Below are 72,089 nucleotides of genomic sequence, written 5' to 3'. Positions count from 1 at the left end.
CCAAATTTTGCACTCTTTTGTTGTACAGCAGTTTTCCCTTACCCATGATTTTACTTTTTATGGTTTCTGAAAATATTAAATGGAAAATTTCAGAAGTAAGCAACTTGTAAGTTTTAAGTTGTGTGCTGTTTCGAGTAGCATGATGAGATCTCATGCCCTCTCTTTGCCCCCCAGCTGCTGAACATCAATCATTGCTCTGTTCACCATCTCCATGCTGTCGACCTGCCCATTAGTCACTTAGTAGCCCTCTCAGTTATCAGATCAACTGTCATGGTATTGCAGTGCTTGTGTTCAGTCACCTTTACATTACTTAAGAATGCCCCCAAGTACAAGAGTAGTGATGCCAGCAATTTGGATATACCAAAGAGAAGCCATAACATGCTTCCTTTAAAAGTGAAGAGGTGAAAGTTCTCAACATAAGGAAGTAAAACAACCATATGCTGATGTTATCAAAATGTACTATGGTAAGAAGATATCTTCTGCCCATGAAATTGTGAAGAATGAAAAAGTAATTTGTGCATATTATATGCAGAGTTTAGAACTATTTGAGGTTTCAGGCATCCACTGAATGTCTTGGAAAGTATTCCTCATGGATAAGGAGAGACTGCTGTACTGCACTCTCTGTACAATTTTTCTGAAGTAAACTGAAAATAAAATTTAGCAAGTATGCTGATTATTTTCTACTTTGTTATGTGTAAAACTCCATTGCTTTTGCTCTTCATCTTAATTTTGCCACCTAGTTCATACTACTACTATACAGGTCCATAGGGCTTACTGAGAAGTGCTTGACATTTCTCACATAAGGGTTTCTTTTTAAGTATTCTGTAAAGTAGCTTCATTAATGAGCATGTTGCTTGGAATGATCAGATATTTCTGCTGAGCATTTTTAAAAATCACCCTTTACTCACACGACAAGCTGTTTTTTTTGAATACTGTGGGCAGGCCGTCTTACATGTAAAGTTAAAAGAAGACATTTTTAAAAGAACACGAGCAGAATTTAGAAAGCCAGCATTTTTGTCAGTGTGAAATAGAATGCCAATGTTAGAGAAAATCTCCTGATATCAGGATCCAGAAGCTTCTTTGGTACAGAATAAGTCAAACGTCCAAACATAACATCAGGAAATAACAAAGCTGTTAGCAGTTTTCTTGTACATGCTAGGGACGCAAATCACAATCTGTCTTCCAGAAAATACCACCTGGAAACTTTGAAGAGGAATATTCCTGAAAGTCTCCCAAAAGACAAAAATAAGTCCTACTAAATTTTACCAGACTGCAAATTTGATGAAGAAAATTGTATAATACTTTCAACAATTGCATTCTCTAGTTTGTATAACCAGGAGTGGGATTGCTGTACCAAAAGTCGGAGGCATACACAGAGGGTTTACCAAATTCATTTTTAATAAAAAGTCCCTACTGTTCATTATAAAGCTTGCACTATTTTGAATCTCTGTCAACAGCAAATAAATTTTCAGATTTTACCACATTGTTCCTATTATTCGATGTTATTACACATTTAATTTTACCAATTGTGGTAGGTATGACATAGTGTCTCTCTGGGGCTCTCTTTTGTATTTCCCTGTTATATATGCACAAAACTTTACCTTTTTGGACATATAGGTATCTATATCTTTGTATCTTTATGTCCTATGTATGCCATAAAAAACAATCTCTTAAGAGGTTGTATGATCAGTCAACAACAAAACTGCATGGCTATCTTGTAATGTAAAAGTAGCAAAGCGGTGTTGAAGACCACAGAGTCTGCAGTCAGACTACTTGGATATGAAGTATGTCTGCCACTCTTTCTAACTCAATGAACTTGGGAAAGTAATTAACCTATCTGTGCCTCATTTACCTAGACTTTAAAACTGATACAATAACATATATTATATGTTATCATATGTTAGAGTTAAGAGTATTATATTGAAAAAATACCCAATATGTTCAGCACATAGTAAACAATGTACAGTAATTAGCAAGGAACATAGAGTGTTGCATTAACACCTCCATCTGAACATCCCAATGGAATCGTTGAAGAAAATGAGCCTCAGAAGAGCTGAATGATAGGCATTTTGGGTGGCTTACTCCAAATATTTCTGGTACAAAAGTCTAAAAATAGAATACCACTTTTATCGATGGCTTAGCTGCCAATTGGACTTCCAGCCTAATGGATACACTCAGTTGTATAGTTCTTAAACATCAATATGACAAACAGAAATGATCATCAGTCGTGTGTTTATATTATTCTCTCTGTTCCTTACCAGTATCTTGTGATCCTAAAAACCACATTTAGAAACTAGTTAATTTGTAAACTGACTGGATTGTCGAGTAGTCAGCAGCAGAAATTTTCTGAGGTAAAAGAAAAATTTCTTCCATGACTTTAAGAAAATAACTTTTTAAAAATTGAAAATAGTAAGTTCAAACATAAATAATTTGATTTTTTAACATTTAATTGTTTAATTTTTAAAGATAATGTCTGCTTAATGATGTTTATTTATAAATTATATATTCTTAAAATATATTTTAATCCCACCTGGGTGGACTTCAGCTGTCAATTTTCAGAAAAACTGTTTGTTCTATAAATGGACTGATTTCTAAATAGAAACTAATTTTTCTATTCATTCATTCAGTCATTCATTCATATTTTTTTAAAAAAATTAAATAGTCAATGATTTCATATTTTGGAAATAAAGGGATCATCATTCGGCTTTTTTGACATTCATTTTTTCAACTATTCCATTGGGATATTCAGACAGTGAGGTGTTAATAGAATTCTCTGTGTTCCTTGCTAATTCCCTTATATTATTTAATATGTGCCGAATATGTTTCCAAGTATTTTTACAAATATAATAAATAACAGTCTTTGCCAGGCGCAGTGGCTCACACCTGTAATCCTAGCAATTTGGGAGGCTGAGGTGGGTGGATCTCTTGAGGCCAGGAGTTCATGACCAGCCTGGCCAACATGGTGAAACCCTGTCTCTACTAAAAACACAAAAATTAGCTGGGCATGCTGGCATACACCTGTAATCTCAGCTACTTAGGAGTCTGAGGCATGAGAATTGCTTGATCCCATGAGGCAGAGGTGGAGGTGAGCCAAGATCGTGCCATTGCACTCCAGCCTGGGTGACAGAGTGAGACTCTGTTTCAGAAAATAAAAAATAATAAATAAATAAATAAAATAAATAACACTCTTTATCATTACCATAAGTCTCTGAGGTATGTATATTTTCATCCTCATTTTAAAGACTAGGTAAATGAGTCATATATATGTATATGTTATCTTATTGACTTATAGTTGAGTAGAGCCAGTAAATATTAATTATTGGGGCTCACATCAACTGACAATTCATGCTGATCATTTAAATAATTACTGTGAGGGTGAATTTTATATATTAACTTGGTTACGTCATAGAGCACCCAGATATCTGATCCAACATTATTCTGGGCATTTCTGTGACAGTGTTTTTAATAAGTTTAATATTTACATTATTGGACTTTGAAAAAAACAGATTACCATCAGTAATATAGTTGAAGTCAGTTAAAGGCCTAAATAGTACAAAAAGAAAGTCCTCCCTCAAGTGAGAGAGAAATTATCTAGCACATTGCCTTTGGACTTCACTGACTTTCCCAGGTTCTATAGCAGATGGCATTCAGACTTAAGCTACAACATCAGCTTTCCTTGGTCTCTAACCTGATGGCTGACCTACCCTGTAAGTTTTGAGCTTGCTAATGTCCATATCATGTGAGTCAATTCCTCAGAACAACTCATTTCTATATATACATACATTTTCTATTATTTCCATTTCTCTGTAGAACCATGGCTAAAGCAATTACTATAACAAATTACATATCCTCAAGACCTTTCTACTAAGACTGATAAAATTTTACTTTTCTTGCTGTTTTGGGAGGTGGGGTACAAGTACACTGGAATATAAATGTATATATAAACACATACATAAACACATATATAAATGTATTTACCCTATTTTATCATAGGACAAACTTTATCATATAAGTGCTTATAAGTTTATATCTTTTTAAAAGTTGTATTTTATTTTTTCTTACAAATAATAATTATAAATATTTATGGGATACAATGTGTTTTATTACATACATGCATTGTGAAATGATCAAATCAGGTGTTTGTCACCAAAAGAAAATGATAAATATGTGAGGCAATGGGTATGATAATTAACACATTGATGTGATAATTAATGTGACAATTATCATATTCATCACCTCACATACTTATTTCTTTTTGGTGATAAACACTTGATACTGGGTAATTTATAAAGAAAATGTATTTAATTGGCTCATGGCTCTGCAGGCTGTACAGGAAGCACAGTGGCATCTGCTTCTGGGGAGTCCTCGGGAAGCTTCCAACCATGTTGGAACACAAATATGTATCAGGCACATCACATAACAAAAGCAGAAGCAGGAGAGAATGAGAGAGAGTGGAGAGGAAGGTGCCACACACTTTTAAATTACCAAATCTCATGAGAACTCACTCCCTATCACAAAGACAGCATCAAGCCATGAGTGATGTACTCCCATAATTCAAACATCTCCCACTAGGCCCCACCTCCAATATTAAGGATTGCAACTCAATATGAAATTTGTATGGAAACAAATATTCAAGCTATATCAATAGCTTTGTAATATATTTTGAAGGCTTTTTTTTTTTTTTTTCCAGTATTGCTTAGGCTATTTGGACTCTTTTTCAGTTCCATAACAATTTTATAATTTTTAAAAATATTTCTCTGAGAAAGGACATGTGGATTTTGATGGAGATTGCATTGTAATTTTAGATTGCGTTGGGTAGTGGTCATTTTAACAATATTAGTTTTTCCACTCCTGATTATAGAATGTCTAATTGTTTGTTTCTGTCCTCTTGGATATCTTTCATCAGTGTTTTATAGTTTTCCTTGTACAGGTCAATCACCTCCTTGGTTACATTTCTTCCTGGGTATTTTATTTTTCTGTGCATAGCTATTGTAAATGAGATTGCCTTCTTGATTTTATTTTCAGCTATTTCATAATTTTTGTGTAGAAACACTACAAATTTTTGTGTTTATTTTGCATCCTGCAACTTTACTGAATTTGTGTATCTGTTCTAAGCATTGTTTGGTGCAGTCTGTGTTTTATTCTAAATATAAGTTCATATTGTTTGCAAACAGAAGCAATTTGACTTCCTCTTTTACAGTTTGGCCGCCTTTCATTTATTTCTCTTGCCTGATTTCTCTGGCTGAGATTTCCAGTACTATGTTGAATAGGAGTGGTGAAAGTGGGCTTTCTTGCCTTATTCCAGTTATTAGAGAAAAGACTTTCATGTTGGCTCCAGGTTTGTCATATGTAGTAGTCTGTTCTGATCCTACTATTAAGAACTGGTTGAGACTGGGTAATTTATACAGGAAAGAGGTTTAATTGACTTACAATTCTGCTGGACCGGGGAGGTCTCAGGAAATTTACAATCCTTATGGAAGGGGAAGCAAACACATCTTTCTTCACAAGGTGGTAAGAAAGAGAAGTACTGACCAAAGCGGGAAAAGCCCCTCATAAAACCATCAGATATTGTGAGAACTCACTCACTACCACAAGAACAGAATGGGGTAACTGCTCCTAAGATTCAACTACCTCCCACCAGGCCCCTCTCATGACACGTGGGGATTATGGATACTACAACTCAAGATGAGATTTGGGTGGAGACACAGCCAGATGATATAATCATATATGACCTTTATTATATTTTAGTGTATGTTTCTTCTGTGCTTAGGTTGTTGATAGTTTTTATCATGAAGAGATCCTGAATTTTATCAAATGCTTTTCCTGTATTTATTGACATGATCATTATCTTGATGTGATGTATCATGTATATTGATTTGTATATGGTGAACCATCCTTGCATTGCTAGTACAAATTCCACTTGATCATGGTGTACTATCTTTTTGATAGTGCTGTTTGATTTGGTTTGCTAGTATTCTGTTGAGAAGTTTTCTGCCTAAGTTAATCAGGAATGGTAGACTGTAGTTTTCTTTATTTGTTGTGTCCTTGTCCAGTTTTGATATCAGTGTTATGCTAGTCTGGTTAAAGCACTGAGGTTGAATTTCCTAATTTCATGCTCTTCAATTTTCTGGAATAGTTTGAGAAGGATCGGTGTTAGTTCTTCTCATATTTGATAGAATTTGGTAGTGAATCCATTCAGTCCTGGGTTTTCCTTGTTGGAAGAGTTTTTGTTACTGAGTAAATCTCACTTTTTGTTATTGGTCTGTTCAGACTTTCTATTCTTCCTAATTTAGTCTTGGTAGGTTGCATGTTTCCAGAAATTTATCCATTTCCTGTAAGTTTTCCAGTTTGTTATCATGTAAGTGTTCATAATAGTCTTTGGTGTTCTGTTTATTTCTGTACTATTAATTATCATGTTACGTTTTCCATTTTTTATTTTATTTGGCTCTTCTCTTTTTCTTTTTTGTTTAGTATACCTAGCAGTCTATTGATTTTTTTTTCTCAAAAAACCAACTTTTGATTTTGTCATGATGTTCTACTATTTTATGTATCTATTTCATGTATTTCTTTTATGATCATTATTATTTCTTTCATTCTACTAATTTTGGGTTTGATTTGTTCTTGCTTTCCTAGTTAACTGAGATATATCATTAGATTATTTATCTGAAAACTTTCTGCTTTTTGGTGTAGGTGTTTATTGCTATAAACTTCCATATTAGGACTGCTTTTGCTCTATCCCAATGGTTTTTGTATATTGTGTTATTTTGATTTGTTTCAAGAACTGTTTGGATTTTCATCTGAATTTCTTCATTGATCCAATCACTGTTCAATATAATGTTGTTTAATTTTCAGTTTGTTGTTTAATTTGTACAGTTCCAAAGTTCCTCATGATATTAATTTCTGGCTTTATTCCATCCAGTTCTGATAAAAGGCTTGATATGATTTCAATTATTTTAAGTTTGTTGGGACTTATTTTGTGACCTAACATAGTCTGTTATAGAGTGTGATCCATGTGACAAGGACAAGAATGTGTATTGTGCAACCATTCGATGAAATATTCTGTCAATATCTGTTAGGTCCATTTGGTCTAAATTCCAATTCAAATACAATGTGATTTTTTGTTGTTGTTAATTTTATGTCTAGATAACTCATCTAATGCTGAGAGTGGAGTATGAAAGTTCCCAACTATTACTGTATTGGACTTAAACTCTATCTTTAGGTCTAATTATATTTGCTTATTTATTTGGGAGCTCAAGTGTTGGGTGCACATATATTTAGAATTAGAGTATCCTCTTGTTAGATTGATCCCTTTATCATTTTATGATAACATTCTTTTTCTTTTTTTCTGTTTTTGCCTTAGTGTCTATTTTATCTGATATTAAGTACAGCTACTTCTGCTCTTTTTTGGGTAAAGTATGTTTCTTGTAGGCAGCATATAGCTGCATCACTTTTTTTAAATTTATGTGGCCAGCCTGTGTATCATTTAATTGGAAAATTTAATCAATTTATATTCAAGGTTATCAATGATATATGAAGTTTTATTCCTGTCATACTGTTAATTGTTCTCTCACTGTTTTGTATATACTTTATTCCTTTTTCTCTTATTATTTGTCATTGTAATTTGGTAATTTTTTGTAGTGGGACCATTTGAGACCTTTCTCTTTCCTATTCATTTGTTTGCTTTAACAGTGAGTTTCATACTTTTGTGTTTCTCACTTCAGTCAGAATGGCTATTATTTTTCCCCCATTTGGTAGTTTGTCTATTGATAGCTTTTTTTTCTGTGAAGAAGCGTTTTAGTTTAGTTAAATCTCACTTATTAATTTTTGGTTTTGTTGCAATTAATTTTGGCACTTATTCCAAAATACTTTGCCAAAGTCAATGACAAGAAGAGTATTTTCCTACATTTTCTTTTAGAATTTGGATAGTTTGAGGTCTTACATTTAAAATTTTAAGTCTTAAATCTTTAATCTATATTGAGGTAATTTATGTACATGGTGAGAGATACAGGTCCAACTTCGGTTTTCTGCATATGGCTCATCAATTATTCCAGTACAATTTATCAATAGGGTTTTCTTTTCCCATTACTTGTTTTTGCTGGCCTTGTCAAGGATCAGATCATTGTAGATGTTTCGCTTTATTTCTGAATTTTCTATTTTGTTCCATTAGTGTATGTGTCTGTTTTTGTACCAGTAACATGCTATTTTGATTACCCTGAGATCAGGCTCTCCACAGCCACCATTACAGATCATCTGGCCCTACCTACTACAGCCTGTGACTCTGGACACCACTGAGGACCTAGAACCCAGAGGTCATTTTGATGGTGGAGAGAGTGTTGCTGTTCACAACCCCAGAGAGGCAGCTCTTAAACTCAGGGTACTTCTCATTTTGGTTGCTGGTAGCAGTAGCAACTGCATTGGTGTGTGACGTGGGGAAGGATACTGGCATCTGGATCTTAGCACAAGCCCAGAAGTTGTGCTTCTAGTGTAAGCCAGGTTGCAGTCCACAGCCCCAGACAGGCAACTCTTAGACTTTAGGTAATACTTGCTTTGTTTTCTGGGGTCAGCAGCAGTTGTAGCAGTGTGTGATCAGGAATGGGATCTGGTCCCTGTCCAGGAGGTAAAGCTCGGAGGTCCGCTACTAGTGAGGGCAAAAGAGGGAGATGAGACTACTCTGCCCATAGACTAAGGCAGGCACCTCTCACGTTCTGGAAAGTCCATGTTTTGGTTCCCTTTGTCCTGGGGCAGGCTTGTCAGTGTGTTGCATTGCCCCTTCTCTGGGGAGCAGGACTCTATTTGGTCTAGAGTGCTGAGGACCTCAGCACTGTGCCAGCTATGTGCCAGTGCAGCTCTCCAGGTGGATGCTCAGGATGTCGCTGGGGGTTTTGGGGATGGAGAGGTGCAGGGACTATTGAGTCCCAAAGAAGAATCCTGTCTGGTAGAGGCTGAGTTGTCAAAATTACAGTGTGGTGCTGCTGCTTATGTCTTGAGGGTGGGAATATATGACCCAGTGCAGACTCCCTCTATAGAGCAACGTCCACATGGGGTCCCCAGGCTGCCCCCCATGACAGCCCAGGCCTTGTGTGTGTACAGGAACTCTCCCATGGCTAGGATCACAGTAGTCTGCGGTGAAAACGTGGACCACTGAGGGTTTCACTTAGCCCTTCTCCACAATATTGAGCCTCTCTCCCAGCTCCCAGCCAATCCCAGAAGAGCTGGGTGTCACAGTTCCCTTTCCTGCCATGCTTCAATTGTTTTTCATGACTTATCTGTTGAATTTCATTGTTCTGCCTCAGATGCTGTATGCCAGATGTGATTATCTATTTGCAATTTTGGCTTTTTTTTCCCCCTCTGGAGACAGCAAGTGTCCAATACTTCTAGTCAGCCACCTGGCTTGAGAAATATGTAATACCTTCTTAAATACCATTTTTTCTCTTCGGTGTTTATATTTGGTTGCCAAAGTTCCTTTTTTGGTAGCTATTTAACACCCTGAAGGAATTTTTATGACATATTTTAGTAATATTTTAAATTCAATAACACATCATATTTTGCCAGAATAAATACAGTGTAAACTCTGAAAATTCAGATTTAATTTCTAAGTTCAAGTTTCTTCCAAAAATAAAATGGAATATTATATATACCACAACTATAATTCAGTGTGCTTAATACACCTCTTGTCTCTTACCTATTGTTGTTTGTGCCTAGACATTTTTCACTTTTTAAGCTTTGAGGGTATAGTTACAAGCCTCTGCAAGGATGCTTCTTCTCAATATCACATTATACATTTGTATTTCTTTATTTTGGCTGGGAATGTTACAACACTGTTAATCCTTTTCTTTTCTTTTACTCTATCACTTTAAGAATTTGGTATAAACCTCTACAAAAAAGTGTTATGTATTTCAAAATTGGGAAAAAGTTCATATTTTCCTCTACTTACACATTTTGGCACATCCTTTAGCTGTGCATGCTGATGTAATCCCAAATCTGGGATAAGGTTTGAATCCCAGGTTTGAAGGATAAGGCAGCTGCATAGCTCTCACAATAATTGCTAAGAGAATACAGATGTCATGTCAGAAACATGAGATCTGTGTGCATAGAAACTTCTCCTTCTAAAAAAGTCAACATCTGCTCATTATAAACTCTGTTTGAATGGATAACAGAAAGATTTAAAAGTGTTCTGATCTTCCACATGAAGATTTCTAATAACTAGATTTTAAAAATATGTCCATTAGTTAATTTTGCATATTAATAAATATTTTCATAGTCATATTGAAATGGATTGAATAATATATAATCAACTTTTAAAAAAATAGAAATTAAACTCGCTTAAAAATATTTAAAACTACTAAGATGTTTTAGGCAAGTGTTCAGACTAGGTAATGACTTACTTTTCTTCTTTATTTACTATGGAAAATGGGCCATGAATCTGTGTTTATTCACTTATGAAGTGATACTATGATAATCTAAAATGCTTAATTTGCCTGAAAACTGACACAATTCACTCTTCTCATCATCTTGTTTGATGTGATGATAGCTTTATCCTTTCTTCAACTACAGAAATCATCCATATCTCAGATCTTACATGCAATATTCCCTTTCCTTAGAAATCAAGGAAATTCTAAGTTCTAAAGTCACTCTACTGCACCTAACTCAATAGTTAAATATTTAAGCTTGTCATGATAAAGGTTGACACATATTTCTAATATAATTTTAATTTTTTGTATCTCTTCTTTTGATTTATCTATAGCTAAAGTTTCTACTAAACTCATACACATATACTGGTATGATTACAGGAATCACACAAATACACATAATTATATTGGAGTATTAGACAGCCTCAGAACTTTGGATAGCACTGTCATGTTGGGGTGTGATGGTTAATACCGAGTTTCAAGTTGATTGGATTGAAGGATGCAAGTATTGATCCTGGGTGTCTCTGTGAGGGTGTTGTCAAAGGAGATTAACATTTGAGTCAGTAGGCTGGGAATGGCAAACCCACCCTTCATCTGGTGGGCACAATTGAGTCAGCTCCCTGAGAATATAAAGCAGGCAGAAAAACATGAAAAGGCGAGACTAGCTGAGCCTCCCAGCCTACATCTTTCTCCAGTGCTGGATGCTTCCTGCCCTCAAACATCAGACTCCAAGTTCTTCAGTTTTGAGACTCAGACCGGCTCTCCTTGCTTCTCAAGCTTGCAGACAGCCTATTGTGGGATCTTGTGATCATGTAAGTTAATACATAATCAACTCCTTTATGTATCTATCCTATTGGTTCTCTCCCTCTAGAGAACCCTGACTAATACAGAGTTTAGTACCAGGAGTGGTTCTAGAGAAACACAGTATTAAGTATGGAGTTTTTTCATTGGTTTTAGTGTTTCTGAAGTTGGCTGTTTAATATGATTAGACTAAAAAATGCTAAGGATTCTACTTCTAATAGTATGGAAAACACTGATAGTCCTTGGCATGAACTGTTTAGAAAGTTATGCAAAATAAATGATTTGACACTCCTGATCCATCGCTTATCAGAGGCAAGGAGGTTAGTAACTCTATACATAATATACTTAACCATATGTGAAGAACCAAGGAACATATTGAAGCTGGTTGGTTGCTCCTAAGTTCAGTGGACAAAGTGATGAAAGAAAATGATGAACTCAAGGATTCTGTCTCCCAGCATCAGCAGAAGATAGTGAGCCTCAAATCTGCCAAGATTGCCCTGAGTGATTCTTATATCCTGAAGAGAAAGAGCTTAAATTGTGAAAAAGCAGACACAAGCTCTTATCATGTGAGCGACTGACCTGCAACGAAAGGTGCACGCACAGCCTCACCAGGTGTCTACTGTTAAATTGAGGGCATTGATTGGAAAAGAGTGGGACCTTTCAACTTGGAATGGGGATGCATGAGAGAACTCTTATGAAGCTGGGGACACAGAGTTTGTAAACTCTGATGAAGTTCTTTTGCTAGAAGGAACAGCCTCCCTATCCCCAGTACTGGCAACATCCCCTCCCCAATCCATGCTGCTATCAGCCTTTCCACCTTTGTCTGAGGTGATAAATAAACCTGTGCTGCTTGAGGCAACAGCGATGGCCTGCCCTGAGGCAGTTGGCAGGCAAAATAATGTTGATTTTCCTCAGGAGCCACCTCCAAGACATCTGTTTGCTTCTAAACCTATAACTAGACTAAAGCCCTGGTGGGGCCCTAGAGGTGAGGCTGAGAGTATCACCCATGAGGAGATGCACTACACTCAAAAAGAACTGCTTGAGTTTTCTAATTTATATAAACAGAAATCTGGATAACAGGCAAGGGGATGGATATTAAGGATATGAAATAATGATGGAAGTAACATAGAGTTGGATCAGGCTGGATTTATTGATTCAGACCCACTAAATAGTGACTCTGCTTTTAATGCAGCTCAGGGAATTAAGAAAGTTTCTAATAGATTATTTGCTTGATTAGCTGAAATATGGATTAGAAGATGGCCCACTGTAAGTGAGCTGGACATCCCTCATCTCCCTTGGTCTAATATAAAAGAAGGGATCCAAAGGCTTAGGGACATTGGGATGGTAGAGTGAATTAGTCACTTTAGACCTACTCATGCCAGTTGGGAGGATCCAGAATATACACTCTTGACCAATGCCTTGTGAAATAGATTTGTGAGGGCAGCACTTGCATCTTTGGAGAGCCCTGTATGTCTTCATCTTTGAAGAGTCCTGTTGTTCTTCTCTGGATGTCAGATCTAACAGTGGGAATCACAGTCACTCAACTACAAAATGTAAATACAATGGGAGATCCCAAGATGGCAGGGGCCAAGTGGCGGCTCCCAATTGTCAAAAGCAAGGTGGACACAGCTACCAAAATGGACAGTAGAGACAAAGCAGCAATCAGAATAATCTGAATCATGTAGAGCTCTAGCTTTGGCTAATTAATAACGGTGCTGCTAGAAGTGAAATTTATAGGAATCCTACTGCATTCTTACTTAATTTATCTGAGAAGAAACCTTTTAGGTCAAATGGATAAAAGTGTAATTTGAATTACAAAAATAGAGAATCACGATTCCTCTATCAATTTCCAGACTTCAACCAGTTTACAGACCCAGAATTCCTTGAATAAAGGGGAGACTGGGTTCCCTTAAGGAAGGACCACACTACATTACCAACAATGTATTCAGTGAATCTTTCTCTCATCCTTCCCCAAGGAGACCTCTGGCCTTTTACCAGGGTAACTGTGCATTGGGGAAAGGGAAATGGTCAGAGATTTTAGGGACTACTGAACACTGGCTCTGAGCCAATGTTGATTCCAAGGGACCCAAAACATCATTGTGGTCTTCCAGTTGAAGTAGGGGCTTATGGAGGTCAGGTAATTAATGGTGTTTTAGCTCAGGTCTGACTTACAGTGGGTCCAGTGTGTCCCCAGACTCATCCTGTGGTCATTTCCCCAGTGCCAGAATGCATAACTGGCAAAAACATACATAGCAGCTGGCAGAACTCCCACATTGGCTCCCTGCGCAATAGGGTGAAAGTTATTGTGGTGGGAAAGGCCAATGGAAACTATTAGAGCTGCCTCTAGCTAGCAAAATAGTAAATCAAAAACAATATTGCATCCCTGGAGGAATTGTGGAGATTAATGCCACCATCAAGGACTTGAAAGACATTGGGGTGTGATTCCCACCACATCCCCGTTTAACTCTCCCATTTGGCCTGTGCAGAAGACAGATGGATCTTGGAGAATGACAGTGGATTACTGTAGGCTTAACCAATGTTGACTCCAATTGCAGCTGCTGTACCAGATGTGGTTTCATTGCTTAAGCAAATTAACACATCTCCTCATACCTGGTGTGCGGCCAGTGACTTGGCAAATGTTTTTTTTTCCATTCTTGTCCATAAGGCCCACCAGAAGCAATTTGCCTTCAGCTGGCAAGACCAGCACTATACGTTTACAGTCCTACCTCAGGGGTATATCAGCTCTCTGGCTTTGTGTCATAATCTTATTCAGAGAGGTCTTGATCACTTTTTGCTTCCACAAGATATCACACTGGTCCATTACACTGATGACATTATGCTGATTGGATCCAGTGAGCAAGAAATAGTAAACACACTGGACTTATTGGTGAGACATTTGCATGCCAGAAGATGGAAAATAAAATCAACTAAAATTCAGGGAACTTCTACCTCAGCAAAATTTCCAGGGGTCCAGTGGTGTGTGGCCTGCCAAGATATTTCTTCTAAGGTGAAGGATAATTTGCTGCATTTGGCAACCTCTACAACCAAGAAAGAGGCACAATGCCTAGTGGACCTATTTGGATTTTTGAGGCAACACATCCCTCATTTGGGTATGTTACTCTGGCCCATTTATCAAGTGACTCAAAAGGCTACCAGTTTTGAGTGGGGTCCAGAACAAGAGAAGGCTCTGCCAAAGGTCCAGGCTGCTGTGGAAGCTGCTTTGCCAGTTGGGCCATATGACCTAGCAGATCCAATTGTGCCTGAGGTGTCAGTGGCAGATAAGGATGCTGTTTGGAGCCTTTTGTAGGCCCCTATAGGTGAATCACAGTGGAGGCCTCTAGGATTTTGGAGCAAGGTTCTGCCATCTTCTGCAGATAACTACTCTTCTTTTAAGAGATGGCTCTTGGTCTGTTACTGGACTTTGGTAGAAACTGAATGTTTTCCTATGGGTGATCAAGACACCATGCAACCTGAACTGTCTATCATGAACTGGGTGCTTTCTGATCCATTTAGTCATAAAGTGGGTCATGCACAGCAGCATTCCATCATCAAATGGAAGTGGTATATATGTGATTGTGCTCAAGCAGATCCTGAAGGCACAAGTTAGTTACATGAAGAAGTGGCTCAAATGCCCATGGTCTCTACTCCTGCCACCCTGTCTTTTCTCTGCCAGCCTGCAGCGATCACCTCTTGGGGCGTTCCTTATGATCAGATGACAGAAGATGAAAAGACTAGGATCTGGTTCACAGATGGTTCTGCATGATATGCAGGCACCACACAAAAGTGGACAGCTGCAGCACTACAGCCCATTTTTAGGACATCCCTGAAGGACAGAGATGAAGGGAAATCTTCCTTGAGGGCAGAACTTTGAGCATTTCACCTGATTGTGCACTTTGCATGATAGGAGAAATGGCCGAGTGTTCAATTATATTCTGATTCATGGGCTGTAGCTCATGGTTTGGCTGGATGGTCAGGACTTGGAAGAAGCATTTTTGGAAAATTGGTGACAAAGAAATTTGGGGAAGGGGTATGAGGATGGACCTCTCTGAGTGGTCAAAAACTGTGAAGATATTTGTATTCCATGTTAGTGCTCACCAACGGGTGACCTCAGCCTCTTTCCCCAGCCACCCCTGTCATCACCCAATGGGTCCATGAACAAAGTGGCCATGGTGGCAGCCTCAGGTCTAGGAAAGAATAATGATTACATGGGCCTGGCCCAGGGCCCTCCTCCTCTATGCAACCTACGGACATGGTGCCCTGCATCCCAGCTGCTTCAGCTCCGGCCATGGCCAAAAGCAGGCCAATATACAGCTCAGGCTGTTGCTTCAGAAAGGACAAGCCCCACGTCTTAGTGCTTTACACATGGTGTTGGGCCTGCAGGTGCACAGAAGTCAAAAATTGAGGTTTGGGAACCTCTGCCTATATTTCAGAGGATGTATGGAAATGCCTGGATGTCCAGGCACAAGTTTGCTGCAGGGGAGTAGTCCTCAGGAAGAATCTCTGCTATGGTAGTGTGGAAGGGAAATGTGGAGTCAGAGGCTCCACACAGAGTTGCCACTGGGCCACTGCCTGGTGTAGCTGTGAGAAGAGGGCTACCGTCCTATAGAATTCAGAATGGTAGCTCCACCGACAGCTTGCACCATGTGCCTGGAAAAGCTGCAGACACTCAATGCCAGCCCATGAAAGCAGCCAGGAGTGGGGCTGTACCCTGCAAAGCCACATGGGTAGGGCTGTCCAAGGCTATGGGACTTCCCCTCTTACATTAATGTGTCCTGGATGTGAAACATGGAGTCAATGGAGATCATTTTGGAACTTTAATGTTTAATGACTGCTCTATGGAATCTTGGACTAGCATGGGGCCTGTAGCCCCTTTGTTTTGGTCAATTTCTTCCATTTGGAATGTGTTTGTTTACCCACTGACTGTACCCCCATTGTATCTAACTTAAGTAGCTAACTTGCTTCGGATTTTATAGGCTCATAGGCGGAAAATTCTTGCCTTGTCTCAGACGAGACTTTGGACTTGGACGTTTGAGTTAATGCTCAAATGATTTAAGACTTTGGAGGACTGTTGGAAGGGCACAAATATGTTTTGAAATGTAAGGACATTCTCACACATTTGGCAGGGGGCAGCGGTGGAATAATATGGTTTGGCTTTGTCCCCATCCAAGTCTCATCTTGAATTGTAGTTCCCATAATCCCCATGTGTCATGGAGGAGCCCAGTAGGAGGTAACTGAATCATGGGGGTAGTTTTCTCCATGCTATTCTCATGATAGTGAGTACATTCTTGCAAGATATGATGGTTTTATAAGAGGTTTTCCCCTCCACACAGCTCTCATTCTTCTTCTTCCTGTTGTCATGTAAAGAAGGATGTGTTTGCTTCCCCTTCTGCCATGATTGTAAGTTTCTGGAGGCCTCCCCAGCCATTCTGAACTGTGAGTCAATTAAACCTCTTTCCTTTAGAAATTACCCATCCTCAGTATGTCTTTATTAGCAGCATGAGAACGAACTAACACATCAGGAAAGAAGAAATATTTCAGGAAGAAAATGGCTAGGAATTTTTTTCATAATGAGGTAAAAGTGCAGAGTGAAAAACAAAGAAAAATGCTGTAAACAACCAAAGTAAGAGAGATATTTATACATGATCAGCAATCAAAATAAGAGATTTATCAACAGCAACAGTAGTCAAAGAGTCTATGTTATAATACTTTCCACGTTATAAACGGGAATTGATGTCAATCTGGATTTGTATACCAAGATTAGGTTACTTAAAAAACTATGGCACTATTAAGATATTTTCAGATCAAAGTAGATAAGAGATGTGGATATGTTGTGAGAGAGAGATTAAGATTTTAGATATTAGTTGCCAGCTCAAAGATTCCCTAACACATATACTTTAAGAACATTGAAGCTAGATAAAGAAAAATACAGTGTCATAAAACCTGAAAAACTTTTAGATAAAACGAACTCATATGTAATGAATAAAAATTATACTTGGCAATACTAATTTATCAAGTAAACATTTTAGATAATTCTGGAAATAATGGACAATGTTGTGGAATGATCTGTTAAATAAGAGTTGTTTTATATTGTACAGAAGAATAACAGTTATATTGATGACTTTTAATGTTAGCTAAGACAAGAAGTTAGAAGAAAATTTACAATAAAATATTTTAAGAGACTTAAAATAGATGTATATCTTTGAACATATTTTAGGAATAATATAATTAAAATAAAGCTATAATTTCAGAAATAATAAAGGTGAAAAAGTTATACAAAAGAAGGACTACTTAAAATCTTAAACATACTTGGTAAGAAAATTTAAACATATCAGTAAAAATTTAAAAAAAGTGCTGATTTTTCCAATTAAAAGACAAAGATTGTCAAATTTGTCTTTAAAAATGCATTTTGAATTACATGGTTTTCAGAAGTGAAATGCAATGTAAAGAACATGAAGATTCGTGACGATAAAAGGAACAGATATATACCCAGAAAAGTAAACAAAGAAAAACTGTGTGTATTATACATACAATAATATGTGCTATATATGTATAATCTTACATATTATGAAAATAAGTTTATGCAAAAAAGCATTATTATCGTGTCATATTGTTATGATGATGAATTTGCAATTAACTAGAAAGACACAGTAATTATAAATATGTTTATCCTATATCTTTGTGAGAAGTTTTCACAAAATTGTGAGAAAGCTGGACAAATTTATAATCATAGTAAGAGATATTTAAACACTTTTTAATTATAATAATAGAGGACGGAACTTAAGGAAAAATCAAATTTATTCATATAATGCTTTTAAGTATTATTTGTCAAAAATAAATTATGCATTACTCAATAATTTTTAGCAAATTTTAGTGAATCGGTGTCAATCATATCATTTAGCTAACCATAAATTAATTAGATTAAAAACAGTAGAAAAATATGTATTATATTAATTATTTTGAAATTAAAAACAGAACTGTAAACAACACAAAGGTTAAAATAGAATCATATCAAGGTGAGATCTTCAGCACTGAAGAATAAGAACTAATGAAAATACAGTTTATCAACTTGTAGCATGCACTTTAAGCAGTGTATTTTTTTTGAAGTATGTAGCATTAAACACTTATATCTGACCACAAGAAATACTAAACATGAAAGAGCTGAGCATCTCACTCCAGTTGAGTGTACAAAATGCAAATAACAACAAACATGAGAAAAGACATTTCAAAGAGAAAAACAGGGAAGATTTGGAAACCAAATTTTATTTTGAAAAATCTAATGAAACAGACTTCTAGGATTACTTAAAAAGTAGAGAAGTAAAAATTAATAGTTGAATGTGTCAATAATTATAGAAATAGTCATGATTAAAAAGTCATCTGTTGGTATTTCAATAATTTTATTACATTAAATTTTAAATATCAAACCACATACAAAATTACCTGGATAAAATATAACTCACTAAAACTAGCAAGAGAAGAAATAGAAATTCTGGATGGATTATAATCATTAAAGACATTTGAGCAACATTTGAGATTCACCCATTTTTTTCAAGTGAAAGCAAAGGAAGAAGAAACACACGAAAATAGTTATTGAGACTTACATGAGGGAGTTCTAAGAAACATTGCAATGTCCATTGACTTCAAAACAAAACAATGAGATAAAGAATAACAGAGAAAAATATTTCAAACGAATTTACTATGTTAATATTGTATTGATACCAACGTAGACAATACAAGAAAAAAAAATTGCCAGCTAATCTTACTTGTGAGCATAGATTTGAGTCTAAACAAGATGTCTACAAACTAAATGTGTGTGCACACATGTGCAGACACATAAACACACTCTTATTTGCAGTCTCTAACCATTAAATTACAAAACAAAAATCACAAAAAAATTAGAGATGTGAAAAAGTGTTTTAAGTTTACATATAAAATGTTACAAAACATTGCTGAGAAAAGTCACAGTAGATTAATGTTCTTGTTCAAAGATATAAAACATAGAACTAAGAATGAATTTCCAGTTTATAGGAGCCATGAAACTAGAGAGGAAAAAGTTACCCAATACCATTAAAGAACAAGTTGACAAATCTAGAACACAAGAAAACTGACTGGTTTATTCAACACAACAATGTCATAAAATTTGCAGGAGAAATGTTCAATTTGTTTGAGGCTTAATTGCAGGAAACCATGTGTAAAAATAATATTTTGATGTAATGGGGGAAATTTAAACATAAGATGAGATCTCACTAATGCCAAGTAATAATTGTTAATTTTTTAACGGATGATAATAACATTTTGGTTAGTGGAAAAATGTACATATGTTTTAGAAATGCGTATAATGGTTTGGGAAGGTAAATGACCTGAGGCCTAGCATCTGCTTTAAAATATTTCAGTCAAGAAATGGGGGAAAGACTAGGAGGGAAAGACAAAACAATGTGTCAACATTTGATAATTGTTAAATCAAGATAATGTGTATATAATTACATTCAATATTACTCTATATTTCTGTTTACATTTCAAATTTTTCATGATAAAATTTTCTAAATTTTTGAGAATTAATATTTTAAAATGTACAGCAAATGGTGTGTCTAATTGTAAAAATGCTAGAAACATTTCCTTTAACATCTGTGGTAGTTGACTATTTAACACATTATTAGTTTTGAAACTATTTGTAGATCTTTATACTTGTTCTTATTATTGCAATTATTTTTGCTACTAGTAACACAATTTTTAAAAACATCAAAGATATTCCAAACTTCTTTCTTTAAAAAGACACCTAATGTGAAAATTTAAAAGATAAATTAAACTATATCTGACCACTAACCAGAGCATTCCTTGGAGAAGTGGAATGTACCAACTTGCATTGGTAGCCAATTAAGCAGTGTCATAGCTATACCCTATTGTTTTTAATCATAATATTTTTATTAAGGTTAATTGTAAATGTTTCTGATTAAAAACCTAGAAGAGACCACAGAGATAATTTGAATAATCTCTTTACATACTGAAGATCTGTGGACCACATAGATATAAGGTTTGCCCTTATTCACATAGCCAGTAAGACAGAACTTAGACGCAGCTCCTATTTAAAATACAATTTCAGACAAGTCATTATGTGCATTTTACAACTGTGTATTTATATAACAAAATATTTATAATTAAAATTTTAATTAATAAGAGACCTGCTTAATTATAGGCATATGCTTATATGAATACCCAGCGTGTTTAAGCATTAGTAATAACATAGGTACTCTGGTTCTCTTCTCTTCATTCTTAGGACAAATATTTATCTCACACAGAAATAATAATTATTTAAAAAGTTTTTTCTTTGATTTAAAAATTTTATTTCCTCTTTGATACATTTTCTTTACATTGTTTTGGACTTACATGTCTAATTATGATATTCAGGAAAGGGAATTTCCATCTATTTTTTAAGAATATGAGCTCCAGAAAAAGGCAGTACACATTGTACAAAGCCAGGTTTACACCTTATGTACATAAGGGAAGAAATGAACAGTAAGATATTTATAGGTAGTCAAACTTCCACAAAATGCTTTTTAAAATATTGATTTGATTGATTATAACTGCATTGGAATACAGTAAGCAACTATTAGTGAAATCTTTTATAATGAGGAAATGCAAGCATTTTGCATCTCATCTGATAGCATATGTACCAAATGCATCTAAGGAGATGCTAATTCCAACGATATCATATTTCTAATATACTTTCATATGGCATAATTAAAGAATCCCGTCCTCCTTTCAATGGTGAAGTAAATTCCATGGTTTATCTCGTTTCTGTCAATGTGTTTCACTACTCATTTGGAGGCTAAAAATATATGACAAAGCAAATAAAAACGAAAGTACTGACACTGCAGTGTTGTTCCTTGAATCATTTTTATCTTCATATTTCAACTTTTACAACATTAAGTATGAAAAAGTAAAGATCCTTCATATTAAAGAAAACCAACTGTGTACTGTAAAAACACACACACACACAGAGAAAGACACACACACACACACACACACACATCTCTAGCTAGAAAAAATAAGAACATTTATGTCACCTAAAAGTAATTGGTCATCTCTTACAAATCATTCGCCTGAAGACTAAGTAATCAACAAACTGAACTCACATTGAAATAAATGGCAATTGTTTATTAAAAGATATCAAAATAATTATGAGAACTATAGTTTCAATTAGAAAGTGTATAAAACATAACTCATATTGCAGTCAGAATCAGCATGTAGGATGCCTCTGGACTCACTGCAGAAATTAACTCTGTCACCAATTGGACTCCTCCAATCTCTACCTGAACTCTTTCAGTTAAAAATATTCCCTCTAGTCACAATGTTTCAGATTTCCTTGTTGAAAGATGTCATTGTAAGCTAAAGCTCACCTCTCATGTCTTCCTCACACTGCTCTTAGTTCTGTCCTAACAGCTGTAACAACTAAATCCATTTTCAGTTTGTAGCCCATTAATATTTGAAAACACTTATACTGTCTTTTCTCAGACACTATAAAATAAATATCTTATTTATTTATTTATTTATTTATTTATTTAGAGTCTTGCTCTGTATCCCATGCTGGAGTGCAGTGGTCAGATCTCAGCTCACAGCAACCTGTGCCTCCTGTGTTCAGGTGATTCTCCTGCCTCGGCCTCCAGAATAGCTGGGACTACAGGTGCATGCCACCATGCCTGGCTACTTTTTTGTGTATTTTTAGTAGAGACGGGGTTTCACCATATTGGCCAGCTTGGTCTTGAGCACCTGACCTCAAGTGATCTGCCCGCCTTGGCCTCCCAAAGTGCTGAGATTATAGAAATGAACCACCATGCCCAGCCTAAAGTAAATATCTTTAGAGGTCATGGTTGTTTGTCTGTCCATCATCCATCTTTACCTTTCTGCTTCATGATAGAGCTTACATTTTGTTCAATTACCTACTTTTATTTTTTCAGGTAGTTGATGCTTATCAAGAAAAGATACCACCCTAAGGTTCTGAGATTTGTCATGACCAAACTAATCATAGTAATTCCAATCACTTTGACAATAATAGATTCAGAAATCTACGCTTAAGTCAATTAGCATTTGTCATTCACCTGGCCAAAATTATTGATCTGTGGATGAACACCTGATCTATGTCCAATCAGAGGCAAGTAAGAAAGCATTGAGTCTCACTTGCCAATGCAGTAAGTTTTGAACAACAAGAGACCCAGTTTGGGGAATTAATGACCCCAAGGATAAAAAGTTAAGACCATGACATTGTGGAAGCACTGATAAATCGAAAGATTGAAATCTGATGTACCTCTGAACTTCAAATAATATAGGTTTACAGATTAAGACCATTTGATGATTTCTTCCCCCTATTGCTTCTTAAAAATGTATTCATGTGTGTGTGCATATATTCCTCCTGGGGATAAAGTTCCCAAGTCATGTAATCAATAAACATGATAATGTAAAAAACAATTTCATTTGTTTCTATTTGTGTTATTTTCCCCACGTAAACGTTTCTATACAGTGAGACTCATGATGGTATAAAATGAGCAGGCAACAGTGTCACTGTGGAATGTCATTCTCACTGATTTATCCCACAACTTTCATTCCTTTGGGTTCAGATCCTGGGACACCTTGTTAAAATGTTAAAATCTTATCATAAAGGAATAGATCTATTGCTCGGCAATCCTTATCCTTAAATCATTTTATCGATAAAATCAGCTAGTCAGCCACTTAGCTTAAGTGAAAGCCCACAGAGGAAATCAACATTATCTATGTTATAATATTTCTGAGTCTATCTCTTCTACTAAGTATGAAAGCTTAGAGGCTGTTGTGAATTTAGAATTAAAAATATAAGTGACTTGGATAAATATGCATTATTATTCGCTTCCTTTAAGAGACACGGATTCCTTCGATTAAAAAGCCAGAAAGATGTTAGTTAATGTAGTAACTACCAACAACGTAAGAATCTTCGCCATTCTTTTAGAAGTCCGGTAATTTGTTTTTCTGAAATTGAATATATTTGTTTACTGTCTCGGAGAGACATATATATTTCTAGAATCTTGTGAGGCTTTGATATCCTTTGCCTGGGTACCAAACTTTTTCATGCATAAGCACTTTAATGTACTTCCAATGTTTTAGTTTGATTTTGTTCTTCCAGTGGCTGAGCAAATGGCTCATTTGCTTTTTTTTGTTGTTGTTGTTGGCAAATATCTTCCAGTTACGAGGGTTTTATTTTTTATTGCTTTTATTTGTAATCACTGTAAATGATACATTATAAATGAAACAAATGGTGTTTCTAATCAATATTTTAAGAGACATGGTATATTTATATCTAAAAAGTTAATTTCATGGATTATGTTTTTTAATTCTACTTCCTCAAATTTCCTAGAAACTTAGAATATGAAAAAAAGAAAAATTTAGAAATTATCTTAAAAACTTGTTCTTTTATTTTACAGTTTTGAAAAGAGAGAAACAGAAGCTGTGTTATTCATTTATATTCACCATATTTGTTGATAACAGAGCTAGAACACTTAAGGCAACTAAATTTTCAGTGCTGTTTTACTATTGTGCCAGTTATCTATTGCAATAATAATGCTATGTCATAAACAATTACACAATAAACATTTATTAGCTTACTAGTCTTTAGGTTATCTGAACCATTATTTTTTTATTCCAGGTTGGGCTCAACTGTTCTCATCTGTGCTTGATTATGCGTTTATGGTCAACCGATGGGTTGGCCGAGGGCTGGCATTCAGGCCTTCTTGATTGCAATCTTTCACATCTCTGGACACTGGACTTGGCTATTTTGGCTGACTGTGCCCCACATGATCTCTCCTCCTTCATCAGGTTACCCCAAGCTTGTTAACATATTAGGGGCAGCATTATAAAAGTGCGATTGAATGCACACAAGACCTCCTGAGGCTTTGGTTTGTAACTCATATACCCTCACTTCTGTTGCAAGATACAAAGCCAGCTTAAATTCAGGAATTGGGGAAATGGATTTATTTCTAAAGGAAGAAGGAGCAAATTCACATTGCAATAGTGTGCATAGAAAAAGGGTTAAGAATCTGATCACGTTCACAATCTTTCTACTACAAACTACACGGACTTTTTTGTTGTTCTCTATTTCCATTCCTTGAAAGCTCTCTTTATCCTCAGCTTCATGCATAACCTCAAAAGTAGCATCATCCATCCCCAAGTTCTTTGATTTTTACTAACATATGCAATGCTGACAAATTACTATTCCATAGTGTGCTTTTGGTCATAATCTATGGCATGACTCATTATCATTATGGAAGCCCAATTTTTGTCTTCTCCTTGCTATGTCATTACTATCCTACTGTATGATATTTTATATCTGATTAATCAGTTTTAGTGCAATTATTTTAAGATAAAACATTAAAAAAGTTATTTTTAAGAAAACCCTTTTTTCACTCTGACAGGGAAAGCAGAACTTTTCCAAGCTGGAATTGGCCAAAGCATTAAGGTTGTCTTGAAAATGGAAACCAAGTGTAAAATCTTAAGTTGCCTCTACCTTGCAAATTAGCACTGAAGTCCTTCTTGCCCAGATACAATCCTCTTTAGTTTCTACTTAGTTTCTATGTCATGCATATATGCCTTGACAACAATAAACTGCCCAACCTTTTCCAGATTAAATTCGAACAGATAAAAAGTGACTACAAAAATATATTATCATGTAGTTGTAAGTCCCATAAAAAAAAAATAAAGTTTTGTTAGGGGAAAGACAAGAAATCTTATTTTGTCATAAATTGGCTACTGTAATGAGACCTGGAGTTAGTGAGAAAGTTATTCCTTATCATTATAGTAGTCCTCAAGTGTCTTTATGGCATTAGAAAGACGTAGATTTGAATCTGAGCACAACGGTTGATTGCATGGCCTTGAACAGCTGACATAACCTTCTTGAGCCTTAGTGTCTTTATTCATAAAATATGGTTGTTTGAAAATACTTTGAGGAATTGGCATAGGGCTTAAACAAGGCAAAACAAAATTAGACTCTCAGAGTGCCTTTCTTGTATCAGAGGCTACAAAAACATTTGCCATTTTATAAACTGTATTAGTGCTCAAATCTACGTAAATGTGAAAGAAATGCAGATCATCTTCTGAAGTGACTTGAAATCTTTTTGACTAAGTTTTATTGGGGAATGGTGGTATATTTCTGAACTTATTTGTATTCTTCTTTGTGCTAGATTCAGCATTTTCTACTGCTACTATACCACATTATTTCTTTAAAACTCCTCTGACAGCATCTTTGAGATGAATGAATAGTTAGTGTCAGTGTCGCTGACCTGTTAAGAGGACCAAATTTGGATCCAGTACAACTGGTTTTCAATCTAGATCTGCCACTTAGAGGACCAAGTTTGAATCCAGTACAGCTGATTTTCAATCTTAGATCTGCCACTTACTCGCTGTATGATTTGGGTAGAAATCGTTCTATCTTTCTGTGCTTAAGTTTCCAAAATAGGAAAAAGGATGATAAAAATAGCACCTACATTATGAAGCTGATATGAATATTAAATAACACAGTTCCTAACACATTAGAAGACATTAGAAGTCTTCCATCTCGTGTAGTATTATTATTCTCTAAAATAAAGGGTGGTTGGCGGGGCGCGGTTGCTCACACCCATAATCCCAGCACTTTCGGAGGTGGAGGTAGATTGAGGTCAGGACTTTGAGATTAGCTTGGGGCAACATGGTGAAACCCCGTCTCTACTGAAAATACAAAAAATTTAGCCAGACTTGGTGGCAGGCACCTGTAATCCCAGCTACTCAGGGAGGCTGAAGCAGGAGAATCGCTCGAACCCTAGAGGCAGAAGTTGCTGTAAGATGAGATTGCACCACTGCACTCCAGCCTGGGTGACAGAGCAAGACTCCGTCTAAAAAAAAAGAAAGAAAGAAAAAAATACACACACACACACACACACACACACACATATTTAAATCAATGATATAAAATAAAGGGTTGTAAAACAGATTGAGAGTAAAATAATGAAGGTTCATTTATATGTATTTGTCTAATGAACATTACAACATAGAATGTTTGCTAAATTAAGATATTACAATTGACTTTTTTTTTGAGACGGAATCTCGCTCTTTTGGCCCAGGCTGGAGCACAGTGGCGGGATCTTGGCTCACTGCAACCTCTGCCCGCCTGGTTCAAGTGATTTTACTACCTCAGCCTCCTGAGTAGCTGGGATTACAGGTGCTCGCCACCATGTCTGACTAATTACAATTGACATTTAAACTATTTTATCAGTGATAATGGTTACTGAAAATTTTGTTTCCATTTACTATCACCTGAGCACTATGTCTCGCAGTTTTAACACAATGTTATATATTTTTATTTTTGATAATATATATTGCAAAGTACCTTCTTTCTTGGTCTTATCAAACATTTAATAGCTACAGGTCATCATGGACACGCATTGGACAAACTCTAGTGAAGTGCGTCTATGTACAGTAGGACTTATGTAAGGAGGAATAATGGTGAATAAGTATTATGGTATATACACAAGAGCAATAGAGAATGTTACCGTATTTAAGGGATGATCATTATCTATATGTCTCCCACTTTTTGTGAATTTTATTACTGATACACATCAGGGACTTTAGAGAATGGGCAAGGAGGACAAAGCATAGGAAGGAGCATTGCAACAGTTAACATTGCTTACTGAGAGGAAAGGAGAAAATCATAATTGAAGAGCTCCTCTGAATTCACAAAGCAGAGGCAGCAGCAGGTAAAAGAGGAACTCAAACAAAACACGTAAAGTATACTAATTTGTTTCAGTTCAGTTCAGAGAACACTTTGAGGAGAAATTTAAATGGTTCTAATAAAAATCTAGGCTGGGCGCGGTGGCTCACGCCTGTAATCCCAGCACTTTGGGAGGCTGAGACGGGTGGATCACTAGGTCAGGAGATAGAGACCATCCTGGCTAACACAGTGAAACCCCATCTCTATTTTAAAAAAATACAAAAAACTAGCCGGGCGAGGTGGCGGGCACCTGTAGTCCCAGCTACTCGGGAGGCTGAGGCAGGAGAATGGCGTGAACCTGGAAGGCGGAGCTTGCAGTGAGCTGAGATCCATCCACTGCACTCCGGCCTGGGCGACAGAGTCAGACTCCGCCTCAAAAAAAAAAAAAAAAAAAATCTATTCTACTTCAAGCTACTGTATATTTTTATTTTTCTCAGCATATAAATATTTTTCATCACCACAAAAAACATAAAATGCATATTGTATATCAATTTGAGAATACTATTTCTACTCATGTTACCATTTCACATATTACTCAATTGAAACATGGCGGTAAGACTTCTTACAGTTCTGCCAGGCCAGCTGCCTGAGGGGTCACCTACATTAAACTCTGTTTTTTGACTTCCAGAGTTAGAATACCCAGGCCACCAATGGCTCAGATTATAGCTCTTAGGTGGTGTGAAAAAGATCTTTCTTGTATTAACTGCAGAGAACAGAAAAAAGCACCTAAACCTCCAGAATCTAGGGGATGGGCACCTCATAAACTTCTTCCACAGATATATACATATACACAACAAACTGAGCTGCCATTAGCATTCAAATTTGTAGATCAAAACAAATCGTTCAGGAATCAAGACAAAAAAAAATAAATTAGTCCAGGAAACAAAATTATGAGGCAAATAAAAGAATTAAAGCGTAAGATATACCGACTTGGATGACTTTCATGTGTGATAAGTACATCTGAATGCTTTGGATCTAGTAAATTTTCCAGATTCCGTTGGTTGTGGGCACACTGTTTAAAATACTTTATTGAGCATCTCTGATGATAGAAAGGACTAAAAGCGCTGGAAGGAGGTGGTCCTGAGTACATAAAAAAAAAAAAAAAAAAAAAAAAAAAACCTTTATGTCCATATAAAACTTCCATTAATGCTAATCAGAGCCTTGCTTATAAATCTGAACACATCAAAGAGAATATATATGTATATGCATATATGTGCATATGTTTATATTTTGCTCTTGAGTTTTCACTATGAGTACATTTATAATGATGGTAAGTAGGTCTTCTTTTAAGTCACTTATAATTTAAATATATTAACATTTTTGGGCATGTAGTTTTTCAAAACTTTTAGATCATTAAAACTTTAAATTCTTATGTGGAATAATTTGCAACCTACTATAACTCTACAGATTCTTCATTGCAAATGAGACTATAAGACTTTAATTACTCATGTTTGATAATCTAGTTTGCACTTTACCAAATATTTGATATTACATTTAACCAAACCTATAAGGAGATGGAGAAAAACACAAAGATAAAGGCAATGGTTGGAGCTAAGGGTAAAGCAGAGGGCGAGGAAGGAGGAGAAGAACAAGCAGAAGGAGGAGGAATGAAACCTGTAGCTACAAGAGCATAACAGTCTAGACTATGAGAGTCTCGAGAATGGATCCTTCTTCTCTTCTTTTCTTTGAATTTCTGGAATTTGGGACAATGCCAGGCACAGTGTAGGTGAGCTATGCATGCTTGCTAAACTAACCTAAACTGACAGAATGATAAAAGTTAATTACTGATGTAAACAATGCCTTCACCAGTTTTTCTACCCTCTGGAGGCTTTATAGAGAAGAATTAAGCAAAATAATTTTTTAAGGTTCATTTGAGTTAAAAATTGCCTGAAATAGTGTCAAATAAAGGGTAGAACTACCTATAGGGTAAAAGAAAATATTAATTGTAATAATACCAAGAAAGACTTGGAGATTGTGAACTTGGGAGAGTTATGATAATATTTCCATAATTATAAATGTAATGCAAACTGTAATGTTATATACATATATCCTATTTCTGGATCAAAGTCATATACAAAAATAATTGATAACCTAATGTTTAAGGCACAGTAAGTAAATTTAATTCTTTTAGGTTTCTGAATGCCAGTTTTTGAGGTTTGTGAAGGTAAGGAGATTCCAACCTGCCCACGCTGCCACACACATCCTTCTTTGTAATGCACAATTAATGATGGAAATCTATGCCAAAAATTGTGGTGTGCTTGGCTCTGGCACCTCTATTACAATACTTGCTATAATTATCTGGTTATTTATTAATCTCCCTCACTCTCTTAGAAACTTGTCTGCTTTTCACACTTATTTGTTTATTTCGCGAGTTCCCATGCCAGAAAAAAATAAAAATAAAATGGATGCATTAAAAGATTTAAAGATGGAAAAAACAACCAAAGATAAGACAACATGGTCTCTGGCCTCACATAGTTTATATACTAACAGATAGAAGAGTCAATGAAACAAAGATGCAAACAAAGTAATTATAAATTGTATTAGTTGCAATGTAGAAAAGCAATTATACCCTCAGTAATAGAAAATATATTCATTGATTATTAATTAATTTGACTTAAGAAAAAGTTCAGTTAGTTTTTTGGCATTTTCTTCATATGTATAGCAAAAAGTAATTTTTCAAAAAGAGGCAAAAGTACAATTTCTTCCCTCGAGATTTCTCAGCTTAATTTTGAATAGACACATTTACGTAAGTGTATGCAACTTAAGATAATGTATTATACAATATGTGAACTCAAAATACAAAGGGGTATTTAGAGAGGTTTACCCAAAGTACTGTGAAACAATAGAAGGAAAGATTTATTCCAGTAGAGGGAATAATTTGTTGACAAATATGTTAATGGAAAGCAAGAGGTAGTACAAGAGTTGCGATAAGAGCCAAAGCCAAGGAATCTGGTTATGGTAGACTAATCTTGAACCAGGAATATTAGGGAAATATTTAGTAATTCAATTACCAACAAACATCTAAGCTTGTATCATAATTTTGTTTAGGCCAAATCATAAATAAAAAATTAAATAGATTTGTCTGTGTGTGTGCATGTGTGTGCACATATGACAGTTTTGACATTCTCTCCATAGTTTTATGATGGCAACTCATACACAAAAAACTGGAGATCTTTATATTTATAACTGACAGTCAGATATTTGCTAGAAAATTTTGGAAGATTTATGACAAAGATGCAAAGCAAGTGAAATTTTCCTGGGATTGATTTTAATAGAAATGGAGAAGCATAAATGTTCGAAACTATTTTTAATCTTTCCTTATATACAAGCAAATCTTATATGTAATACAAAGAAGGAGTAATCAGACAAAATTTCTGACTTTTTAAAAACTTTTGTTTAAGTGAAAGAACAGGAGAACAAATTGTTGTATTTGACATTTCCTTTTGGGATAGCTGGAACATTAACGAATGGGCCCAAGGTGATTGAACTATATTACTAGTTATTCATAAGTGAAACACCCTAGACATTCATACCCCTGTTGATATGCTATCATCAATTTTTCATTTTTTTCACTGTTAGGTTTATTACTGACAGTGAAGAAAATGCAGATAAAACTGATACACTCAAAGTAATTTGATTTTAAAAGATTTATTTTGTTTTCTAAATTGCAATTTAATATAATCTCTAATGGGAGTTTTAAAATTTTTCCTTTCCTTTTATTTTTTGTCACGGTATTAACAGAAATGTTATTGTTGTCTTACATGCGTTAAGCTCCTGGTATCAAATTATGTTTTGGCAATGTCATTTTTCAAATGTATGTAGCATATTTCTTAATAGATCTCAATGCTACTTCACAATGGACTGTACTAATTCTTTCTAAATATACAATATTAATACTCTGCTATTGGATCTACTTTTAAAAGAAAATAAAGCTTAGGCTATTTTACAAAATAGTAAGGAAAAAGGAAGAAACAAAGCAACACAATGATTTCGGGTAAGAAATCTGGTTACTACAATAGCATTTTAGTATATCTTGCTCTCAAATCCAAGGCAAACATTAGAAATGACTGTGTTCACTATCTCCTATTTAAAATTCAACCTATTGTAATGCTGTTCTTTTCTTTATTTTTATCAAATAGTACTCTATTCCCTAAACTTATTTATTAGTTCTCAAAACAGAACTGGTACTTTATAAAAACTGCACTATGGATTACTATCCCATCAATCAGAATGGCATTTTTTGTCCTCTTCTTTTAGATTCACTGTATCTGTAGCAGGACAAGCCGCAGACAAAACCTCTCAGACGCCGAGTTGTAGAAGGAAGGGATTCAGCTGGGAGCATCGGCAAGTTACTGCCTTAAAATCCGAGCTCCCCAAGTGCATAATCTCTTTCCGTTTTAAGGGCTCACAACACTAAAGATTTCACATGAAAGGGTCGTGATTGATTTGAGCGAGCAGTGGGTACGCGACAGGGGCTGCACGCACCGGTGGTCAGAGTGAAACAGAACAGAGCAGGAAGTTTCACAATGTTCTTTTATACAGTGCCGGGAATCTATGGATAACACTGGTTTCTAAGTCATGAGTTGATTTTTAACTACTAGTTTTAGGCCAGGCAGGCCCAGGCCCGGTTTTGGGCCTGGCGCTGGGCTGCCTGTCTTTGGTTTCATTTCGTTGTTTTTTCTTAAAACAGGTACTGAGTATAAAACAATATAAAACAATATGAGAAGATCTCTCTCTTCCCTCATATCCATTGTTCCAAAACTAATAATCCGTTACTGATTCTTTAAAAGCTTCCTGTAGACAATGCAGCCTGAACAGATTACTTGGACTTCTAAGCTTTTATATCAAGGCAAGTTTCCGTCATTGGCAATACATTGTTTACTGCCAAGTAATAGTTCTACAATTGCTTTTTAGAACTTTATTGGTCATTTTTGGCACTCTCCAAGTAGCAAGTATTTATATCATATCTATGTAAGATTTTGAGGGCAAGAACCACATTTTAAATCATTTTTTCCTCAAGAACACAATTCAGAGTGCTGAAGATATGACTTTTTTCTTTCTGTTTTTAATCTGTGAAATTTTGCAGTAATATTTCTATCTATGGAGAAATAAAAATAATGTTGACCTTCATTTATTTATGTACGTATCCTGTCAATAATTACTAATTACCTACTAGGCACAAAACACTGGGGACACAAACACTAACATGACACTAGTTTTACCCCCAAAGAATCATAATAGTAAGCAGTTGTTCTTTCTACCTGTCCCCAGTTAACTAGATTCGCATGCTAACTAGATTCACAATGACTGCATTCTTGGGGAATCCAGTACCTGTTTATTTACAAGGTTGTAGAATGAAACTAAAACAAGTTAAGCACAGTTGAACTTCCATATTCAGGCTACCAAAAGAGATTTGGCTTCTAGAAAAGCGGAAATTTTCTTTTAATATATTGAGATTTCAGTATATAATCATATAAATTTCTCCTTGACATTTGTAAGAAATACTAAACAAAAACAGATACAAATATTTTTCAATAAAATTAACAAAGTAGTAATGTAAAAATGCTGGATAACATTTTGAGATGAACAGTTTTTTTGGTTTCTTACAGTAACTGAAACATAAAGAGTTGTATCAATCACAAATGCACTTTGGGAGAGATGATTTCATCATGCTAGGATGTTTTACATAATTGAAGAAACTAATTAATTCTAGGTGCAGCTAAATTACAAAGTTTAAATACAATAATTAAAAACAAAATTGAGAAAGCATTACAAAATTCAAATTGCCATTCTACAGTTACTGGTTTGTTAATGTAAGTATACATATGTATATACATGCACACCTATATTACGCTATCTATTTTTTTGCATCTTCTATTTTTTAACTTCTATTTTTGAAGAGAACTTTCCTTTCTACAGTAGATTATTCTTTCTCTGTTTGACCTGATGAAGAGATTATGAACTGCAGCATCAGATACACTGTTTTTAAATTTTAGTTGTCCAAATTTACTGCTGCATAACTGGGGTAAAGTTACTACAAGTTTTTTTGTGTGTCAGTTTCTTCATCATTAAAACTATCATACTAAAAAATATTCATGATAAAGATAGAACAGATTTATATGTAAATTGTTTAGTAAAAACTTTGGTACTTTATACTATTCTGCACTCAAAAGTCATTTTTTATTATTGTAAGATTGTCAATTTTATACAGATGAAATTCATAGCATATGAATACTAGACTGGAAAAAGAATTAGGTGATAAAATATTTCTTTTTTTTTCCCCCTGTTTTCTAAGTACAACTATGAAGTGGGATGACTATTTTAATATTCTTATTAACTGGAATAACTATTTTAATATTTATATTGTGATAATATCTGCCTTAATCAAATTATTTGGGTTATTTTTAACATTATGCAATGTATAAAAGGAAATCAGTACATATGCTTATAGAGATATTAGTGAAAGTACATTGTAAATTGATGTAAGATGTAAGAAGCTGGAGTTGGGAGGCTTGGGAATAATAGGCCAGCCTAGAGTGTCCTTTTTACTAAGTTATTCTATCAGAATTTTGAACTTAAACAGTTTTGATTTATCTATTACTTTTATTTTTCTGTTACTAATACTGATTTTTATCTACATAGCTTTTTTTTTTTTTTTTTGTACACTGAATTTACAGTAGGGCTCTGATTGCTAAAAAAAAAAAAGAATGAGAAAACGTTGCATGGAAGATCTGAGACCTACATAACATGTGCTTGCTGGGTACAAATAGACTAAGAAAAAGGCAAGGGTGGTTATCAAGAAAAAAAAATATGATACTTAGGCTAGGTCGTACTGTGATCTTGAATGTGTGTGAAACCATTGCTAAGTTTAGAATAAATAAAAACACATTCTTTAAGATGGCTACATGCATTGATTACTAAAAATGTAGTTTGGATGAATCCATACATCTAAAGGATCTTGCCAGCTCTGTGAATCCAGCTCCCAGTTCTAGACCAGTAATGTGTAATTATTCCCATCGGTTGATGAGGCAACTGAATCCCAGAAAGCCTTGGCTAGTACAGTAAACTGGCTTTTCAACCGCAGTTAAAACAGTCTCAAAGGAAAGAAAAAGTATACAATACTTACATGACTTTTCTTAGAGCAATTCTAGATTTCATTAGGATTCTTTGCTATCTGAGTTGCAAAGATGAGTTGTTTAAGAATGATGAACTCCTAAATCATATGACTATCACCATTTTTATCAATTCCAATTGATTAATCACCCCACAAGTCTTAGTGGATGTAGATCTACATTAAAAAAAAGAAAATTTTCATATAGGACCAAAACCTGCAACCAGTAATGCCTGCCTTTTAGCAGATTTAAATATCTACTTTCCCACATAGATGCTTTACAGAGTCTCAAAAAAATTCCTACCGTTCATATTAAGCTTTCTTATGCTTTTATATGCACAGAATCTTAGTGCAATCTTACCTTGGTGGTGACAGTGCAAAGGGAAAAATCCTTACTAATCCCTTCTAATCTTTTTTCAAGATTTGAGATTTTGGAACATTTTAGTTATTAAAATTTGTCACTCAAACTTTACATATATTTAACTTAACACGTGAATAATCTTCTGTGTCTGGGATATTCAGACAGCTGGTTTCATTTAAAAAATAAAACTGTGTTTTTGGCATTTCTTTAAGTGGAATTTGAAACGAAGTTATCCAATGTTAAATTTCTGTTCTAAAAAAAAAGTTACCTTTATTCAAATAATATAAAGGAATTCTGAAGTACAAGAACTAGTGTTAGCCAGGAGTTTGAATATTCAGAGGCCCATCAACATCTAAATATGTTTCATGAAAGCTCGGATATGCTCTGTCATTTAGTGAAGCAGAGAAAGAGAAGGTGTTGCCATTTTATGGCCATGCTCTGAATCCCCATCCTGTTGTCCCGCTGCCATCCTAGGTGCCTTACCCGTGGAGAGAACCCTCCACTAGAGTGTATTTAATCTGCTAGTTCATTACAACCACATATAAAAGCTGAGACATAATTGTGTTTGTATTTTAAGTGACTTTTTACTGGTGTTGTTTCCACCCCCCAGCTCTTGTAAAAATCTGGGCACAGAATACTCTTAAAGATCAGTTTTAATATTATTTTAAAATATTCTTTAATAATTCCAGGAATAAAATGAGATGTACAGATATTAACTACCACAACCTGAAGCAGCATGACTGTGAGTGTTTTCTCTTTTTAAAAACGTCTTTGCTGAATGTGGCTGCTTAGGAAATATCTGGTTCTATGCAGTTGCACAATAGGAAATAATCAAAGCAGTTGCCTATAGGACTAGAAAGGTAACCAAAATTTTATAGTGGAAGCAAGTTGGTTCTCTGAGAAAATAAGCAATAAGGACTGCGGTTTTTCCCTACATGGGTCAGCTGCTTATCTATAGTGAATTGTTGTCTGGGAAAGATGGGCTATCCAGGAAGAGCAGGAAGAACAGATCTTTTGAATGTGTTGGCATTAAATTGATTTTGAATTAATATTAAATACACACATTCCCCTCCATTCATAGACACACATTGTGGGCTCAACAAAACCTTTTGTAACGAAGTGAACTACGGGCATCTAAGTGACTAATGATCAGTATGTTTGGGGATGATTAATTGTATTAGGCTGATGATTCATAATGATACTTTAGATTTAATTAATATTAACTGAAGCCCACTGTGTATAAGGCACTCTTACAGGTGCTGTGTAAACATAAATATAAATGGGACATGGTCTTTTCATCATATGTCCACATACTCTTCTGGAATGTTGGTATGTAATACTGAAGAAGGAAATTCATACATGGAAGACATCATTGCAGAAAAAAACATAGAGTCATAAAAATTTGACTTGACTTACCTCTTTACCATGTGCTGTGTGGCTTTGGAAAACTCATTTAAATTCTCTGATTCTTACTTTTCTTATCTTTAAAGTACTGCTTTGCTGTAATTTGAAGTCAGTAACAGATATAAAACACTTAAATAGCTGGTAAGTGCTAATAAGAACCTCAAACATGAGAACAAATAAACCCAGCCCAGCATCCTTCGTAGAGTTGTAGTGACAGAGATAACATATATAAAGGGCCTGTTCAGTACATACATTTTTAAGTACTCAATAAATCACAACCTTGGAGATTGTTAGATCTAAGTTTATCTAAGTGTTTATAGGTTTTGTAACATATGGATGAAACATTTTGATTAAAATGGATTCTTTTCATGTGATGACACAACTTAATCTATTTGTCAATATTCTTAGTATCTGTAAATACCAGAGATATAAACGTTTTGAAGGAAAATGCTCAGTATAATGAGATCAGTCAATTATTTATTCCCTAAATGGATTCTGTTGCTGTAAGCAAATGCTTACATTATTGCAAGATGCCTGGCAGACTAAATGAGATACATTTTTTAATAAAGATATGATATTTCTGGAAAAGTTCTTTATAAAGAAACATAACAGTTTAGAACCTCATTCACATAGAGAAGTCTTACTAAATTCAAAATGAAGTAAACGGAAATTTATAAAACTACCAATTTTATTGTATCTATGATAATGATGAAATAAACTCATCTTAAAATCAGATTTTCCAAACTACTTAAGTGATTAGGTTTTGTAAACTCTACATAAAAACATATTTTAGATTTCCTGTCCAGAAAAGAAGAAAAGAAACCTCCAGGCTTAAAGACACTTTATTCTAGAAAATCCACTCTGCCAATTAGAGAGTGATACATGAAGTAGAAATATATATCACAAATTCTGACAATCTGTAAATTAGAACTGTATCAGGATGGAATGGGAATATCAGAGCCAAGGGCTCTTTCTGGAAAATGCCTTCGATGATTCGGGTCTTAAATCTTGGAACCATTAGCAAGAATGCTCTGGATGATCAAAACTGTTCATATGTGACAAAGAGTTTTATTTATTGTGCCATTTTCTACATTGAATTTCAAACCTCAGGAGCATTTTTTCACACTCTGATTTTCAGACACTCAGGGAAAAGTAAAATATAGCATCAAAATAAGATAAGTCTCTACATGGATGGATCAGCCGCGCATCATAGAATGCCTAATGCCGCCTTTGTTTCACCAAATCCCAAGCAACATTTCACAACTATATGTGGTGCCCCTGAGACTGGAGACCTGTTTGTAAATTACTGATTTAAGTTACTCTGCATCTGTGTGTGTGTGTGTGTGTAGGCATGTGTCTACATATGTATTACATTCTGTAACCATCACTGACACTTACTATAATTAGTCAGAAGCAGTAATAGTGAGACCTTGTGCACATGTGACATCATCATTTGAAAATGGTGTCTGGATTTTACTCCAAAATAGCAAGTTGACATTATCTCGAAAGCAGACACAAAGGTGCCTGAAGAAACAAATGTCTCTGTGGGTTGTGCCATCTGCACATGCATTCCAACCTTACTCTCTGAGAATTCAAGACATGTATTCTGCTCTGCACTTAAAAAGCAAAAACAGATCATCAGATTCAGAGACAGTAAGGAGGGTTATTTCCGAAATCATATGATCCAGAACTATTTAGCACACTGAATTATTTTGCTTTTTTAAAATCATATATATAAGATTATATTTTAAAATATATAAGTAGTGCTTATACATTGTGGAAACTTGAAGATGTTTTTAAATCTAAAGCTGACAGTCCTTTCTATATTTTTTTAAATCTACATTTTATTTATAAACTTGGAATTCTACTACAATAACATTTTAACCTCCTTTTTATCTTATAAAAGAAGGTAATATAGATTCTCATGATATTAAATAGTTTACTGAAACTTCCTTTTAATGGATACATCAAAATTTCAAAATATTACAATATAGATATGTATTATTTTACCAAATACTATGATAATTAGCTCCTGTTACATTCAGTCAAACAACCTACTGGAAATTAGTATCCTTTATTTTAAAGGAAGATATTTGTACAAAATAAAGCTGTGATCTCATTAGACTATTTTTGACAGAGAAGAGCTAGAACTCAGAATAATGTCAACTGTGAAAAAGAATCAATAATTGATATTATTCTACTAATGTAATTAATAAGATAAATCAAGACCAGGTATTCATGTACTTCAAAATACACACAGATAATAACTGCTGAATTGTTACGAAAATGTGATTTAACAATTAGCATTCTCAGTAATATGTTGGCATGTTTAGGTATGGCTGGGAGTAGCTTGAAAAAGCAAATCATGTAATGATGGTGATCAGAGACTTTTCATGGAAACAAATTTGGCAAAATTTGGAGGCATCATTCACCATTCTGTCTCTCTCTGTCTCCTTCTGTCTCTCTTTCTCTCTGGTAGTGATTGATGGTTTGAAAAATGAAATCATTGAGGAATGCCTATGTTTTAATTTGAGAGTTAAAAAAGAAAAATTTATATATTTTTAATAACTTATTTCTTGAGTTATTACAGAAGAATATTTTTCTCAACCAACATTTGAAAATGTCAGAGAAATAAATGACAAATACATAAACTATTATGAACAACAAGATATTATTTCATATCCGTTAATAAACATGAGGACTTGCCATGCATGAACAGGAGGAGTTCAGTGTGGTATGATGACTTATGTTAAGTGTAACAGTTTAAAGATAAAGTGGAAAAGAATAAAATATAATATCAAAACATGTGTTACCTGGTCAACCAGGACAACAGTCAGAGGTAGACAGATAACTGTTGGCTATAATTAATAAAGAAGACATAAGGTAGTAGGTGCAGCTTGCATTGGAACTTCTAAAGCTGATGGATTTAGGTTAGATCAAGGCAATGTGGATTAATTTTCAGAGATGATCTATATAAGTAGGAAAGAATTCGCCAGCATAGACTATATAACATCATCTTCTTACTTACACGGGACTAACTGTGTATTTTTGCTTTTGAAATGGTGAATTTTCTATTATTTAATAAGTATATTTTAGATGAGGATCTGGGTTCTAAAGCTATGGTGCTGAAATCCCTTTGTGAAACTAAAAGCAAAGTCAATTTGACTTCTCATCTTTAAGAATATTTTCATTGTACTAAGTTCCATTAAACTAGATAAAAGTACCCATGAACATCTAGGAAAATTACTCTAAATTCTGAAATCATTAGACAAAACCAAGTAGTTTCAGAGCTCTTCTAAACTCAGTGAGTTGTGTTACAAAACTATGTGGAATTCTACTGTTACAGAATTATACGTCAATTTGATTAAGAATGAAAATGTTTCAAATCCCTTTCATTTTTATTCTTTGAATTTATTTTTTCTATGAATATTTTGATTTCAAGCTAATATAATTTATGATATATCCATATGACATTTGTAAATGTGATCCATTAAAAGTATGTTTCAGTGAAGTATTTAATGACATATGTCTACTCAAATTTTGAAATTTAAAATGATGCAAAATGGTATATATAGTAGGATCCCAATTTCACCTTTTCCTGCTTTTCTTTTTCCTTTTTCTTCTAACTGGTATACCCCTTCTCTAACACAAATTTCCTGAAACAAATAAAAACAAAACAAGACTATGTCAGAAATTGTAAATGAAATATCTGCTTAATGAGATAAAGATAAAAGTCCCTATTAGGGCTATTTATTCTTCATGAGTTTTCCAATTTAAAAAATGATCTTAAAACAGATAAGTAAATGTATATGTAATTTTGCATATATGTGATTATGTGCAAGTATGTATATACACAATTTCATATATAGTATATATAATGAATGTGTGTATACATGCACACGCACTATATATATAATATGTATGTATATAATATGTGTATATATATAGTTGTACACGATTTTTAAATTACTCTGCTTCCCTACCACTTCACTAAGTGCCCAATCATCTATACCACCAATGGCTGAATTGAGTAGTAATTTCTCAGACTTCATCTTACCTGATCTCTCACCGTCTTGACATAGCTATTCCTGCCTCTTTCTTGAGCACTTTCTGCACTTGGCTCCTGCTACATCACACCATCTTTCTTCTCTTTGTTGTTCCCTTTCTGCTCCTTATTGGTGTCCAGTGCTATATTTTTCTTATTGCTCAGTCCTCTAAATGAGGATGCATCAGGGCTCTCCCTCAGCGTTCTTCTCTCTTGTTTACATTCACTTGCTTGGGGACTTCATGCAGTCTTGTGACTTTAAATATATTCTGCCTGTTTTAAATTAGATTTGACTTCTTACAAACAAAAATTTGCCACAAAAAGTGGCTTAAAGTAAGAGACATATTTCTCTTTCATAAAAAAAGCCCCAAAGAAGCCAGTTTAGAGTAGGCATGGAAGTTTCACATTTATCTGCGACCCGAGCTCTTATAGTTATTCTTCCTTTCTCAAAGTCACAATTTGGCTACTAAACCTTCCTGTGCTCAGTTGGGGGGCGGATAGGTAGAGGAAAAAACACACCACATAAATAAGCTTTCTTGCAATATTAACTTTGTTAAAGGGTCTTTGTAGAAGCCTCACCCAACAACTGACTGGTACATCTCACCGACCACCCCAATCTTGAAAGTAGGCTAGAAAATGCCTTCTATTTAATATGGACATATTTCCACTAATTAAGGTATTCTAATGGTTAAGTAAAATTAGATAGTGGTTATTCAATAGACAGTGGATAATTATACTATAACATTTTACATACCGAGGGCTCCAATTTAATTTGGCTCAGATCATCCAACTACCTACTGAATACCTCCAACTACTTACTGACCACCTCCACTTAGGTGGCCAATGGTTGGTTGACTCAAACTTGGCCAAAATTGAAATCGTAAGTTATATCCAGGAACCTACTCTTACTGTGGTTCTCCATGTCATTTATCCAACTTCTTGCCCCTAAACTTTGAATTCTCTTGATCCTTCTCTTCCTGAAGACTCTCCATATAATTGAAAAAAATATTGTTTATAATACCTAAATCTAACCTCTTCTGGCACTACCACCATTATTGCTATTACCTCTCCTGTAGACTTCCATTCTTACCTGCCATAGTTCATTACAATATTTAAGAAGTAAGTGTAGTGATATCACCCCCTGCCTGAAATCATATAATGGATTCTATCAAAGATAGGATACAAGTAAATTTTTGCCATGATTTACCTATATAATCTACCTCCAAGTATTGTTCTGACATATTTTTCCTCCCACCCCTCACCCCCAAGATTCATCTATTCTAGCCACACTAGTCTCTTTGCTATTCTTTTAAAGGTAAATTATTTTCTTGCTTCAGGGTCTTGTATTTTACTTTCCTCTGCTGGAAATGCTATTTTCCCAAACACTCACGGATATCCTCGAGGCTCACTCTCCATGTTCATTCAAAGAGTACCTCTTCTGAAAAGCTTCCCCTGACCACACACACGTACACACACTCATACATACAAACACACACACAAAGAGACACACACAGAGGCATACACACGCACACACACTGACACACATACACACTCAAATATCATGCCCTCTCCCTTTACCCAGTTTTAATTTATTCGTAGCACTAATAACATCTTGTCATTATCTTATCTGTTTATATATTTTAATTTATTTATTGCTTATCGCCTTCTTTTGTATAAGCTCTGTGAGGTTAAGGACTTTATTTCTTTCACCAAATGCTCTATACATAGTACCTAACTAAAAGAGTTATTGGAACTTAATAGGAATTTCACTTCCTCTCTATGGGCTTCATTTTCCATATATATATAAATAGATGTGAGATTCAAGGAAGTGGAATCAAAAATAATTCCAAAATATTAGATTGAGTGATTAAGTGCGATTTATTGGTAACATGTGTAATCTAAAATATGTTATACAAAAATACATTTTCCCAAGGATAAAATATGTGTGTGTGTGTGTGTGTGTGTGTGTGTGTGTGTGTGTATATATATATATATATATATATATCTCAAAAGCCAAATCTTTAAGGTACCTTCGAGATTTATTCTGATATTTCAGTGGGTAGTTAAGAAAGATTTCCAAACAAGAGTATCATGTTTGAACAAACATTTCGGAAAGATTAATCTGATGGTTATTTGTAAGAGGTGTCCATTGACTGATTCTACAGAAATCAAGTAAGAAACTTTTAACAAGAGTTATATGTATAAGGTTGTTGGTATGACGTTATTCACAATCAAGTTAGGATGGCAGTAGTGTGTGAAAATGTTTGAAAAGTTACAGGAGATTTAGAGAAAACAATAGATGTGAGATTCAAGGAAGTGGAGTCAAAAATATTTCCAAAATATTAGATTGAGTGATTAAGTACAATTTATTGGTAACATGTATAATCTAAAATGTGTTATACAAAAATAATTTTTTCCCAAGGATATAATTCAGAGTTGAACAGCTGTATTGGTTTTCATTTTTGAAACGAAATGAACAACTAAGTTACTTGGATGAATATTGTTTGGATATTAAGACACCTTATACTTCAACTTTATTTCTGCCTAGATACTAAATAACCAGTGTATAATCAATGCTTGCATCCAAACTAAAGTATTTCATTCTTGCTGAAAAAAAAAAAGAAAATATTTGTCATTGTATCAAAAATTTTGATTGACTAAAATCATATTAAATCATTCACTGTGTATTTAATCTGATAGATAATATCCTCTTTCTCTAACACACGCATACATGAGTGTGCATACACACACACATCACATTACTTCTAGAACTATTAAGAAGATTGCGGCCAGGCGCGGTGGCTCAAGCCTGTAATCCCAGCACTTTGGGAGGCCGAGGCGGGTGGATCACGAGGTCAGGAGATCGAGACTATCCTGGCTAACATGGTGAAACCCCGTCTCTACTAAAAATACAAAAACAAACAAACAAACAAACAAACAAAAAAAACTAGCTGGGCGTGGTGGCGGGCGCCTGTAGTCCCAGCTACTTGGGAGGCTGAGGCGGGAGAATGGCGTGAACCCAGGAGGCGGAGCTTGCAGTGAGCCCAGATCAGGCCACTGCACTCCAGCCTGGGAGACACAGCGAGACTCCATCTCAAAAAAAAAAAAAAAAAAAAAAAAAAAAAAGCAGATTGCTCCAAGCATCTAGTCATTGTTAAAAAGATCTGTCTCCCCACCATAACACTGCTATTGGAAGGGCTCCTCTTTCTCTACTGTTATATTTCAGTTCTCAGTTGACACATTATAATAGTACATTTTCATTCACTCCAAAAGTAAACTAGTCTGCTGATATCACACGCACACACATGCACACACACACACACGCACACACACCCCTTCAGTTGTCATTTATTCTTGACTACGGCTCCTACCCTTCAATTCTCCACTTTCTAAAGAAAATATGAGCCCTCCAAGCGGGACTCTATACTTATACCAGAAGCAAGGGACAAATTTCATTTATGCAGATATTCCCTTGTATTGTTCCTCTTGCTTCTCCACCAATCAGTCTCTACTTTCCCTTGTACTTCAAGGTCTTTGATTTTTCAGTTACACCCTCTTTTCAAGCACTCTTCACAATGGAATTGTTCCACTCAGATTTTAAACAGTCTCAAATTTCTCCCATATAAAAACTAACAACACAAAATCAAATAAACAAACAAACAACTTTTCCTCACACTGGCCTTTACCTACCACCCTGTCTTGCAGCCCTTGAATGAAGTGTGTACTTATCCAATTCGAGCATCCTCGTATGCCATTCATTATTCACTCTTTCACACTGCTTGTTAATAATATGCTGCAGGCAAGAACTCTACTGAAACTGTATCAATATATCAACCAACTCTCTGCTGTTAACATGAGTTCTTTCTATTTAACTTAAACTAGTGCAGTCCATTGTTGACTCTCATTCACTTTGAAGCTGTCTCTTTTCCTTCCTTCAGTGACAACATCTCAGCTCATTTTCTACCCTCCCTTTCTGCCCATTCTCCATCTTAGTCTCCTTTCTGTAGTTCTATTTCTCTCACAGCAATAAAACCATTGCCCATGGTGTTATCCCCAAAATAATTTTTTTAACATCTTCTTTTACCGTACATATTATTTCATGTTAGTCGCATTTACCCCTGCAGATATAAATATTATAAAATTTGATGGATTTAAAAAATCCATATATCCATTCTGATTACCATATCTTGGCCTCCAACTAAATCTGTATCCTTTGCCTTTCTCCTGATCTTCAGTTTTATGTTATTTTTTGCTGAGTTCCAGAACTATATATTCAGAAGTTTAATATAGTTTATGAAATACAAAAATATAATTCAGTGGGAATATAAAATGCAATTATTATATTTTAAAAATAATATAAGTGATAGTTCCTTAAACTCTATATATCTTGCTGATTTCTCCATTTACATGTAGCAAAACTGTGGGTGCTCATTTTATTATACATTCCAGTGCATGTCTTGGCCCATAATGGAGGTTTAAAAAATGCTAAATAGCAGCAAATGCAGAGGTAAACTATAGAAGCTTGTTCTAATCATCTGTTTGCTAAATGATATCCAAAATAACTTCTACTATTCCTTAAATTGATGATTTATTGTAAATATTGAATTTTGTAGGATTTCTACTTATCACGGCAGATTGCAATTTTAATCTTTGGTTTAGAACAACTCATTAAAAGCATTCAGTTCATCAACATCCTATTTGGTAAATATTTGACAAGGCTTAATCACCTGAATTTTTCCATTTGAAGCTATTTATCACTTTGATATTGGAATTAGAATCAAAATGTACCTAAGCAAATCTATCTAAGTAAACTCTGAAACTTACTTTACTTGATTTGGTTTGGATAAAAACATGTTCCTGTGGGGATATCTTGTACTCTTGATCTGAATATCTGAAGAAAAGGAGCCCTTTGCATTTTGAGATACGAATAATTTATACACCAAATTAAAAAGTTGAGACAGCTAAATTCAACCACTGCAACCAAAATGGGAAACTTTAGCTTAGACTTTAAAGATGGTGGGTAAGGGTGGCATTGATCCTTTTGAACATTAGAAAGATGTTTGAAATCAATTTAAATATTAGTACATTTTCTCTGATAAAAGTATTGCTTAAGAAATTAAAATACCTTCTTATCTCAGGATTCACTATTATAATGCAGTTCATCAAGAGGAATTCTAACAAATCACAATTTATAATCTTGAAGAATATGAAGTAAAAGCAGGTTTTATATAAAAGATGTGTCCTTGGCCGGGCGCAGTGGCTCATGCCTGTAATCCCAGCACTTTGGGAGGCTGAGGTGGGCAGATCACCTGCAGTCGGGAGTTTGAGAGTAGCCTGATCAACATGGAGAAACCCTGTCTCTACTAAAAGTGCAAAACTTAGCTGGGCATGGTGGCATATGCTTGTAATCCCACGTTTTCGGGAGGCAGGAGAATTGCTTGAATCCGGGAGATGGAGGTTGTGGTGAGCCCAGGTCGCGCTATTGCACTCCAGCCTGGGCAACAAGAGCAAAACTCCATTAAAAAAAAAAAAAGAAGAAGAAGAAGAAGAAGAAGAAGAAGAAGAAGAAGTGTCTTAGTCTATTCAGGATGGTAAAAACAAAAATTCATAAACTTAGTAGTTTACAAACGATAAAAATATATTTCTCACGTTTCTAGAGTCCGAGAAGTGAAGATGCCCAAGATGAAGGCACTAGCAGATTCGGTGTCTAGTGAGGGCCCACTTTCATAGATAATGTCTTTCCACCGTAAGGGCACTAATCCTATTAATGAGGGCTTCACTTTCATGACCTAATTACTTCCCATAAGACCCACCTCTTAATATGATCCTCTTGGGGATTAAGATTTCAACATATGAATTTGAAGTGGACATAGACATTCAAATCACAGCAAGAGGCTTCGATATCCTTTTAAAATGCTTTTGGCATCAAGTCATTGTTGAGCATTTCACAAATGGCATAGTTTAAAAGGAGACATTAACTTGTAATCAGAATTTTACTTGTTAAAAAATTGAATTTTATATGGAGGAAGATCTGTAACATTTCTTTTGGAAAGACTTCTTTTCCAGCTCCACCCCCATGATTCATGTATTTATACCAAATAAACCGTATTAAAATCCACGACCACCGAATATTAAAAACATTTCATTTATAATAAAAAATCTGAATCCTTTTCATAATGACTTTATGCTTGCAGATAATAAATATGATTCACAAAGTTAATATTATTATTGATTCTGCAATGTGAATAAGCTCAAAATACACACATGCAAACACACACACACACACACACACACACAGGGGGCACCATTACTGACTAATCAAGAAGAAATTCAATGAAAAAGAATGAAGTAATATTTTTTATGCAATTTTGATGAAGCTGGAGACCGTTATTCTAAGTGAAGTAACTTAGGAATGGAAAACCAAATACAATATGTTGTCACACATAAGAGGGAATTAAGCTAGATGAGTGCTTTAAAAGATATTAGAGATTCATAAATGGGAAGGGTAGAAGGGAGCTGCATACTAGGTATAACGTACACTACTCCAGTGACCAGTACACTAAAATCTCAGACTTTACCACTGTTACAATTATCCATTCAACCAAAAACATTTGTATCCCAAAAGCTATTGAAATAGATGTATTTGTATCCCAAAAGCTATTGAAATATGGTTGAATATGGTTCAACCATATTATACAAATATTATTAACACTCTTTACTTTTAACGTACGCTTTTTATACTATTTTATTATAAGAATTAAAAAATGGTTGCATTAGTTTTGTGCCGTAATAGCTTAGAGCAAGAGATAAAAGCAGTGAGACTGATATCAAAGCTTTGCCCACACCTGAGTAGCTGACAGAAAATACTAGCTAATAACAATGCATTGTATACTTGAAAGTTGCTAAGATAATAGATCTTAAGGGTTTATACCAATGCAGAAAAAGGTAACTATGTGATATTATAGATAGGTTAATTAGCTTGATTGTAGTAATTATTTTGCAATGTGTATAGATATTAAAATACCATGTTGTATTCCCAAACACATACTATTTTTACTTGTCAGTTATAATTCAGTAAAGATAGAAAAAGAAAGAAAGAAAACACTGAATCAGACCATTAAAATAATGCTTTAAGCTTCCGCTGAATTTGTCCTAAACTACAAAATTATCACCTATTTTGTCAATTATTTAATAGGGCTCTTTACTAAGATTAGTTTTGGTTAATGGGGTTGTGGTACATTATTACTGCCACAAACTCCTACGACTTCAGTAAAAGCACTTTTGTATAATGTTATATCTCTGCTACTTCTATCCCAAGGTCTAATCCTTTCCTCCATTCTCTTAATTTCGGGCTCACTTCGTGATACACTTTAAATAATAGACTTTGGCATAAGTAATACTGTGCAATTTCCAGAGTATTAGCATCAACAGGCCTTGCTTCTTCTGCCTTCTTCGTCTTGGAATGCTTTCTTAAGAAGGTCATGTAAGGAAAGTAGTCACTTTTATTGGAAGATTATGAGAGGAGGGGCCAGCTGGGCTTCCTGGGTCGAGCAGGGGCTCAGAAAGCTGTGAAACTCACTCATTTCCTGCATCAGGACTTACTTCTGTCCTGGGTGAATAATATTGAAGATATACGCTTAAAATATTCCTAGCACCAGGAACTGTGCTTGTGTTTTCTTCCCCAAGAAAGCTATAAACAGCGAAAATTTTGCTATAAGTTTCTCTGTGTCCTCTCTCCCTCTCTCCCTTCCCCTTCCCCTGAAACTAAAGTAAAAAGATGCTAACTGCCCATTTTTCTGACATAATTTGTAAAGTCCTGTAAGATCCTGTCTCTTTTGCCATGCCACTGCAAAGTCATAAAGTAGATAAAACCTGAGTTGCAATTCCGGTTTTCCTCAAGATCGAAAACATGTCACAAATGGTTAATTGTCTTTGTTTCTTGCTCTGGTAACAGCTTCCTGCCTCACCTATCTCCTGTGTTAAAGAGTTTAAAAGGCAATCACCCAAAACCAACAGTGGCTACCCGTTCGGAACCTGTCACTCTGCTTAATAAAACCTACAGCTTTTTCTGTCAGTCTATGTCTCCATCACTCGCCGCGGTCAGCCACCACACCAATTCTTTGGCAGGGCTAGGCAAGAACCTGAAGTGTTACAATTATTAGCCATATGAATAATTAAGTCATTACAGATGACAGCCAGCATCAGTGACCAAATATGTATGTCACACTCTTATGAATTTTCCAGCCCAACAAAACCTTCAACTAAATTCAGCTTCCCAGGTAAAAATGAAACAGTTATGATAAAAACAGTAAGGAACCACTCTAATTCAAAGGACACTGAGAGATAGTATGACATTGTTTTAAAACTAGGTTTTGGAGTGGTTTGGTAGAGATAACTGATATAGAAACCAGTACCTAAAATTGGGATATTGGTAAAACAAAAAAAACTGGTAATAAATGAAAAAGAAAGAAATAAAAACTGGGAGGTGGGTAATCAGGAAGAACAGTGAGCAAACTTCATTTGAAGGTTAGGAAAAGAAAGACCTGTATTATACAGTGGTGGAAAAGATTTCAACACTTGAATGTAGTAAATTGGAAGACAGAAAATATATCCTGTGGCTATGGCTAAAAAAGATGTTCAGGAAGAGTGTTGAAGAATCCTTTGCCTTCTATTCATTGAATTACATTTTGTCTAATAAGAACAGGCAATCAGAGCTAAACTGAAGAAGGGCCTATTAAGTTTGAAAGTAGACTTTAGCAGAAATATAGAAGGCTCCTTGAAAATAAAAATGTATCTCATCCTTATACTTCTCATTGTAAGAATTATTTTTTAAGGTAAGACTTGCAAAAAAAAAAAAATATATATATATGTATTTCAGAAAGATTTTCAAAGTGAGAATTGAATTTAGGATAAAGAGCACTTAACAACTTGGGTGCAAGTCAATTTATTACGAACTCAGAAATATTTAAAGGTATGCCTTTTTTGAGTTCACAGATTTTAGACAAAGAAAAGCCACACACACACACAAATCCCATTCATACTTGGATATGATGGAGATTATGTGATTGTGAATATTGAGCCTAATGCTGTAATTAGAATGATATTAGGTGGTGTTCTGGGAAAGGTTTAGCAAATATTACCTGTGGAGTAAATGTGAATCCTTTGTACCAAAAGGACAGAATGTGATTGCTATGATTTGAAAGTGACCACCTCCCCTCCTCCACAAAGTTCATGTATTGAACTCTTCATCCCCAATGCAGCAGTTTTGAGAGGTGGGATCTCTAAGTGGTGACTCAGTCATGAGGTCTCTGCCTTCATCGACAGATTCATACTATTACTGTCAGGGTGGGTTAGTTATTGTGGGAGTGGATTCCTCATGAGAGGATGACTTTGGCCTCTTTTCCTCTTTCTCTTGTACATGTTTTCTTTCCCTTCAGCCTTTTAGCCTGGGATGATGCAGCAAGAAGGCTCTCACCAGATATAACCTCTTGATCTTGAACTTCCCAGCCTCTAGAACTGTGAGCCAAATAAACGTCTACAGTTTATAAATTACCCAGTCTCAGATATTCTGTTGTAGTAGCACAAAACAGACCAAGATAGTAGTAGATTGTTTAAAGGCTAAAAATCCGTCCCATTCCAGCATACACACCCCTTGCAATACTCGTTATATTCAGAGTTTTGAGATCTAGTTTTCTAACCTCCTGAAGTCATAGTTGACCTTGGGACTAGGTCTGATAAATAGAGTATGACACATGTGGCATATACCAGTATTCCAGCATATACCAGCATTAACTGAGGGATGAATAATGATTTTCCATGAAGACAGAAGAAGGGTGCTCTAAACTACTATACCAGGAGTCTGAAACATTAAACAGTGTATGGTGTATTCAAGAATACAGAAGTAGTTCAAATTGGCAGAATAATTTGTTTTGAAGAAGGAAGATATTACAAATATCCAAGAAAAAGATAAGGGAATCAGGGATATTTAGGAAGAGAAGAATCCTAAAAATGGTTAGGAAGTATAAATAAAAAGACCTGATAATTTATTGTACATCCATTAGATAAGTAGTGTCTGTATTTAATTTATGCAGATTATTTTATTCCTCTAACTTTCTAGATTTTAATGTAGAAGAATGTCAGAAGAATCCTCTAAAGTGTCTGGCCAAGAAAATTTGAAACTGCTTAAGAGCCTGGAAAACGCCGGGCGCGGTGGTTCAAGCCTGTAATCCCAGCACTTTGGGAGGCTGAGACGGGCGGATCACAAGGTCAGGAGATCGAGACCATCCTGGCTAACACGGTGAAACCCCGTCTCTACTAAAAAATACAAAAAACTAGCCGGGCGAGGTGGCGGGCGCCTGTGGTCCCAGCTACTCCGGAGGCTGAGGCAGGAGAATGGCGTAAACCCGGGAGGCGGAGCTTGCAGTGAGCTGAGATCCGGCCACTGCACTCCAGCCTGGGCGACAGAGCCAGACTCAGTCTCAAAAAAAAAAAAAAAAAAAAGAGCCTGGAAAACAATTTTCCCAGATTGGTTTGAAATTGCTTTCTATCTTGACGCTGGTATAATTCTCAAGACTTTTTTTTTTTTAATGTTGTTTATTGATGTTTGGCTCCTATATCTTTATATAATGATATAAAAATCTATACAGGGCTGGATATTCTCCAATTTTGAGGAAAAGTTGTGTTATGTACTCTGCTGTAGACAAAAATATAGATGTTCTCATGCTAATGCCTTTCTAAGAGAATTTAAAATTATAAAATTGAAAAAAAATATATTGATTTGATTTGGGGACAGTGAACTACTTGGGGCTCAATACCATTGTAACTCATATATCATATATTCTTTTTCATTCTGTCATCAATTCTGGGATATATCAGTCTGATTAAAAAATGAAATTCTGAAAGGAAGCTGGAAATTGGTCATTAGGAAAATGGAAGATCGTAAAGAGGTCAGATAGGTGGAAAAGAAACAGATGGTGCAAGTTCTAGAATACCAGACCTGGAAGGAAGATAGATTAGCACATGACACACAAGGAAGATTTTTTCACTTCCATGACATTGCAATTTATTTAAATGACTGCAATTTTGTATGAAATCAAAACATGTAATTCCTGTTCTGTTGCTGACATAGAATGTTAATTTATTGAAATCAAGTCAATTTATAATTTATTCTAGAGAGTGGTTGTCAACGTGTGTCTCCCAAACTATCATTATGAGCACAACTTGGAAACTTGTTTGAAATGCAACTTCTCAGGATCCGATTCAAGACTTAATGAACCAGAAATGCTGAGCATGGAGCTGAACATTCTGTGTCTTAACAAGCCCTATAGGTGATTCTAATCACATTGTATTTTGGCAACCACTGCGCTAGAAGCACCAATACTGACAATATTTGGGACAGCTTGCAGTGCCTGGTCAAATTAGCCATGTGACTTTTCTTCTTTTTTTTTTTTTTTTGAGATGGAGTTTCGCTCTTGTTGCCCAGGCTGGAGAGCAATGGCATGATCTTGGCTCACAACAACCTCCACCTCCTGGGTTCAAGCAATTCTCCTGCCTCAGCCTTCCTAGTAGCTTGGATTACAGGCATGTACCACCACGCCTGGCTAATTTTGTATTTTTTAGTAGAGACAGGGTTTCTCCATGTTGGTCAGGCTGGTCTTGAACTCCCGGCGTCAGGTGATCCACCTACCTCGTCCTCCCAAAGTGCTGGGATTACAGGCGTGAGCCATTGCACCTGGTCAAGGCCATGTGACTTTTAGCATTCATCTTAACATCTCTGACTCCATTTTCTTTACGAAGGTAAAAACAAACAAACAAACAAAAACAAAAACAAACAAAAAAAATGGAGAGAGATTAAATTACTATTAAAGTCCCTCAAACAAAAATATGTTCTGATGAATTTTATTTTTATATTGCCAAGTGTAGATACTAGAAGAGCTGTGAGAGTCTACATGATCAGCCTTCTTTCCACCCAGCATATTACCTCTCTGAACACACCTCAGTGATCTCCTGATCCTTCTTTCCATTCAACCCCACTGCCCTCCCTACTGTTTCATTGTTGTTGTTGTTGTTGTTGTTGTTTTTGCGTGCCTGCATATTTACACCTTAGGGTTTTCACTTTGATTGTCTTATCTTTCCTTCAGAAAAATTGGTAACTGTGTCACCTCCTTCAGATCTTTGATTATCAACTCCTTAAAAGGACTATTCTGCTGACTACCACATTCAAAATTTTACCACAAACCACACTACCTTGCCTCTTTATCCTGCCCTACTTTTTTCCATTTTATATAGGAATAATGACCTCTGAAATTATTATATAACTTATTTATGTATAATTTTTTTGCCCTAACCTATATCAAATATAAATTCCAAGGACCTTTGTTTTATTTTTCCACTCATCTATTCCATATCTGAAAATATTTAAGAACTTAAAAATATTTCTCGAATGAAGGAAAAATGAATGAGTTAGTAAGTGTGTGAGTGTAGCTTGGATGACATAGGTAATGTTACATAATTTAAAATTATATAAGATTTTGGCAGTTTGGCTAATGTAGACTTATTTAAGCTCAAATTGATCACTTGACGAATCCTTTAATCCAACTACATCTAGGAATCTGAGATAGTTGTTTAGTCAGTTCTCCACTTAATAAAGTCTTAACACCCATGGCTGTTTCCCTTGCTTTCAGAATTATAGGATGATTCATTAATATTAAATGTTGAGGAACAATGGATGGTTCTACATAAATGAGTTGAAGTCATATAATATTCTTAAATGTGTGGGTCTTTTTTTTTTCATTTTCTTCTTTCTCTTCTTCTTTTCTTCCTTCCTTTGTCTTTTTCATTCTTTTATTTATTCACAGAATGTTTCTTGCATGTATTCTGTCTAATGCTCATCATTTTGCTATGTGCTGTTAAGGCTGTAGTGATCAAACATTGATCCTGCCCAGGTGCAGCTACGATGTAGAAATGCTATACAGTGAGAGAGACATACATTAACAAATGAATATATAAAATATTACAATTTTTGCTATTCCCAAGAGTAACAAATAAGAGTACAATGACTAAAACTAAATGAAAGGTGACTATTTAGAAGCACTTGTCAAGAAAAGCTCTTTAAGGAAATATATTAGTTTACTAGAGTCACCATGACAAAGTGCAACGCACCGGGTGGCTTACACAACAGAAATTTGTCTCACAATTCTGGGGTCTTAAAGTCCATGATCAAGGTGCCAGAAGGGTTAGCTCTTTCTGAGGACTGTGTGAGTCTATTCCATGCCACTAGCCTAGCTTCTGTTTGTTTCAGGATGGAATTTTGCATTCCTTGACTTACTTAAAACAACACCTCAAACCCTGCCTTCATCTTTACATGGCATTTTCACTGTATGTATATCCGTGCCCAAATTTTCCCTTTTTATAAGAATATCTGTTATATTGGATTAGCGACCTATCCTACTCCAGTGTGACCTCGTCTTAAATAATTACATCTGCAATCACCCTATTTCCAAATAAGGTCACATTCTAGAGTACTAGGGATTAATATTTCAACTTAGGATTTTGGAGGCATGGAGGAGGCACAATTCAACCTAAAACAAAAGCCAAAAAATACGACCTCATTTCCTTAGTGAAGACATAGGTGTTCTCCTGGACTCAGTGCATCTAGACCCCAATAAAAGGGGTTCTTGCCCTGGACCCTGCACTTTAGCCGGCCCAACTCTGGCCCTTCTCTAGCCTCACTTTTCCCTAAAGAGTAAGGAAACCATGTAGCCAAGAGAATGTGCCCGCCCAAGCACTGCACTGCCCTTTCTTAAACATGTGCTGGTATCTTGGAACCTAGATTTCTCTGACCACGTGGTCTCAGGCTTGGTCCAGAACTTGAAGGAAATTAATCTCCAAGTTCATCTTCCTAAAAGCAAATCAAACCCTTCTAGTCCTGAGGAGGTGAGAACTTATGTCCTTCAGATGGAAAGGAAGGGAGTAACAAATGAAAGAGAATAGGAATGGCATTTGATCTCGCTGCCATCATTTCTGATGGGGAACTCCAAAAAAGCCCCAAATTCAAATTTGGCCTACATGGTGTTTATGAAGCTATATTTGTCAATATTGGAGGAAAGTTATATATGTGACAGGTTTTATTTTTTTAAGCTTGATTACAGTTTTAAAATATTGAACTAATGTTACATGGGCAACTTTTTGTAAACTTCCCTTTTTTGATAGTTGATATTAGAATACATTTTATTAAAGTTAAAAGTAACCCAACAGACAGAGGAGTTTATTCTTTAAAGTAAGGCTCAGCAAACTACAATTCATGGGACAAATCCAGGCTACTATTTGTTTTTATAAATAAAGTTTTATTGGAACTCAACTAAACTAATTCATCTACATATGGCCTATTGCTGCTTCCATACCACATTGGAAGAGTTGAGTGGTTGCAAAAGAGGTTCCATGACTCACAAAGCCTAAAATACTGGCCTTTTACAGGAAAGTACTATCTGACCTTTTACCAAAAAAAAAAAAAAAAAAAAAAAAATTGTTTGTGGACATTTCATTTAAGAGATAAAGAAGATAACAAAAGAGTGAGTTTTGCAAGAAAATAAGAAAGGGTAGTTGCAAAACATAAGTAGAGTTATAAGAATAGACAGAATCCTTTGTCACTCTAAATAGGAAGAATAAAAACAGAGTGGGCAAAGATAAGTGTATGCATTTAGAGGCAGGAAAATAATTCTTACATGCTAGGTAGAAAACATACTTGCATGCACACAGACACAGACACAGACACACACATCCCTTATGAAAGCTTTAAGCAAAAAATATACATTTAAGATTATTTATAAAGATCTTGTTTTATAATGTTTGTAAACAAATGAATTTTACTTATCAAGTGAATCTTTATGATAAATATTTTATGATACTTATCACCCAATATTGCAGTCATTTGTCTATTTTTCTGTCCCTGGTATAGAGTAGAAATTCCATGACGCAGAGGCCCTGGTCACATTTACCTTTATTCACAGTATCTAACACAATATTTGTCAGGAAGTAGATATGCAATAAATGTTTGTTATTTAATTAATAACAAGCAGGCAAATAAATGACAATATTTCAAAGATATATTAGATTTTAAAACACATGTATGCCGTACCACCAGAAGGGAAATTTTTGTGTCTGGTCTATCTGTAGAGAGTTTAGGTTTGAGACCATTGTTCTATTCTGGTATGTGTAGTTCGTTGATGGATGACTATTGCAATCTACATCCTTCCAAATGACACAACTTACCAAAAGGCAGAAGAAGAGAGTTTAATCTGATTAATTTATTGTTTGCTCTTAAGTACAGATTAAGAAAACATTAGCAAGAAACCTGTTAGCAAAAAACCATTGACTTAGTATATTAGAATATACTCTTTAAAAACATACAACTTTTTAAATCACCAAAATACCATTTCTCTGATATTGAATTAAGAAATGAAGGAATAGATATGTGCAGAGCATTATTTTGCATAAGAATAAGATCTGCTAAATTTAGGAAAAGAGATGAAATTTATTCAGCAAAAATTGATCTATTTTAAGATTGTCTGTATAATATTTACATTCATGTGGAATAATTGGCAGATATAAAAATTACAGTTATCGTTATTTTTAATAAAAGAATATATAGATAACTTTCAAAATCCACTAGAAATGGTCTAAATATAAAAGTGATTAAATATTTAGTTTAAACTGGAAAATGGCTTAATTGTATTTTTTAGCTGATAATTGTTGCACTATTTTTAAAATTATACACAAAACACTACATATTTAGTTAAAATACTTAATTCTGCCTAAGAGTTCCGGAAGGATTACCAAAACATAAAGGTTTTATAACTAAATTATAATTGGGGCTTTACAGTCAGAATCATAGAGGATATTTGAAGATACTTCTGAAACTTTAAGTTTAAATTTTATTCCATTTTGGCCAAATAAAAAAATCAGTAACTACCAGAGCCCAAGGTCTAATCTCACTGTTTTTTTTGTTTTGTTTTGTTTTGTGTAAATTACTTTGGCTCAATTTATCAAACAAAAATATCTATTTTATATGGAATATTATTTAGGCTGTTATCTTTGAAACTTAATATTCAAATAGCACATTACAAATGCTTTCTAAAGTTTGTATTAAACGGCTTTCCACAGTTTAATACATGAGATCTGCTTATGAATCCTGTGCTGAGTGTATTATACAATTTTACAAATAAGAAGAGTTAGCGGCCGGGCATGGTGGCTCACGCCTGTAATCCCAACACTTTGGGAGGCCAAGGTGGGCAGATCAAGAAGTCAGGAAATCAAGACCATCCTGACTAACACAGTGAAACCCCGCCTCTACTATTAAAAAAAAAAAAATACAAAAAATTAGCCAGGCACAGTGGCGGCGCCTGTAGTCCCAGCTACTCGGGAGGCTGAGGCAGGAGAATGGCGTAAACCCGGGAGGCGGAGCTTGCAGTGAGCCGAGATCGCACCACTGCACTCCAGCCTGGGCGACAGAGCGAGACTCCGTCTCAAAAAAAAAAAAAAAAAAAAGGAAAAGAAAAAGAAAAAAAAAAGAGCTTCAGGGGAAACAATATAATTTAATTTACAGTATGAATAGGAGTGTAGAGACATAAGCTTGTGTTGTATATTGCCAAACTAGGCACTGTTCTTCCGTTGAAGCATACAGATGCTCACAAGTTTATAGAAAGAATAAGACAACTCCAAGATCTCTAATTTTTTCTTAATAAGTAAGTAGCTAAATGCCACAATTGGCCCGCAAATCACATGAAATAAAGATAACTCATGTCCAGTTGGAGATGGCAGGAAATATTTCATTTTGATTGAAACAATCAATGTTCTTTCTGTGCAATTAATACAAACTTTCAGTCTGGAAATCTTAATTACAATTAACATTAGCATGTGAATTTGCCTAGTGAATTTATGTGAATCATATAAACTAAAGAGGCGTTCGACTTCGGGCCCTTGAGGCAACAAATAAATGTGAAGATTCCTGTTTTACCTACAATCTATGGATATTATAGGAAATACACAAACCATTCAAACAACAAAGACTTCATGAAGAACACATTCTCAGTAAACTCCAAATTGTACATTGCTGAGGAGAACTCAATACTGACAGTTCATTGATATAGCTGAAAGTAAGTCAATTTACTCTTCTAGTTCTCAGTTTCTTCACTTTAAAATAATTGAGGCTTGAGACAGATCAGTCGTTTTAACTTTTACCTGTTTTTGGCAAAATTTATAGGAAACGCATCTATGTAAAACCAATAAAGCCTTCTGTGGGTCTGGTTAAAGTAGGGTTGAAGGCTATCTCAGATGCCTCTTAAGCACCAACTCAGACATTTTTTGACTCACCTGTCTCTTTTCAGTTGCCCTGATGAGTAGCTTTACATGAGTTCTCATTATCATGATGCAGACCTACCTGATAATGCCTACACTCCGCTCACTCTGTAAGTCACTGGCCTCAAGCTCTGGGTTTCCCTGTTTACACCAAGTCATGAGTAACCATGACAAGAAAATGTTGGTCTGTTGGATACAGAAACCACTGGATAAATTCTTCTCTCTTTCTTCTTTTGGAGGAACTGTCCGCAGAGCAGTCATTTAAACAGCCTCTCCAAAGATGATTTCACTAAGGGAGAAATCAGTTGTTCTTGATATCAAGCAATATCCAGTTAAGCAATATACCCCCACATTAGGTTTCCCTCACCTTCTCTAACTTATTCTGGTATTTGCCCACTCCTGCTCCTAGGGATCACACTCCCCAGTAGGTTAGTGCACATGAGCCTTTGCTTCAGACTCTATTTTCAGGGAATCCCAGCCTAAGAAAAGACCCTGAGCCATTTTACAAGTCCAAGTTATAACTCTTTAGTAACCCCTATAGGAGCAAACAATTCCTGGACCAACCTGTACTAACATTCCATAATTAACAACATACTACCAAAACAAGGTACTACATAATTTAGTTATATATTTTATTTCTCCCTACACTAGAACATAAATTCTATGAAAACATTGTTTTTGTTTTGTTCACTGCTGGACTTTCAATGACATCAACCATTCTCATTTTCATGTGCTGAATGTGAAGTTGACAGGATGAATGAGGGCATAACAGATATTCTCTTGCTATACACTCTGTGACTAAATGTATGATTTAATTGTGAGAGAAACACAAGCACAAATATTAGGTATCACAGAGATCTATGTCAGAGAGTTAAAAATGACTAAAACATGTCTTCAGAACTGGTCACCCCCAAGCTAATTACTAAATGTTACTTTAAACTCTTAATTATTTTCAATCCAAAGGGAGAAATGCTTCCTTTTTCTTTTAATGTTTTCAATTAAAACATAAAAATGAAAAATGTTCAAACTTACAAATAGTTTATTTTGTTCTCTAAAACTACAGACTCATATGCTATTAGTAATACTAGGACATGTGTTCATGTTAAAAACTCTCAGTAAACTAAATATTGATGGAACATACCTCAAAATCATAAGAGCTATTTATGTCAAACCCATTGCCATATCATACTGAATGGGCAAAAGCTGAAAGCATTCCCTTTGAAAACCAGCACAAGATAAGGATGCCCTCTCTCACCACTCCTCTTCAACATAGTATTGGAAGTTCTGGCCAGGATAATCAGGCAAGAGAAAGAAATGAAGGGTATTCGAATAAGATGAGAGGAAGTCAAATTGTGTCTGTTTGCAGATGACATGGTTGTATATTTAGAAAACCCCATCATCTCAGCCCCAAAACTACTTAAACTGATAAGCAACTTCAGGAAAGCCTCAGGATACAAAATCAGTGTGCAAAAACCACAAGCATTCCTATACACCAGTAACAGAGAACCAAATCATGAATGAACTCCCATTCACAACTGCTACAAAGACAACAAAATACCTAGGAATACAGCTTACAAGGGATGTGAAGTATGTCTTCAAGGAGAACTACAAACCACTGCTCAAGGAAATAAGATAAGACACAAACAAATGGAAAAACATTTTTTGCTCATGGATAGGAAGAGTCAATATCATGAAAATGACCATACTGCCAAAAGTAATGTATAAATTCAATACTATTCCCATCAAGCTACCATTGATTTTCTTCACAGAATTAGATAGAACTACTTTAAATTTCCTATGGAACTTAAAAAGAGCCTATATAGCCAAGACAATCCCAAGCAAAAAGAACAAAGCTGGAGGCATCACACTACCTGATTTCGAAATGTACTGCAAGGCTACAGTAACCAAAACAGCATGTACTGGTACCAAAACAGATACATAGTCCAATGGAACAGAACAGAGACAGAAACACCACCACACATCTACAACAATCTGATCTTCGACAATCCTGACAAAAAGAAGCAATGGGGAGGGGATTCCTTATTTAATAAATGATGCAGGGAAAACTGGCTGGCCATATGCGGGTAACAGAAACTGGACCCCTTCCTTACACCTTATACAACAATTAACTCAAGATGGATTAAATACGTAAATGGAAAACCCGGAACCATAAAAACCATAGAAGAAAACCTAGGCAATACCATTCAGGTCAGGACATAGGCATGGGCAAAGACTTGATGATTAACACACCAAAAGCAATTGCAACAAAAGCCAAAATCGACAAATGGGATCTAATTAAACTCTTCTGCACAGCAAAAGAAACTAGCATCACAGTGAACAGGCAACATTCATAATGGGAGAACATGTTTGCAATCTACCCATCTGACAAAGGTCTAATATCCAGAATCTACAAGGAACTTAAACAAATTTAGAGGAAAAAAACAAACATCCCCATCAAAAAGTGGGCAAAGGATATGAACAGACACTTCTCAATAGAAGACATTTATGTGGCCAACAAACATATGAAAAAGAAGCTCAATATTACTGATCATTAGAGAAATGCAAATCAAAACCACAATGAGATACCATCTCATGCCAGTCAGAATGGCAATTATTAAAAATTCAGGAAACAATAGATGCTAGCGGGGCTGTAGAGAAATAGGAACACTTTTACACTGTTGGTGGGAGTGTCAAGTAGTTCAACCACTGTGGAAGGCAGTGTGGCGATTCCTCAAGGATCTAGGACCAGAAATAACGTTTGACCCAGCAATCCCCTTACGAGATATATACCCAAAGGATTGTAAGTCATTCTGCTACAAAGACATATGCACATGTCTGTTTATTGCCACACTAGTCACAATAGCAAAGACTTAGAACCAACCCAAACGGCTATCAATGATTGACTGGATAAAGAATATATGGCACATATACACCGTGGAATACTACGCAGCCAAATAAAAGAAGGAGATCATGCCCTTTGTAGAGACATGGATGCAGCTGGAAGCCATCATTCTCAGCAAACTAACACAGGAACAGAAAACCAAACACCACATGTTCTCACTGATAAGTGGGAGTTGAACAAGGAGAATTACACGGACACAGGGAGGGGAAAAACGTAGGGGTGGGGGTTAAGGGATGGGAGAACATTGGGACAAATACCTACAGGGTGTGGAGCTTAAAATCTAGATGACAGGTAGATAGGTGCAGCAAAACACCATGACACATGTATACCTATGCAACAAACCTGCACATTCTGCACATGTATTCTGGAACTTAAATAAACAAACCAACAAATAAATAAATAAATAAATAAATAATATGGTATATGAAAAAATAAATTAGTCTAACTGTAAACACTCCTCCAAATGTTTCTAAAATGGCAATTTTATGTTTATAGGTGAAAATATTAGATAATGTGTTTTGGGCATATTTGTGATGTTAGAATAATTTATAACAGAAAAAATTGTAATTTTTACAACAAACTGTTTTAAAAGTACTTCATATAGTGCAAACTGCTTTGGGATTGTTGTATTATTCCTAACAGAGTATGATATCTGGGGAAAAAATGCTGCAGATAAAAGGCATTAAATAGAATGCTTCAAACAATTTGTTCTCATTCAATTGATTTTTAGGCAACTAATTAGAATGTTATTGCATGATTTTTGGTGATTGAATATTTAAATATGTGAAATTGCCCTTAATAAAAATGTGTTGACTGATAGTCATATAGTAAATGCTTTATGGAATCCCTACTATGTGTCAAGAAATGAATCTCCTCTTCAAGGAACCTAATCTTGAGAAACATAGCAGGAAAAATAAATACATGGAGAAAAACAGTCCTCACTGCTGCTCAAATACACTATGGTTTTGTCATCTCATTGGGTGTATCTTACTGCCTCATTTGGAATAAAAGCCCGTAGTGCTTTAACCACCTAGAGGGCACTATGTCATCTGGGTCCTCTTCACTTCTTGAGTCTTATTTTTTTTTTCTTAGCACTCTCCTTGTTCATCCTTCTGTAGCAACACTAATTTTCTAGCTGTTACCCAAATATATGAGGCCTTTTTCCCACCCCAAGTCCTTTGCACTGGCCTTTCCTCTAAAAAGCCATGTAACTTTCCCCATGTGTCCCACCTCCACCTGTCCCACAAGCTTTGCTGAAATGCTACCATCTCAGGAGACTTATCCTAATCCACCCAGTATAAAATTAAACCAACCTTTAAACACTTCTTTGTGCACTCCAGTCTCATTCCTCACATTTCATCTGCAGTATTTACTTTCTAACACATTATGTATTTTGCTTGTATGTTTTACTTTTTTTCTATGCCAATACAAGCTAAAGTCTATGAAGCCAGAGGATTGTATCTTCCTTTTTGTCTCCTTTGTTCCTCAATATATCCTCAGTGTCTTGAAAAGTGCCAGGCACAAAAGAGATGTTCAATGAGCATTCATTGAATAAAAATGTAAATATAAATAATATGAACCGAAAAGTTTTGATTGCATGAATGATAAAAGAAAGAACATAAAAACCTCAGAGCAGCCAGGCGCGGTGGCTCACGCCTGTAATCCTAGCACTTTAGGAGGCCAAGGCAGGTGGATCACCTGACGTCAGGAGTTCGAGACCAGCCTGGCCAACATGGTGAAATCCCGTCTCTACTAAAAATACAAAAATTAGCTGGCTGTGGTGGCAAATGCCTGTAATCCCAGCTACTTGGGAGGCTGAGGCAGGAGAATTGCTTGAACCTGAGAGGCGGAGGTTGCAGTGAGCTGAGATCACGCCTCTGCGCTCCAGCCTTGGGCTACTGTCTAAAAAATAAAAATAAATAAATAAATAAATAAATAAAAATCCTCTGAGCTGGGTTAGGAGTAATTGTTTTCTAAAATAAACAAAAGCTTGGAAGGAGGGGCAGCCAGCGCAAGGTCCTGCATCCCATTGCACTTTTCCTGACTCTTCAATGTTGTGGGAGGTGAGCTAGGACACCCAGCAGCAACTCGCTGCCACTTCTGATGGCTGTGGAGGTTTTAATATCCTGTCATTTATACTAAACAGCCCTGTGTCTAGCTGATCTGTGTCTAGCTGATGATGATGATGATGGTTAATATTAATTATTTGTGTTCCATAAACCAAGCAGTATGCTAAATATTTTATGTATTATCTCACTTAATCCTTGGGGGAAACGTAAGAAGAGATGCCCGCATAAAAGAATGACAACAGCTGGACTACATGTTTCACTGCTGAACTAATTCCTCAGGAATCCTGGCTATAGAGATTGCCATGAGAGACTGGCAATCTCTATAGTTAGTTACAAATGGCTGTTACAAAGCCAGGTCTGTCTTCACAAAGCAAAACTATTTATAAGTGTAGCTCAGAAGCAAAGAATCACCATCAAGTTTATACTTCAAGGAAGTGCCATGTTCCTCAATAACTTTGTTTAAAAATGTGCACATTTTTTGTTGGTGCCTTCTGCATAAAAGATAATATGTTACGGATTATTTCTAGCTTGATCAAGAATGGACTACTTTTGGCTTTCCTCAATTATGTGAAGGATCCAAAGATAAGAGATAGAGAAAATTAAATATAGCAGCCCTTTTAAATTATATGAATGAACCAATACTACTTCAGTAGAAGAACCCTGTAGCTCAGGAGACACAGAACCTGAAACTGGGAGGTGGCATGAACCACCTACAGAACTGCTACATGAGACTTATGAAACTGGAAACCTCCCAGAGGGAAATGACTGAGCTTCAGGAAAGAGACAGTTACAATGCAAGAACAGGAATTTGTATCAACTATTGAAAAATGAGAAAGATAAGATACAGAAATTACAAAATACTATTGCAAATTGAGCTATTCAGTATTATAATGATATAAAGAGAAATGAGTACGACAAACTGAGGGAAAGTCTACATCAACTTTTTATGAACAAAAAATAATTAAAAATAGCTTTAGACATTTTAAATAATGTGGGGAGAGCTGATGGAAAAAGAGGACTCTGGAAAACTGGTAAGACAGAAGTCAGGAATTAGACGAAATGTATAAAATTATGTTGACTCATTATGAATATTGTCACAAAAGATTTCTAATGGAAAATGCTGATAAAGAAGAAGTTTCTTCATCAAATGGAAAAGGAAATGGTTTTTCATCTTTCTCCTCAAAAGAAAGCTAGAGAAAGAGAAGATGGTAATACAGGAAATGTCATCTCAGATCCTGAAGGAGATGCTGGGGAAATGAGCAGAGACAGTATCTGGGACCTTTCTTGTGAAACTGAGAGAACAGCCTACAAAGAGCATCAGAAAACAATGGGGAATTTTGAAAAGTTACGGATAAAAACTTGGTAGCCACATTTCAAAGGTACATTTAGAAAATTTAATGGTGAAGATTTAATCTCAAAACAAGACCATGAACAGGAAGCTGAAAAACTCAAATTAGAAATTCAGAAATGTAAAGAAATGATTAAAACTCAGCAGCAACTTTTACAGCAACACCTCACTGCTGCTTGTGATGGTGACACCACTTCACTACTATGAGACTGTTATTTGGAAGAAAAGGAATGCCACAAAAAAAGGGCCCCTTTTTAAAGAGCAAAAAAATAATTTTCAGAGAGAAAGATGAAATTTTGCAGAAGCCGCTATTCACCTAGGTTTCGAGAGAAAGGTGCTTGGAAAAAAAAAAAAAAAAAAAAGAGCCAGTTGGTTAAAGCAACAGCTTTTAGATATGATTACCATTGACTACCAGAACTCAAAAAATGTTAGTTTTCAGTGTCTTCTGAGGAAGTTCTGATCAGCACAATCTTACAGCGCACTCCAGGCAATGGAAAGGAAACCTCAGAGTGTGCATAATGGTCTCCAGTTTGCATATCTAAACTTACTGAATCTCTTCTTGCTTCACCTTCTACTGAAGATTTCTTTTCAGATGCATTCCTGTGTATCTGAACATATTTCCATAAATATACTGAATATAACTCCTAAATAAACTGAACCAAATCATGTTGAAAGAGAATCTACAAACCAGAAATGAAGCATGACATCAAGACCTGCATCATAGGAAGATTACCATATTACATGCTCCCCGACCGACACAATTTCTCATGGAGAAAAAGATGACTCACCTTAGACATGGGGACTGAAATTTTTTTTCATTAACCTATTCACCACATTTCACTTCTAAGTTGAAGTCAATTATATCTACTAATAGAAAAAAAAAGAAATATAAAAACTGGGTAAAGTTTTGAATATAAGCCGAGCCTTGATATATAATTGCTCTGTAGATAATGAGAAGGCACCACAGCTAAGGGGGAGGGTTACATGGTCAGGTCTTTGCTTATAACTTAGCAGTATATTGGCTTTCAGGGGAGGACATTCAGAGGCAGGAAGACCAGTTACACCAAGGTGGCAGCAGAGAAGATTTTAATATGTCTACATAGTAACTAACAATTTAAATTTCTTGTGAAAAGCCATGTTTGCAAAAAACTTGACCACAGCAGAACTTGATCCATTCTTGAAACCCATGGTACTGTGGGTTTGAGGACCAAGGGACAGTCTTGTGGCCCAAGAAGTAGAACTCTCTGTGGAACACTATATTCCTTCGTGAAGAAAATAATCTTGGAATAGCCAAAATATTAATACTTTAGCATCCCTGTATATTCTGATTCATTGTCCAAAAAGAGCAATTTTAGCATCAATAGAGTCTATACCAGAGAGAGAATACTTTATTTACTACATAATTACCAGCGAAAAATGTGTCTTTCCTTTTTCGATACTGAAGACATTTTGCAAAGGAAGGCCAGATATTTTGTAGAGTGCTAACACAATCTCACCAGTCATGCTTTTGCTTTCTTACAGGATAAGAGAGAGCATAAGAAAGTAGGAAAATGCCAAGCAATAAAAATCTAACACATAAATAAATAATCCCTCTGAAAAGTATCTTTATTTGGGCATTTCATATTCTGAGATTTAGACCTATGATGACTTGCAAGCTTTGCAAAATAAAATATATATTCCTGCTTTATTTAGAAGCTGACACATATAGCCAATATATTGAGTAGTATTCAACTAATATGTGGATGTCATGGAAATAAACATAGGTAGTGATTGCATGTTTTTATAGATTGTAATTGGATATTTTTAGTCAAATTTAAAGGTAAGGAATAATAAAACTGAATATTTTCATAACTTAGAATAAGAAATGGAAGGAGTTAAACTTTCTATATATCGAGAAAACAGAATGTAAATGATCCAGGTTTCCTCCACCCAGCCATAGTTTCAAAGTCTGGGCGAATGATTTGTATGCCCACAGTGAGAACTCCTAAGGGCACTGCTAGTCATTAAATGAGAATTCTTTAAAGTGTGTTCTGTAGTTAACTCAGTTTGAAAAATGGTCGTACTTCATTTTCCTCTGAAGATTAACAACATACATTACACATTAAACTTTTTGAGAAATCATGTAGAAGAAAGTCAATAAAAAATAAATAAATTTTAACCTGTTTACATTTGCTTGATTAAGGTTTTTCAGATTTACTTGACAATGGAACCCTTTCGTCATGAAACATATTGCCCTCTTCAAGAAACTTGTGGAAAAATTGTACCCTGGATCATTATCTGGAGACAAAATTGTGTCTTTTTCGTTTTAAAATATCTAACATTGTTTACATTTGTGGTATTGAACATGTAACAATGAATAAACATATTTCTCAAATATCTTATCAAAAATTAGTAAATGGTATAGTAAGCAATAGATCAATATTCTCTTACTGTTCTAATTTAATATTCTCTTTTTGTTCTAATTCACATTCCTTCTTTTTTCTTTCTTCCTGATATTTTCAATTCTATGTTTTTTTCCAAAAAAAAAATGACTGCCAGTTTTCAGACACTGCAAGTCATAAAAAATTCAACTAGTTTTCAACGTTAAAGTTATGCCTGATCACAGTGAAGAATTTAGAAGAAAAGTGATAGAAAATTGCCATTCATCTAAAAATGAATGACTAAATATTACAGAGTATCAGTGCTGAGTAAGATAAATTACTGCCATCTTAGTATTTACAACTTAAATAATAAAAATAATAACAAATGCAGTTTAGATACAAATACATATATACAAATATAAATCCAAATACAGAGTTTTTAGTATTCTCAAAGTTATTTAATAAATTTCAGGTTTTATCATCATGACTACTATAGGAAGTGTGCATATATTACAAACTGTAAAACCAAGGCTGAGGGATGTTATCTTAGCTTGCTATTGTTCACTCATTAGGAGAGAAAATAGGGGTACATAAATAATTTATGTGACTATACTTAAAATGGTTGCCTGGAAAAATCCCAGTTTACCCCTGTTTTCTTGCCATAATAGTTAATGTAATTCCTTTTGATTGTCAGTGTGCCCAATTTAGACAATAATGCATGTAGTCAGCTATATGTCAACAACTAAGCTGTTACTCAGTCGAGTATAAGGTGAGGATCATTGCATATTACAACGAGTGAATAAGGTTTTCAAGAGATTTCTTTCTAATCCTCTAGTATATCAGAGAGCATGCTAACTGTGTTCTGTCAAAAACAAAATGTTCACTCTAGGTCTATACTGGAAAAACATGGGACCCTCTAACTTGGGGTTAATCTGATTTAGAAGTGATTTTTACTGCTGAAATTCCTGATGAGATTGTGTGTGTATGTGTGTGTGTGTGTTGCTGTTCACGTAACAGTCTTCTTCAAAGGCTAATCTGAAACTTCTCCATTTCATTAATGGAAAATATTAGATTATTTTAGCCTTCTCTTTTAAAAAGACACCATTGCAAAGTAACACAATTTCCTTGATAAATGACAACCTGATTTCAGATATTTTAGGTATCTTTAGTTGAAACAAAAAGTTGGATAATTCTACATCTTCTCAGAGCATAGGAAACAATGTTTTGGAATGTTGCCTTGCTCTAAAATACTCTATATATGTTAGCATTACAGAAAGAACATTCTCAAGGCAAGTTTAAATTCGTATCTATTACTTGTTGAAGGTGTCCGGGTTCTTGGTATCTTGGACAAAGAATTGGACAGAATGCAGAAACAAAGCAAGGAAAGAAGGAAGAAACAAAAGCAGAGATTTATTGAAAATGAAGGTACACTCCACGGGGTGGGAGCAGGTCTGAGCATAGGGGGTCAAGAGTCCGTTACAGAATTTTCTGGGGTTTAAATACCCTCTAGAGATTTCCATTGTTTATTTGGTCTACATCCTATGTAAATGAAGAGGATGAAGTAAAGTTGCAAAGTGACTTACTCGGTTGTGAGCCCTCCATAACTGGAGAGGATATTTTCCGTCGTAGCTGAAGTGTTTCCATTTGATTTAGTACTAGAAAGTCAGCATGAGTAAGCCTTATGTTCCCTTACTCCAGACCCTCTTCTCCTGCCTCATAGCTAGTAACAAAGTGAAGTGTTTTTATTTATTTAGTTATTTGTGCTTTCTAGGAAAATGTTGAAGGATAACATATTTTTATGGGAAATTCTACACAACATAACCATTAAGTTCTTAAGGATTGACAGGTGGCCCTGTGAGTCATAATCAAGGTTCTGTTCACTCAAGATCAGATGCTACAAACTTGTTCAAATGCACTAGCTGGAGAGTGTGAAATAAAATGTATTTTAATTGGTAAAAAGTCATCTTAATAGATACAGGCAAACTGTAGAAGAAGAAGGTCTTAATCAGTCATCCCCTTGAGTAGCTTCCTTACCTCTCTCCTCTCCTTTATAACCACATACTGTAAAGCATAATCACTTCTGCAACCATTTCCTCACCTACTCAACTCTGAACCCACTACAATTAGCCTTCTGTCTCCATCACTTTGCTGAATCAGGTCTCACAAAACAAACAAACAAACAAACAAACAAACAAACAGTGACTTTCACATCATTACATCTCTCAGGAATATAGAAATTCCTCCATGACTTTTAAGTCTCTGTATTGCTCGGCACAAATATTTACCTCTTAAAACATTATTTTTAGGATACAGAGCTTTCTTATTTCCTTCCTGCTCTGGCAGATCCTTCTGTATTTTTTATTTTTATCTGTGGCTTATATTCTTTTACTCATGCTTGCATTGTTAACATCCTTGCTAAGTCATGTGAGAGGAAACTAAGTCTTGGGACCCCTCAAATAACTAAGCTGAAGGGAAAAGCCAAGCTGGAAACTGCTTAATGCAAACCTGCCTCCCATTCTATTCAAAGTCATCCCTCTGCTCACTGAGATAAATGTATATCTGATTGCCTCCTTTGAAAAAGCTAATCGGAAACTCAAAAGAATGCAACTGTTTTCTTTCTCATCTACCTATGAACTGGAAGCCCTCCCCCGCTTGAGTTGCCCTGCCTTTCTGGACATGATCAATGGACATCTTATTGATTGATGTTTCATGTCTTCCTAAAATGTATAAAACCAAGCTATGCCCTGACCACCTTGGGCACATGTCGTCCTGATCCCCGAGGCTGTGTCACGGGTACATCCTCAACCTCAGCAAAATCAATTTTCTAAATTAAATGAGACCTGTCTCAGATATGCCATGGTCTCAAATGTTATCTATAAGCAAATGGCTTACAAGTTTATATTTTTAGCTTTTTGTTAATTCAATACATATTTATTGAATACCTGCTATTTTTTAGTTATAAAGTGGTGGGCAAGACAGTGTGACTGTTGCCTTCATACTTTAATGGAAAAAACACATTGAATCAATAAAACTGTGCAAATAAAAATATGCCTATAATAATGATAAGGTTTACGAATAGAAATTATATAATAAAATAGTATAACAGAACTCTGTACTACCTTTTGCAACTATCTTTGCAAAATATCAACTTATTTCAAAATAGAAAGTTTACCAAAAATTGTGCAGGTAAGTAGTCTAATATTTTAGTAAAATGTCTTATAACTTAGTATTGTTATTAATTAAACATGATAGCTAAATTGATAAGTGCCTTAGAGTAAGTGAATAGGTTATTAATAATAACTGTTTTAGAATAAAAGAATGGGAGATTGATGAATGTTTCAAAATAAATGATGGCAATGTGATTGCTAAGTCTAGCAATAAACATGTTTTTCTCCTAAAAAAAAAGTGTATTAGCCATTTTCATTTAATCTTCATTTATATCTGGATATTAGAGAATCTCAGAAGTGAATTTCAAGTTGAGACATTCACATGAACTTCAAAACATCCATGAGTAAATTATCTTTCTTATTCTAATCTTATCCTCCTCTACTGTTTCCTGTCTTAGTAAATGTCAGCGACAACTTTTTAGAAGTTACTTCAAATAAGAAATCTGACATTTAGCTTTTCCTCACCTCATATATCCCATCAATCAGTTATGCTATTCCTGCTATTCCTTTTTCTCCTTCTTCTTCCTTTTCTTCTTGTTCTTCTTCTTCTTTTTTTTTTTTTTTTTTTTCTTTTGCGGCAAGGTCTCATTCTGTCTCCCAAGCTACAGTGCACACCACCATGCCTGACTAATTTTGCAATTTTTGTGGAGATGGGTTTCCCCGCATGTTGCCTAGGCTGGTCTGGAACTCCTGGGCTCAAGCCATCCACCCGTGTCGGCCTCCAGAAATGCTGGGATTATAGGTGTGAGCCACCATGCGTGGCCATATATTATTTATTTTAATTACTGAGTGCATTTTGAAGCCATCCATTTCTCTCAAAAGCCAGTACTGTAATAGAAGTGCAAATCACATTTTCTCTTGATTTTCTGCAAAACCCACTATTTTTTGAGGGGCTTTTAAAAAATCCTGATCTAATCTCTATTGATATAACCAGATTAGTTTTACAAATGCAATCCTGATTATGACATGCTTAAAATTATTTATGACTTCCCAATAATGTTCAAAATTTTTATCCTGGCCACCAAAGCCCTGTATATTTGTGTCCCCTACTTACCACTTAGATTTAGCTTATCTCGTACAACTCTCTCCAGCACTCTTTATGATTTTTATCTGCTCCACTATAATTGGCAAGTTCCATTTGTCTTAATCATTCATATTGTATAGCGTTCATAAAGTTACTCACTCTACTTGGAAACCCGGAATCATTCCCCTTCTTTTTATTTTGCCACCTTCTGATTCTCCTTATTTCAAGTTATATTGACAGTTACTAGAAGCTATCTCTCACTCATCTCAGCCTCAGTATCCCTAGGTAAGAAATCTCTGTCATAAACTTTCATCACAGTCTCAATCTAATTCTTAGTATTGATAACAATTATATTTAATAAACGTATTGATTTATTTGTCTAGTTGCATTGCTGTAAAAGAAAATTAAGCCCTGGGATGATAAAACTAATACATGTCTTCTTTATCATTTTATGTCCAAACAACTATTAGAGAAGAGAAGAATCTAAATTTCAATTTCCTTTTTATTCTCCACTAGAGGGATAGGATGGTACTAGAGGTACAGGTTTACCTCAAAGTTTTGTAAGGCAGTTCAGACAAGTAGACAGCATGTTCTAGATGACAGATAATAGTGCTAGAAAACAATTAGTACTAAAAGTCAACAGGAAATCTAAATACTTGAATTGCAATAGCAAAACATGTTGGTAACTGAGACATGAGTAGTTTGCATACTTATATTAAATAATAATTGAAAATATTTTAGGTAGGATAAACAATGATGAAATTTTTAAATAGATAGCATTGCCCCATCAACTGGGCTCAGGTTCAGCATCAGAATGTAGCTCCTGAGGAAACTAACAAAAAAATCAGAAGCTAAGATAAAAATAGGAAAAGACATGAAGAAGTTTGTTATAAAATAGGAGTTCAAGATGGCTACTAGGAACTTAAACAGAGGTACACTTATACCAATCAAAAATCCCAAAGTAACTGAATTCACTTATGCCAACCAAAAATCCCAGAAACAGAGGAGCAACAGGAGGGAAATTAAGCTAAATGCCAACACATTGAGTTTAAGATAATTATATCCCATTACCTAAAATCTGGGCCTGGGAAAGTGATCTATTTTCTAGCTTTCGACTGGCCCAGTCTGGAATGAAGCAGATGAGCTTGATTAATATGAATTGTACTTGAGAGAGCTTCAAACTTGTGAGGATCAATGAGAAAAATAAATAATTGTCCTTTAGATGTAAAGGTAATCATCTGAAGAGAGCCTACTGTAGGAGGAAGCACGAAGAACAAGCGAAGTGGTAGATTAAGAGCCATGAGAACTGATTATCAAGCAACAAAATGAGAGCAGAACAGACTGGAAGTAGATAAGCAGAATAGCCTGTGTGTGTGAGTGTGTGTGTGTGTCCAACCTAGATCTCTTTTCCAAATTCCAGATTAGCATATTCATCTCTCCACCTAATATCTCACTTGAATATCTAATACACATCTCAAACTCTATGTGACTGAAACGAAAATTATTTCACTCCCTTGCAAATCCTCTTCACCTAAAATCTTCCCAATCTTGTTTAATAGGAGCTTCAAATTTTGCTCCATTATTTGTCTTATACCCCATGACCAATCCATCAAGAAATCCTGTGGGATCTAATTTCAAACTATATACACAATCAAAGTACTTCTTACCATTGCTGCTTTTACCATCTGGTCGATGTGCTATCATCTTTCGCCTTTATTGATCTCACAGCTTTTACCATTGATTCTCGTGGGTATATTCTTAACACAGTAACCAGAGTAAATCTTCTAAAATGAAAATCACACCATGTCACTCTTTTTAAAGAAAATGCTTGCAATGGCTGTTCATTTTACCCACAGTAAATGCTAAAATCCTTTTTTGTGAAACAGTTGTCCATGGATCTCTTGTTTGCATAATAAACATCCTTGGATGATAGAGATAGTGTCTTCCTCTAGGGCAGAGAAAATATTTGTTTC

This window comes from Theropithecus gelada, chromosome 2 (genome assembly GCF_003255815.1).
Source record: "Theropithecus gelada isolate Dixy chromosome 2, Tgel_1.0, whole genome shotgun sequence".
NCBI classification, from domain to species: Eukaryota; Metazoa; Chordata; class Mammalia; order Primates; family Cercopithecidae; genus Theropithecus; species Theropithecus gelada.
Note: the sequence above shows the minus strand (reverse complement) of the source record.